Here is a 60,817-nt window from a genome sequence, read left to right on the forward strand (position 1 = left end):
ACGTTAGCTTAGCTTCCTCAGGCTGTCGTAGCATCTTTTGGTTGAGCTGATCTGTTGTTGCTCTTGTGAATACTTTGTCTGGAATGAAGTTTATTTTTAGTTACAAGTAACATTGCTTCCACTGATTGTTCATATTTTATCGATTGTCTGCAGCTTTAAAGATGCTCTAACATCGTCTGTCAGCACTGCTAACGTTAGCCTCGGCAAACTGATCTCACACCAGGACATTTAAGACGCCCCATCACTGCCTGACGCAGAGCATTTGTGTGTCCTGGTTCAAGCTGGTCTATGAGACAATGCTCAGCCTTCTGCCCTTCAGCAGACAACATTGCAGATTTGTCTGAAATAATACAGTATGTTTCTGTTTTGGATTAAAAATGATCACATTTCATTTTTACCAAATATATAGAGAGATCCTGGCGTGCACAAGCCTGACCTGGATCTTGTGTCTGAAAAGACTGAATCAGGACAGACGTTCAGGACACAGTCGAGCAGTTCACACTATTTTATTATCAGGCAAAGACTCACATGGACACGGGAAGTACATCATTCAAAGCATATATCAGACATATGAACACAGGAAATATTTGTTATTGGCTGTTGGTGGGGAGATGCTCTCTCTGATTTGTTGTCCTGATGGCCTTTGACCTCCAGTCAGTGAGAACACGCCTCCTACCTTACAGCTACCAGACATGGCTGGTAACAGCTTCCTAAAGAAAGCTCCAGCCGATCCAGGAGAGAAGGACAACCGCTGCCCAAGCGAAAACCTGTAGTGATCCCATATGTATCAGGAGTATCGGAGCAGCTGAGACGCATTTTTTCTAAACACCGGGTCTCTGTCGTTTTTAAACCCCAAAAAGCCAAAAATTGGTCCACCCCAAGGATCGGGTCCCCCGACACAAACAGAGTAACATAGTGTCGCTGTTAAGTGCAGGAGGATTGGCAGGATTTATACATCGGGGAAACCAAACAACCTCTGGCAAAGCGGATGGCACAACACAGCAGAGCCACCTCGTCAGGCCAGGACTCTGCAGTCTATTCACACCTACAGGCCAGTGGACACTCTTTCAATGATGAGGATGTAACATCCTGGACAGGGAGGAACGCTGGTTTGAGGGCGGAGTCAAGAAGGCCATTTACGTGGAAAGGGAAAGACCATCTCTGAATCGAGGAGGAGCCTAAGGGTCCATCTGTCACCATCTTACATGCTGTGATTGCAGCCATTCCCCAACTCTCTGTGAATGGTACTCATGGTTATTGATCAGTGGTTGTTGATCAATGGTTATGAGAATTTGCATAATTAAGATTAAGGGACTGACCTCACAGCCCATTGTTCCTTCAGTGGGCTGGTTTCAGTCATTATGCAAATGTAGTGTTTATAAGATTGGGGAAACCTGCAGCTGAGACTGAAGAAGTCACTTGGATGAGTGACGAAACGTTTCTCCCACAAAACGCTACGTCCAGATGAACAGAACCAACTTTTGGAGACATAATAAATGTTATTTATTCACTCTGTGTTTTTATCATTTTCTATCATGTTCAAAGAACGAAGCCACAGTGTGAATCCTGCACCAATGTGATTGGGTGTTTTATACTCATCAGCGATCCTTCGAGGCTGTGGCAACAATTTGGAGTCGGCCTGCTTTGAACCTGTGGATAAATGAATCCAACATTCCATAATTTAACTGATCCTAGTGCCTTTCCAAGTGTGAGGTAAAAGCAGAAGCAGCCATGCATTTCCACACAGGATCTGGATTTGCAGCTGAGTGACAGAGGGTCAGTTTTTTGTCAGTTTTACTGCAAGAGAGTAATGAGTTTGATATGACAGCATCAATAACAATAGCAGGTTCAAAGATATTTAGCATTCACTGTGCCCACATCACATTGCACATTGTCGGGTGCAAAGTGAGCCGAGCGGCGGCCAGGAGCGGATGCCCTGGTGAAGCGATCCCCGGCTACCAAGACAGGCGATTGGGACATGAATGTCACCTCTCTGGTGGGGAAGGAGCCTGAGCTAGTGCGTGAGGTTGAGAGATACCGGCTAGATATAGTTGGGCTCACCTCAACGCATGGCTTGGGCTCTGGAACCAGTCTCCTGGAGAGGGGCTGGACTCTGTCTCAGTCTGGAGTTGCCCCTGGTGAGAGGCGTCGAGCTGGGGTGGGTATCTTGGTATCCCCTTGGCTTGCTGCTGGTATGTTGGGGTTTCTCCCAGTGGACGAGAGGGTTTGTTCCCTTCGCCTTCGGGTCAGGGAACAGTACCTGACTGTCGTCTGTGCTTATGCGCCGAGTGGCAGTTCAGAGTACCCAGCCTTCTTGGAGTCCCTGGGTGGGACACTGGAGGGTGCTCCCCCTGGGGAATCTGTTGTCCTACTGGGAGACTTCAACGCTCACGTGGGCAACGACAGTGAGACCTGGAAGGGCGTGATTGGGAGGAACAGCCTCCCGGATCTGAATGCGAGCGGTGTTTTGTTATTGGACTTCTGTGCAAACCACAGTTTGGCATAACGAACACCATGTTCGAACATAAGAGTGTCCATAAGTGCATGTGGCACCAGGACGCTCTAGGCCGCAGGTCGATGATCGATTTTGGAATCGTATCACCAGACCTGCGACCATATGTTTTGGACACTTGGGTAAAGAGGGGCTGAGCTGTCAACTGATCACCACCTGGTGGTGAGTGGGATCAGGTGACAGGGAATGTCTAGCAGAGGCCCTGGTCCGCGAGATCTTCAACTCACACCTCCGGCAGAGCTTCAACAGCATTCCGAGGTAGACTGGGGACATTGAGTCCGAATGGACCATGTTCAGCATCTCCATTGCCGAAACCACTGCACTGAGCTGCAGCCGCAAGGTAGTTGGTGCCTGTCGTGGTGGTGGTGCCACCAAGCTGAAGAAGGAGTCCTAATGGGCTTGGTTAGCCTGTGGGACTCCAGAGGCAGCTGATAGGTACCGACAGGCCAAGCGGAATGCGAAAAACTCGGGTGTGGGAGGAGTTCGGAGAGGCCATGGAAAAAGACTTTCAGACTGCCTCGAGGAGATTCTGGCAAACTGTCAGGCAACTCTGGAGGGGGAAAGCAGTGTTCTACCTGCACTGTGTATAGAAAAATCGTCGGACGGTGGAAGGAATACTAAGAGGATCTCCTCAATCCCACTGGCACGTCTTCCGTGGCGGAAGCAGAGTCTGGGGACGAAGGGGATGACCCGCCAATCTCTGGAGGCGAGGTCACTGAGACAGTTAAACAACTCCCTTCGTGGAACACTGGACCAGCTCTTTATCCTCTCGAGGATACTCGAGGGTGCATGGGAGTTTGCCCAACCAGTCTACATGTGCTTTGTGGACTTGGAGAAGGCATTCGACCGTGTCCCTCGGGAGTGGTGGTGGGGGGTCTTGTGGGGGGTGCTCCGGGAGTATGGGTGTGGGTGATGGGCTCCGCCAGGGCTGCCCCTTTGTCACCGATTCTGTTCATAATTTTTATGGACAGAATTTCTAGGTGTAGCCAAGTGGCGAAAAGCTTTCACTTTGGTGGTCTCAGGATCTCATCTCTGCTTTTTGCAGATGATGTGGCTCCATTGGCTTCATCAGGTGATGGCCTCCAGCTCGCCTTGGAGCGGTTCACAGCCGAGTGTGAAGCAGTGGGAATGAGAATCAGCACCTCCAAATCTGAGGCCATGGTCCTCAGCTGGAAAAGGGTGGAGTGCCCACTCCGGGTCGGGGATGAGTTCCTGCCCCAAGTGGAGGAGTTTAAGTATCTCTGGGTCTTGTTCACAAGTGATGGGAGAAGGGAGCGGGAGATCGACAGACGGATTGGGGCTGCGGCTGCAGTGATCCGGACGCTGTACCGGTCCGTCAGGTGAAGAGGGAGCTGAGTGTAAAAGCGAAGCTCTCAATTTACCGGTCGATCTACGTCCCTACCCTCACCTATGGTCACGAGCTGTGGGTAGTGAGCGAAAGAACGAGATCGCGGATACAAGCGGCGGAAATGAGCTTCCTCCGAAGGGTGGCTGGCCTCTCCCTTAGAGATAGGGTGAGAAGTTCGGCCATTCGGGAGGGGCTCAGAGTAGAGCCGCTGCTGATCCACATCGAAAGGAGCCAGTTGAGGTGGTTCGGACATCTGGAGGAGGTGGCTGGCGAGCGGGAGGTCTGGGAATCTCTGCTTGGGCTGCTGCCCCCGCGACCCGGTCCCAGATAGCAGAAGAAGATGGATGGATGTGCCCACATCAGTTACATTTAGCTCTGAAAGGACAAGTTCATCCTCTGGTGGCTCAAAGCCTGTTTGAGGCCTGATGAAGTGAAATGACCACAAAAATTTATTTTTAGAGTTTTACATGACGTGTCAGAATTCAGTGGCTATTACAGAGGAACAGCTGTAGTTTTCATATTCATGAGGATTTGATGCTCTGAGGTGTTAGGCTAGCTGCTATACAGGATTTGCATACTGTGATTACTATAGTTACTTTTGAGAAGATCGGGACTGGAGAAGAGTCTGAGATTCAGCAGTTCATACACAGAGTCCAACTGTTTCAACTGAGATGTTTTTGATGTTTTTAGGGCATCCAAGTCCCAACTGAAACCCCAGCACCTCTCAATACAAACCTAGTTTTAGGGGAATGAATCCCCAGTGGCTAAAGGTGCTCCTTTGGGCTGAGATCTGATGACTGGATGCCATGTGAGTACAGTGAACAGTGCCAGGTTCAACAAACCAGTGTGAGAGGACCTGTGTGACACGTAGTGATGGTAAATTTGATTCTTTTTACTGAATCGAGTTTAAATGAGTCACTGAATCGGGTTTTTTGAGTCATGTGATTCACTGAGTCAGTTGACCAGAGAGTGCAAAAAAATGTACATTTTCACTCAAACTTAATTTGTTTCTCTTTTCATGTAAATCCCACTGCTAAGATGAATGATTCTAAAAGAAAACAACTATTTTATAGAGCAAAAACATTTCTAAAATTAAGCAATTTCCTATCAAAATTGCTTAATAAACATTTATTTTGTTTATTTGTATTTTATTAGTATTTTCCTTAAATGTGTCAAATATATATTTTCTCATCTAAATGTCCACTGAGCTGTGAGCCAGGGGGCGGTAATGCGCCTTAACATTGGTTGCCAACCAAGAAGAAGAAGAAGCTGTGAGCCAGGAGGGAGGGGGTGAGCGAGTGAGTGATTCGCTTATGCTTACGATTCAGCACAGGAGGGAGGGGGTGAGTAGCTCAAATGTGCTGTTAGCATGTTAGCAGAGCGATGCTACTGTGAACCGAGGAGCTATTTTCTTGATGTGAGCTTCTACTCAGGGTTTTTTCTTCTAGTTCAGAGCAGAAATGCTTTTGTTAAGAAACTGGCTGTTATCCCCCCCCCCCCCCCCACAATTTTAATTATAAGCTAGATATATTTCTACTAAGGGAATTAGTTTGCTAACAGAAACAGGGATGAGTCAGTTGGGCTTGTGAATCATGATTCACGAGTCAGTAAAGTGATTCTCGAGTATTGAACATCACTAGTGACACGGTGTGTTACCCTACCATCCAGCGATGTCACACTGCGGTCAGAAACATTAGCTGTGCTTTCTGGCCTCACAGACTGCTCAAAGCATATTCAAATGAACAGTGTGATATTACTAGCAAGAGATAAACAGTGCACAAGTACACATCAGCAATTAGGAGTTTAGGATTTATTAAACAGCACAAAAGTCTTGATATTTTCACATGTACACAAAATCATAAATAGCCCCAAAGTTCCTCCCACCTTGCATCAATGGGATCCCAGTCATTATTCCATCACAATAAGCCAGATTATATAAGCCATATATTTATAAACCATTTACATTTGAACTGAGCAATCTACAGTATTAAGACACAGATGTTAGACATTCGCTCTGTAGAGTCAAAACCAAAAGTAGCTTCTTCATTAATCCTGATTACCGCAGATAGAAAAGGAACCCTACTTATCCTAATGTGCTATTTACATCTTCTAAAAACAGCTCTTTGAAGTCTAGAGCGTGTCTGACAAACCAAAATTAAAAACTCAACCTTGGCTAACAAAATGCTTCTCACAGATCGCTTGGTAACTACGTTTCGACCAACGTGTAGCCTCCGATGATAAAACCATGAACTGGTGGGTGATCGGCCCGTTTTGGTTTCTTCATGTCATACTGGATAAGATACAGTCGACCAACCTGGTGGTGCAGACGCACGTTTTCAAAAGCCATTTGGTTTCAATGTTCAATCTGAAAATAAAAATGACCCTCACATGTTTGTAGGCCCGCCGCAGCACTTCCTGACCATATGGGACAGAATAAACTTGGACTAACGACTTCAAACACGACACCAACACCCTAAAGTATCAGAATAAGCCCCTTGGTCGACCGGTGCCCTGTCAGTCTGAGAAGATGTCGCATCTTTGAGTTGAAGCAGAGAAGAAAACCTCACTACTGTGCCACATTTGTACGCTATCTACTGATAGCAGGTACGTTTGATGCTACATAGCAGAGGTCTTCATGGGTACCAATAAGACTAAAATCACTAAGCCCTGTGAGGACACCAGTGAGTTGGCTTCATATCATGTTGGGAAGTCAAAGCTTGGCCCACGGGGCCTGTGACTGGATTCATAGTGTTGGGCCGTGTTGTTCCCTCACCTCACTAATCGTCTTTATCTGGGTGGCTGGAGCCTGTCAGGGCCAACACACACAGCCAACGCTGCAATCACAAAGATCTGAGTCCAAACATGAAATAATGAAACACCCAGTAACATAATGTAGATAAACTACTATAACTGAGACCAACATCTCTTTGGGATTTCATTTTAATGATCATGTGTCACCAGCTGGGCCACAGACCTCACTGATCAGTGTTGTGTTAGCCTGCGATGACCTTTACAGCCAAAGCTCCGCCCACTTTGTTTGCTCGTAATTTTATCGAGGCCAGCCGACCAAATCAATATCAAACATTGAGCCTCAGACTGAGTGAACACAGTCATGTAACAAATAGTGTCTAAAACGACCAGTGTGTTGGTCTGCTTTGACTAAAGTCAGCCCGCGTTTACAACCAGGGCCTACAGTGTCACTCTGGCCTTAGCTCGGCTCTAACGCTAGCGCCTAATAATGATTCAACACTGAGCTGTCAGCTCAAACGGGATTGATCTAGGTTCATATAGTTAAAGAGGAAAAGCACAAAGTCTTCCAAGAGAAAGGTTGAAGCGTTTCAAAAGTGGAAATCTCAAACCATGAGGACAAACATCTGCATTTTAAGGCCTCAGCACATCTGCAGCTTTGTCCTCCACTTGTTTCAAACAAAATCACACTAATGGAAAAGCCTAAAGTCTGTGGTTACACACGGGAAGAAGCCGACTGCACAAAGAAGACCTTAAAAGAGGCATAAATAAATACGTGTATTATCGAAGGACCCGAGGGGTTACAATATTAAGGCAATGCAGTGGCATGTTCTGTTGCTTACTCTCATGGGTTTCTGGAGCAGATAATTAAACAAAAGGGGAAAAACTCAAATATGTTACGGTTCTGATGCCACATGGCAATTTGTTTAGCTTCACAGTAGCGCCCAGCATTACTCATACTGCTTTATAACAACGATGTCAGGAACGAGGCAAACTGCAGCAGCTCAGCCTCGTTCCTGGCACTCTTACAGCATAAAATTCCCACAGTACAGTCAGTGCAATGCTTAATGTTGCCTCTAAAACACGGAATTACAGTCCCGGAATTGCGGGCAGGTAACGCGGCTGGCACTGGGGTGAAAAATAAAATAAAGGTTTCAAATTAAAAACAAAAAACCTTTAATGACAAAGGGAGAAAAGGAGGGATCGAAGACTGTGCGGTCCACAGGCCGGGCCACGCCTCGCTCTAGTGAATGTAGGCTCTGTAAACTGCTGAAATGTCATTGTCCGACTGGTCCAGTGCCTTGGCCCGCTTATAAACCTGCAAAACAGAAAACAACGGCTGGACAAAACGTTTCTGCTGCCCTGAGGTTCACATGTTAGAGGACAAACAACATGAGCAGGAAACAGAGAAACAGAGCTGTACCTCGTTGGCAGCTGCAGCCATCGGGGTTGGATGGTTGGCCATGTCGCCCATGGAGATGGCTAGCCTTAGGTCCTTCTGAATGTGTTTCAAATAGTAGTCTGGTTTAAAGTTGCCCTGTAAAATATCTGGAAGGGGCAGGAAGACAGTCATTACAGGCTTGGTCACAGTAGGACCTCATGATCTTCATGGAACTGGTTTTGTCCCAGTGAAGACTAAAAGAAGAAGAAAAAATAAGCTGCAGGCTCAATTTGGCATGTTCCCCAGTTCAACCATGGATCTTTGACTGTTAGGCGAAGCCACTACACTGTGACAACGAGGGCCACAAACGATTATTGTGATAGTCGACTAGTCAGATCATCATCCATTGGACGTAAAACGTACAGCTTATTGCACCAGCAGCATCTGCTCTTATACAACTATCAGTAGCTTACAGCTTTAAGTGTTTAAGGTCTGTGCTAACTAAAAATAAAGACAAGATGATAGTTTATTAAATTTTAATGAAATTTGCAGATTGTTTCGGTGAAGTTTAATAAACTCCTTGCTATCTAAAATATAACAGGACACCGGAGTAAATTCTCCAGCATCTCACACTTCTGATAATCAGCTGTCTGCTTGACGTTTATTCAGCTGTGTAAAAACTATAACTTTAATCTCAGCCAAACCGATTTACTCAGGAACAAATAAAATACTGAAAAAAGACAAACAATAACATTTTTAAGTTATCTAAGTGACTTATATATCATGTTTAACCTGAGTAGTGAAAGACGGCGGTGGGTTTGAAGCCGGGAGTCCGGTGTTCTCACGGCTCTAGTTAGCCTAGCCCCCGGCTAGCTATCGAGCTAGTGGGTAACAGACGTCTCCGAAAACGTCGGCGCGCTTTTGAAAATATGTGGTGTCTTGATAAACTGAGCAGATATTTGAGGTTTACACAGCTACATTCTCGCCTGAAAATATGTTAAACGTTTATTTTGTGACCCAGAAAGAATAATAAGAGTAATATTAAAACTAACTAGCTGCCGCCATTGTTGGAAACTGAGCTGGGCTGCGCTATGAATTCTGGGACACAGCTTCTTCTTCTTCGGGGTTTAACGGCAGCTGGCATCCTTGTACATGCAGTGCTGCCATCTTCTGTTTCAGTCCGTTATTACACTCTTAAATCCTACTACTTATTCCTGCGTCTTTTGGGATCTTACAAAGCTTCAAACGACGCGTCGACTATTAAATCAGTCGTCGACGATTTTGATAGTCGACGTAATCGTGGCAGCCCTAAGGACAACAAATCAAAGTGAGCAGTGACGTCACACTGTGTTGACTTACTCTGGCATTTCTGGTCCACAAAGGTGCTAGCCATCTGACCCTGGCACAGGATGTCCAGGAAGGTCTGCTGTGATTGGCCCGTGGCCTGTGCCAATGTTAGCCCCTCTGCAATAGTGGCCATGAAGCTGCCTTGAACCATGTTGAGGATTAGCATCATCCTTGCAGCATTCCCTGCCTCACCTTAAAAACACACACACACACACACAGTTGTAATCTGGCCCAAATCCTCTGATCCATCAGTCTGGCTACAATGATTCACTACAATTTTTATGTACATAGCACCAAATCACAACAAGGTGCTAAAGTCAGGAAGAAACCTCCCACAGAAGCAGGCTGAGGGAGGGGCGATGGGCTTTGGTGAGGGGAGAGAGACACTGTGGAAGACAGCCACAGATTAATAACAAAGGAGCAGTTTTCATGTTTTCATGTTGTCGATATGGGCTGGTGCAGACTGACAGACAAAGACACAAATAACTCAAGTTCCTTTTGCTGCATGTGTGTCCCCTCGGATGGCTAAAGCCCAACACTCTGCTGAATGGGCCTTGCTGAGTGTACTGTACCCAGAAAAAACGAGGTCTTGCCCATGGCCTGGAAGCAGCTGCTGCAGTCCTCATAAACCGTCCTGTCGCCCGCTGCCAGGATGACCAGCATCCCGTCGTTGGACAGCTGCTGGCTTCCTGCCACCGGAGCTTCCAGGAAGCGGCCGCCCCGTGACGTGATCACCTGACATTCAAAATAAGAATTTATTGATACACTCAGCTGCTCCTACTGTAGGTATTTCTAACCAAGAGGCAGCATGAGAGAGTTTGATGCTGTGTTTACCTGTGAGAGCTCTGTGATGGTCTCTGGATCCACTGTGGACATCTCTACGTAGCACTTGCCCGGTCTGATTCCTTGTAGCACGCCACTGGGTCCCAACACCAACTTCATAAAGACAGAAATGTGAATATAGAACTATGTGATTGATTAGCGTCGTTACTTCATTAGATCACTGCTGCTCTGAGTTAAATATCAACGAGCTGTTAAATGAACAACTTTGTCACATCCATCAAAGAGCCATGTTCACACCCATCCTCACAGTGAAACACCAGCTCGTCACCAGTGACTCAACTTGCAACGGTCAGAGCACCTTTCTGCTCATTTATAGCCCCGCCCACTCACTCTCTGACTGGAAATCTGTGCACTTGATTAATGCATGAACTCATGGATCCATTTGATCTGTTAGCTTGTTATTTGCAGACTGGCGTTGAACATGCCACGCCCTGCAGTGCAGCGTACTCACGTCTCTGGCAGCCTTAGGGTCAGACACGCAGGAGAAGGTGATGTCACACATGGACGCCACTTCTGCAGGAGTGCGGCCTAACCGCGCCCCCTCCTGGATGAACAGGTCACACTGAAACACAGCAGGGAGGAGTCAGCAGCAAGCCACACCCCTTTCAACCAACCATATCCACGTTGGGCGCTTTAACGCTGCTGAATGTGGTCGTGTTAGAGACAGCAGCCACGGGCTGGAGTGCGTTTACCTTCTCTGCAGTGCGGTTCCACACGGTCACGATATGACCCATTTTCAACAGGTTGGAAACGATGCCGCTGCCCATCAGCCCCAGACCCAGGAAGCCTATTCTGGAGAGCAGAAGCCGAGAACATGCAGACCAAAGCATGAGAACGAGTCACAGTGTTGTGTCAGCCTGTGGTGAGGATGTGCCGTACCGCTTATCTGTGGGCGTGATGCTGCCGTTGATCGCTGTGCTGTCTGCTGCTTGGATAGATGTCGACCCTGTGACCTGCACAATCAGAGCACATCACAGAAATCACTCACAGGAACTAAATGAAAATAAATCACATCTGCTTTGCCTGGTGTGCACCGTGCACACATACAAGTCTGTGCCTGCCAATCAAAGCAGCCTACATCATTGCGTTTACCTCTTCAATGATCTTCAGGCGTTTGCTGATGGGCTCCATTGACGAAGCTGGCTGTGGGCGCAGAGGTGACAAAGTGAAAACGAGTTTTTAACGAGCTGTAATTCATACAACAGGTTTTCATTTCAAACCAGTCGATAATCAGTCAGTGACAAAGCAGCAAAGTGGACAGACTGAGGAGATAATCTGCATCACACTTACAGGACTGGGAATCATCATAACTCTGCTACTACAGCATGCTGTATAAACACACGTCATCATTTTTAATTCATCTAATTAACTGAATTATTAGAGGACCAACACATGAAAACGTGAGTGTAGAAGTGACGTTTGTGTTGCAGACTAACTGGTGGAAACGATGTTGTGTCAGTGAAACAAATCTTACACCAAATATTGAATTTCATCAGATTTGAAGTGTTGGAGATGTTAACGACTCTTCTCCAGTGGAGATTATGTCCTACCAACATCTTAATGCCTACAGCTGTGGTGTCACCATGGACACCTGATCCAAAACTGACCTTCAAGCTAAACTCATGTTTGCTGCAAACTTTAATGTCCAGATGAGACAAAGATCTGAGGCCTTCAAACACGGTGGAGGCAGCATCGATGCTGGCACGCTGCACAGAACGAATTCTCCGACACGATCGGGTTTTCCAACAGGACCATGATCCCAAACACACCAAACTGGTTTGGAAAAGCAGCCTAAAGTCCTTCCCAAAGGCCCGACCTCAGACGTTTAAACACTGGTCCATGCCAAGAAACCAAACCAACCAATTTAACCGAATCCTGAGTGCTGCTGGCTCCCAGAGCACGTAACCACGTGTTGGTGCAGGTATGTGTGTGCAGAGAACAGTCTAGATCAATGGAAACCAATCTCTTGTTTGTCATTCATGCCTATGCGGAGTAGATGAAACCTCTGACCACATGTTCCTGCTTACCTTTTCAGACTGGCTGAGCAGAAAGTGGTGAAAATGTGGATCATCCTTCACAGGCTACAACACAGAGTGCAGTGGATGAGTGTTCATACAGACGTGCAGGGATCTGACAGGTTACAGTGTTAGAGCCACTCAATCATGATCTAAACTGCAGCTCATTAAAAGCTCTGCTGGCAGCCTGTCTGCACCCCACAGTGTTTTAAAGAAAACATTTCAGGTCAACACACAGCACATTAAGGCACGGTGGTGTTTGCATCATCTTCCCACAGCCACGCCTGTAACGATCTCACCTGCAGCCTCTCACAGACATTTTAGAGATACACTCTTGCAGAGCACCAGTTTTATGATTTTATGAATTTCGGGCTAAATTGGGGAAGCAGCAACGAGTCTTAAGCCACGCCTTATTTCCTTCATTTTATCTGAGGAAAATGAGAAGTAGGTGTAACAGCTGTAAACAGACATGAAGTGCAGTTTGTAAGTTTGTTCTCTAAAGAGCCTGAAAGAGAAGATTTGGTTCATTCAATTTTATTTATACAGCATTAAATGACAACAACAATCGGCTCATGGTGCGTTATCCTGTAAGGGTGACCCTACGATAACGCAGAACGCCAACGATGATGACCCCCTATGAGCAGCACTGTGGTGACAGTGGGAAGGAAAAACTCCCTTTTAACAGGAAGAAACCTCCAACAGAACCAGGCTCAGGGAGGGGCGGGGCCATCTGCTGTGATTGGTTGGGGTGAGAGAAGGAAGACAGGATAAAGACATGCTGTGGAAGAGAGACAGAGATTAATAACAGATATGATTCAATACAGAGAGGTCTGTTAATACATAGTGAGTGAGAAAGGTGACTGGAAAGGAAAAACTCAATGCATCATGGGAATCCCCCGGCAGCCTACATCTATTGCAGCATAACTAAGGGAGGATTCAGGGTCACCTGGTCCAGCCCTAACTATATGCTTTAGCAAAAAGGAAAGTTTGAAGCCTAATCTTGAAAGTAGAGATAGTGTCTGTCTCCTGAATCCAAACTGGAAGCTGGTTCCACAGAAGAGGGGCCTGAAAACTGAAGGCTCTCCCTCCCATTCTACTTTTAAATACTCTAGGAACAACAAGTAGGCCTGCAGAGCGAGAGCGAAGTGCTCTAATAGGGTGATATGGTACTACAAGGTCATTAAGATAAGATGGGGCCTGATTATTTAAGACCTTGTATGTGAGGAGCAGGATTTTGAATTCTGGATTTAACAGGAAGCCAAAACAGGAGAAATCTGCTCTCTCTTTCTAGTCCCTGTCAGGACTCTTGCTGCAGCATTTTGGATTAACTGAAGGCTTTTCAGTGAGTTTTTTGGACATCCTGATAATAATGAATTGCAGTAGTCTAGCCTGGAAGTAATAAATGCATGAACTAGTTTTTCAGCGTCACTCTGAGACAGGATATTTCTAATTTTAGAGATGTTGCGCAAATGGAAGAACGCAGTCTTACATATTTGTTTAATATGTGCGTTGAAGGACATATCCTGGTCAAAAATGACTCCAAGGTTCCTCACAGTGTTACTGGAGGCCAAGGTAATGCCATCCAGAGTAAGAATCTGGTTAGATACCATATTTCTAAGCTTTTCAGCGCCGAGTACAATGACCTCAGTTTTATCTGAGTTAAGAAGCAGAAAGTTAGCGGCCATCCAAGTCTTTATGTCTTTAAGACATTCCTGCAGTTTAACTAATTGGTGTGTGTTATCTGGCTTCATGGACAGATAGAGCTGGGTGTCATCTGCATAGCAGTGAAAAAGTATTGCTTGCATGTTAATCTAAACAGCTGTATATAACTTAATTGTTTGTTAAATTTGTACACAAGTTAGGAGAAGGTGGAGAGCTTGCCAGTGGGGTTTGCTGTGCCACCACCTGACTTAGATTAGCGATTTCCCCTTGCAGGTGCACAAACATTCGCTCGTGATGAGCCAGCAGCACCTCCTGGGCTGCGAGAGCTCGGCAAGTTGGATCTGAATCTGAGTCCATAATGGCTAGAACATTCTGTCACTGAACGGACTCAGATGCAGACTCAGGGAGAAAGTGCTATGAAGATTTACTGGCAAACACCAAGTGAGCTATATACAAATATGGAGAAGTCCGGGGTTCCAAGGATCCACGGGAAGGAGGGAGAGGGACACCACACTTAACTGTTGATCCACACACCACGCTCCTCTTGAGATACGCCACGTGACTCTGCCAAACACTCATGCTCTGAAATCCATGGGAGGGAAACAAGAATGGGTCCAGGGAATCTATATACAATAAATAGTCAAATAGACATCCTGATAATAATGAATTGCAGTAGTCCAGCCTGGAGGTAATAAATGCATGAACTAGTTTTTCAGCGTCACTCTGAGACAGGATATTTCTAATTTTAGAGATGTTGCACAAATGGAAGAAAGCAGTCTTACATATTTGTTTAATATGTGCGTTGAAGGACATATCCTGGTCAAAAATGACTCCAAGGTTCCTCACAGTGTTACTGGAGGCCAAGGTAATGCCATCCAGAGTAAGCCATATTCAGATGTCTCCAGAAGTTGATTCTGTTCATGTGGACGTAGCGTTTTGTGGGAGAAACGTTTCGTCACTCATTCAAGTGACTTCTTCAGTCTCAGCTTTATAACATTTGGGGAAACCTGCAGTCAGATGATTATTGGTAATTTTTTCTCTAATGATTAAAATTGTATTAGTGAAGAAGTTCATGAAGTCATCACTAGTTAACGTTAAAGGGATGGTTGGCTCAATAGAGCTCTGACTGTTTGTCAGCCTGGCTACAGTGCTGAAGAGAAACCTGGGGTTGTTCTTATTTTCTTCAATCAGTGATGAATAGTAAGATGCTAAAGACTAAACACACCAAGTTTTCCGTCAACAGCTCCAACATTATTTAGTTGGAGCACAAATTCTACTTTTTTCACAGATTCGATTAAATTGAATAAAGAACAAATGCTGAGTCTTTGTTACCAACAACCTGTCACAAAGTTTCAGAAGATACAAATTCATTATTTATACTTATGCTAAGTGGCCTGCTGAGTCAAGAAGCAGCCAATGTCCCAAGAACAAGCTGGAAAGAATTCCAGAAAGCTGGAAAACTATTACTGTGGACTGCTTCCAAAAAGAAAAAGAAAGAAAATGAAAATGCTGGCAGCAGCCGATGGTAGCCCTCAGCATCTCAGTAGATGTAACTGTTTTATGAAAATCCTACGTTGCTTCATTTCCATGTTATCACACTCACAAACCTGGGAGTCGCCATCGCACAACCGACAGGGTGACGACAAAACCTGATCAGCCAGCCGAGGAATGGCTCTGAAAAAGGCTCCTCAGAGGTAAAATCTAAAGAAATAAAGGGTGGCTCCAGACTTTTGCACAGTGCTGTCATTGTTATTATAGAGGATCTGTGATGCAAACATACACGTGGCCCTGGTTTTTAAGGTGGCCCTGTTTTTAAGGCGGCTTTTATTGTTAAAGGGTAAAAAGAAAACACGATCTGAAAAGAACAGAAATATAAGATTCAGATCTGTAACGTGCTGCATGCTGCATAAAGCCAGCTGCCACTCATAACTTTAATTACAAGAGGACGATGCAACTCTTCTGCCTGTGAACGTTAGCATGCTGGAGTTACAAAGCAGGACACAACGCTAACATGTTAGTTTGTACCACAAAGTGCAGATTGAACTCTGATACTTCTATTAAAATGAGGTGACCCCACAAGTTCACTGTCCCCTCTATGCAAGTAGAAACCAGTGACAAGGCCCAGTTACAGACTGGTTCCATTTTAGCCCAAAACTGATTGAACTAGCTTCACATGACTACAGGAACGTGCAGCTATTTCTGCCCAACACGACAAAGACGAAACAGGAAATGGATGTTTTGCATAGACCGGAAACTAAAACAAGGAAACGTGATGAACCAGCCTGAGGAGCCGGAGCTCTCGCTGCACTAACATGAGGGCTTGAACTGCTTCCTGGGACAATAATTAGCTATAACGTGCAGCAGCAGGCTAACGTGTGGACACCTTCACCCACCCAAATAAAAACTGTTACTGTCTGCATTGTTGTGGTGGGTGAGCCGTTTCCATACGTACACATACAAACCTGTCAAAGGCCATTTCATCCAGCGCGGTCACATCCCCGTAACCAAGGACCAGCTCGGCCCTCGTTACACCTCCGAGGCTGCCTGCTAACCTGTCAGCGAGGGTCAGGGAGCAGCCAACTAAACTAAAACTACGGAGGGTTTAAAAACAAAACATCGATGTTCCGTTTCAAATCGAGTTTAGCTTGACTAAAGCGACATCGATTCATTTTTAAATATAAATGTATTTTGCCAGAAACTCGGGTTAAAGCTCACGAAACGGTTTCACCACCACCAAACAGCTAAAGCAGTAAACGAGAGCAGGAAGACGGATTCTGCACAAAGACGTGAACACAGAGCGTGGATCGACAGCACGTGTGCAGACACGTCGCTGCTGAACGCCGACACAGATGCTGCAGGTTTCATCACTCTGACCGAAACTCACTGAAGCAGCAGCAAAAGAAGATCAAACGTAGAGCTGGGCGATATGAGATTTTTTCATATCACGATATGTTTTCTTCATTTCAGGCGATAACGATATATATCACGATATCAGCCAAATAACTATATTTGTAAGATTTAAATGTGCCGTTGCTCACAAGTAAAATGTGAAATAATCAGCAGCTTGTTTTGATTTAAATATTTATTTCCCATAATAACAGAGTAGATGTACTTAAGGAACATGAGACTTTTTCAGATAAATAAAGGCAAATATTGCAAACTACACAAAAGGCAGCCGCTAAAGTGTTTAAGTTTCAAAACAGAACAAACAAAACAGACTAAATTGTCAATTTAGAAACTTAGAAACAAAATATTAATTCTAAAAATAAATCTTAGTTTGTTTTACAGAAGAACAAAACTGACTAACTTTTGTCAATATCAAATAAACTGAGAACTAAAAGGAAATTCTCGATCTCTCCTTGTTGTATAGCTGAGCTTTTCAAACAGTTTAACAGTTACTTTAGTCGACAAAAGCCGAATGACGAATTAGCGCTTCCAGTCAGAGACTGAGCATGCACCGCTTTATTGTATTTCCAGACTTGCTTTCGGCACATTTACAGTGGCTACTCTGTTTCTGTCAGACTTGAAACAGCAGAAATACCTTCACACTACAGAACTTCTGTGGCTCTTCCGTTCAACAATCTCTCCGGCGTTGGACCATCATCTGTTTTCTCTTCGGTAACCTTCGCTCACGCTCTCGGTTGATCTTTCTCTAGTCGGCACTCATTTCCTCCATTACCCGGGCGGCTCGGCGGCTGGCTGCTTCCCAAACAAATACACATGTGCGGCTTGGCACTTGTGCTGTACGTAACAAGTCACGTGACGTGACGCTGCGGCTGTGATTGGTTCGGCTCTGCGCTACTTAATTTGGATTGGCTGTTCTTCTTCTTCTTCTTTTTTAAGAGGACGAGCGGTGAGGTCTATCGCAATAGTTAAATTTTTCTATCGAGAATAAGTTATTTCGCAACACATATGGTTATCGTTCTATCACCCAGCTCTAATCCAACCACATGTTTGATCAACGTCGTCATGAATTCACTCTGACTGTTTAGCTTCCAGCACAATAAGCTCTGACTTCCTGCACAGCTCTGTCTCTCTGTGTCCTTCAAGAACAGTTTCCCGTCTCAAATCTGTTTTTATTTGTACAGCAGCAACTTCAAAAACCACTTTGGACAAGAAAGCCTCGTTTCTGCTGTTCAACACTGAAGAAATGTCAACTTTTACAAATGATGCCGAGTTGCAAAACTCTCAGCTGTGTCTGTAATCAAACCTCTGTAACGTCAGCAGCATCAGGTCGTGTTCAGATGCTGATTCAGGGTTTTCTTCAGTTTTTGTTCTACTGCAGAAGATTTTTAAGGCTGTCTGCTGGAAAAAGTCAGGCCAGGAAAACCTGCTTCATGTTTCTGTTTTATGCTCACTTACTTTGACACAAAGGCCTCTGCTGTGGTGTCAGTGCTGATAAATGATCTGAATTATAATATTTCTCAGTTACAATCCCAGCCCTGATCAAACCTCCACGTGGCACTGAGCCCTGCACGCAGGGTTGCTGAGCATTTCAAGATCACAGCAAACAATCTGAGCAGTCACAGAGCACCAAACAAGTCAGAAGGGAAAGTCTGCAGTTGCTGGTGAATTAAAGCCAAAGATTAAGGTCAGGTAGAAGTCAAGACAAGGCTTGGTGGGAGGGGGCGTTCACCTACGCTGCTTTCCCATTTGAATCCTGAGCCCGGTCCAGCCCCCAGCCTCTCAATAGTGGATGGCTCGGGGTCAGAGTCAGCTAAGTCCTTAAGGAGGAAAAAAGACACATATTCACCTTAAATCAGTGAGAAATCTGCAGAGGTCAGTGTCTGCTGCAGGGGGCGCTGTCTCTACCACGTGCAGGAGACTCGACTGGATTAGTTTTACTTGGTTTAAACCATCACACATTGTTAACAGGAAACAGATGACTTGTGAACAGCAATGAAGCTGGATGTGGTTCACTTTGACTCACTAGTCCTCCACACTCTGTAAAATGTAACTCAGGTGTTTTTTATAATAATGTTCAAACAGTCCAAGCAGGTTTGATTCTGATATTTTAGACAAGCAGACAGGAAGGGAACGTTTTTAACGTTTACAATAAAACACAGTTATCTTCAGTGGCGTCTGAACTGACCTTCTCAGAGGGGTCCTTTAGGGCACTGAGGTCCTCGTCATCCTCATCCAGAATTTTGAGTGGCTTGTTGGGCGTCTTCTTTCCTTTTGCGTCTCCTTTGCCATCTGAGTTCTTTCAGAAACACACACAGTGTCACCGAGCTGCCAAACTGGACGTGATTATTCACATGTGATGTGATGAGACGTGTTTACGTTTATGGAGAGAAATCTGCCTCAAAATAGTTGCAACCGTTCATCCAGTAATCCTGTAAATGAGAAATTCGACTCGATGCTTCGTTTAACACGCGGTTCTCAGCACTGTCACCATGGAAACGTGAGTGCACATTTGCCACGACAAACAGACGTGCAGTGGAAACATAGTAAACCAACAGAGTCTGACAACAACGAGCCCATGTTGTTGCAGTATATTAATGACTAACCTCGTATTGTGGATGGATTATCTCAGTTGTTCTCCTGACTGAAGTTTGGTCCGTTTACAGCATCCTGCCATGCGACTGTATTTGTCTCTAACCATCAGGAACCTTCACGTTAACTTTTATCGAGTGGAAAAGTGTTAGCGTTCATCCTCCAGCTTCACTGTTTATGTTATGCTAACATAGCTTTGTAGCTAGCGGTCACATAGCACATCATTATATACCAGCTAGCCCAACTTCAGTAACCCTACAAACGTCACTGCTGTTTAGTTTTCTGTCTTCATTTATGTTGGAAGTGACAGCAGAGCTGTACGTTTGAATTTTGTCAGAAATCTCAGTCAGAACATGCTATATCATGTTTAGCTAACTAGCAAAACTAGCGAGCTAACTTCCGCTAACTTCTAACTCTGTTAAATGTAATAAATTCTGTTTTCATGGATGCCTGGATGTTAAACTTCATAGTTACACCTGGTAAAGCAGCAACACTGATCATTTTATTACAGATGAAAGAATTTAGCCAGTTTTTAACTCTCAGTGATGTTTGTTTGACTTTGGGACCTGAAGTGGACGGAGTTTAGGACCCAGATTACTCCCAGATTTACGAGCACCTTAGTGCGACAAATACGGCAATAACAACGGCCGCTTGCATGTTCTACAAAAAAACTGCTTTGTTGTGTATCTGACGGACAAACACTAAACCAGTTCCACATCACTGAAGTGGCACCATCTTTACAAACTAATTCTGGTTCATCCGTTTCACTCAATGATCTGCCATGCTTTTTCGGCCATGTGCGTATGAAAACAAAGGCACTGCGCATGCGCGTTTGACCCAAATTCTATCGCGATATTTCATTTTCTTATCGTTGCCTAACATTGTACCGGTATAATATGGCCCAGCCCTGGTGACAATTAAAGGATTCTTCTACTTGATTTATCGATGGAACCGAGGACAGATTACTCGATTACTAAAACCTTCGATAGCTGCAGCCCCAACCTAATCCACCATGAACCCCCCTCTGCACCACACCACGAGGATCCATGTGTTGTGTGGAAGCTCAGCTCCAAACTGTATCTACCAGTAAAACTATTACTATACAAAGGCGTACACACTGATCACTTCTTCAGTTCAGCTTCGGACAGTTCCCTCATTCAAAACTCTCTCTGTGCGTACAAATGTGCACCAACTGCCTGCTATGCACAGATCACATGGCAGCGTGGGGAGACAGATTTCATGCTGCCAGCTTCACACACATCCACAAATGTAAGCTGCATTCAAGACCCAGTGTAAAACTGGGACATCTGGGCTTCTTCTAAACGAACAGAACGACCAAAGGACAGATTCATGGCTACAGACACCACACAGTACCCTGTGAAGGTTAGCTTATGGTTTAAATAAGCTGCTGCTACATGCTAACGTGTTCAGGGTTAGTCATTAGGCTAATATTAGTGTTAGCCTGCTGTTATTAGATAACAGTAAGATTCAAATCAAACATCTTTTATAGTGTCTGTAACTGGTAACAAGCACAACAACAACAACGACGTCCACCTTTTTTGTGGAATCCATGTCACATATCAATTTCACCACGGGACGCTCGGCCACGTTGCTATGACAACAACCACGCATGTTAGTAGAACCAGATTGTAACGGAAAACCAGTCGATCCGAGTCGAGTCGCGGCGATCTGTGGTGAATCGATCCAAATAGGAACTTAAGCCCAGAACTGGGACAAGAACACAGCTGTGTGACGCTGGCAGCATGAAATCGGTCTCAGAATCTGACGCAGGCATGTGATCTGTGCGGATCAGCCGACTGGTGCGCTCATGTTTTAGGGTTTGTAAGTGATGGAGAGGAGCGTTGCACGCAGTAGACAGCTGGATGCAGAGAAAGACAAACTGCTGAACTTCCTAAACTGTGCGGAAATGATCAGCATATAGTTCTACGTGTGGTCAGATTGCTTCATATTTGTGTGGATTGAAGCGTGTGCTCAAAAGTTACACACAGCTCACTGCACGTGGCTCGTGCTGTAACCACTGAGGCTCATTTTCTCCACACGTGCTCCATGTTGGTGTTTGTTACACTGAAAAAGGAAATGATGAGAACAGTGTGCAGTACGTTCTGCAGCACTTCAGTTTTGAGTTTCAAACACTGTTTAGATTTGAATCTACGAGGCACCAACCTCTGCTCCATTCACACATCCAGATGAGATACATCTGCACTCAGCAGCTATGCAGAGGGAGCGTGTGACATCACACACTGCTAACATGGCAGCCTAATGCTTTATTGTTACTACCAGCAACATTAATCGCATGTCAGCGAATAAAACATTAGCAACCTGACAACAACATCTCAGCAGCAGACCTGCTGTACAGCGCATCGGGCATTTACAAGCCACGCCAGTCCACGTCATCCACCTACCCTCACATCTCATGTGATGAAGGTGATGTAGACTCGTCTTTGTTCACAAAGACACAAAAACAAATGTCAGAGGAAATGATGTAATCATACATAACACAGAGTGCACTCCCATCTCCATGGTGATGATCACCTTTGATTTCTCAGCGGAGAAGCTACAGTCCTCCATCCTGTGGATTACTGTTCATCGTGCACACCTCAGATTCTCAGCACAGCTCTGGGTGACGCCACCTACAGACACAAAGCTGCAGTGGTTGGATGAACTAGTGCTGGACTACGGGAGGAATCTCCTTCTGGACGTGAATAAGACAAAAGAGATGCTGACTGACTTCAAAAGGAAGAGGAAGGATACACCACCTGTGGGATGTTGATGTGGTGGAGAAGTCCAAGAACCTGGGCATCCACATCATCAACAGACCAACACAGAGGCTGCATGCTCCCACACTCTGATTAGAAAAGTTCAACATTAAGCCCACGCAGGCAGCAGTTTTAAACAAGAAGTCTGTTACGCACCGCGACGAGCAAACAGTCAGAGCTGTTGAGAAAATATGTCTGTAGCATCTTTCCTGCATCACCGGTAAAGCCTTCTCTTGGAAAAAGCTAGCAGGAATCCCAAAGAACTGCTCGAGCCAGTCGACGTGATGTGCAACACGGTTCGCGAGGGTGAGAACGGCAGGTACGCTGGATATCCGGAGGAGCATCGTTTCTAACAGACTGATTCATCTCCATAAACCTGGGTAAGGAGGAGGCGGGACCAGCGATGCTTTCACTGTCCTGTGTGACCTCTGCATCCTGTAGCTACAGGTTTCTGCTTTGTAAACAGCAAGCTGCAGGGCAGCAGGCTGCTCTGCACTGAACTCCTGCAGCTCCTGTTGTTGTAGTGTGATTACTAGGCCCCATCGTCATCATCAGCATGTGAAGATTTCCACATACAAACTCAGTTTTACAAAAAGCAGGCAGCACCACAGCTGTGGGTCCTGTGGGGACGTGGCCACAGACTGTGTCACTTCTCTGACCATTAACAGCACACGAGTCCCTTTTAATGTTCTTGCTTAAGAAAAAGAAATAAAACAAACACCTGTTTGTGGACAGTATGTGAATAAAGACACTGAGCAAAAGGCTCAGCATTAATTACTGTGGAGCTGTCCAGTCATCACGTACGGGGTCACAGCTAACAGACTGTGATTCTCTGCATCTTCTCGTGTTAGGTGTCGTGGTTCACCTGTTCTTTCCCCTTTGCTTTCTTTAAGAAGTCCTCCACTGCATCAACAGCTTGCTGGAAGCGCTTTCCTTTGTTTATCTTGATCATCTCTTCTTTGTGGGCATGGTACGGCTTCAGCTGTTCCACTTTGATCCAGGCACTGGAGACACACAGACACACAACTCTCCCGTATCAGCTGGAGAAGGCACAGCATGCTGGGCCTGAACAGGAAGCTGATGGTCATACTTACTGGTCCTCTGTTCCAAAGAACTTCACAAAGTGGCACTTCTTGCCCCGGGGCTTTTTCAGGTCCTTGGGGGGGCTCACTATCTGAAACCAGAGTGTTTTGGTGTAACGTTACCGTCATTTTCTTAAGTTAACAGACACAAGCTGTGGCTCCTTACCTTTCCTGGCCATGGTGGGTAACGACCGAGCTTCCCCCTGAAAGAAGAGCACAGAGTTAGCACCGAGCCCGCGGTCTCCACAGTTCACTGTCCTCTCTCTGCTCAGATCCACCATGAGCTGGTGGCTTTGACAACGCGAGACATCAGCCAACATTATCAGTGAAAGTCAGATAAAAAAAAACTGGGCTAAGCGCGGATCACTCCCAGGTCGGTGTGGCATCAGCTGCCCGCCTCAAACCCCCGCGGTGTTGCTTCGGTACTAAAGTATTGAGCCAGCAGCCTGAGCGCTAACAGCAGGATCCGCAGATCAGTACCCGAGCTCAGCGGCGCTCGGTGGGGTTCGTCCCCGTGCCTCCGCACACTGCCCTCGCCTTCTCAGCACTCGTTCGGCCCGGTTTCACTCAGATTGCTAACTGCGTCCCGTGGTGCCTTTGTAACGGTCTCAACAAACAAACGCGCAAACGTGTGGAAATCAAGCCTTTACGAAAAACTTGCAAACGTGCCCGCCCGCAGTAACACGGAAGCCGAGCGCAGACATCCGCTCAGGCTGCGCTGCTAGCAAAGATCGTCGCAGACCACAACATTTCCACGAGCCGAGGCTCCGAGTCCGTGTAACGTAGGTCTGCACGCACACACGACGGCGAATAAAACGATCTTCAAAGACAAGTTTGCACGGGGAAAAACAGCTGCCTAGTTTGGGTTTAAACCGTTACTGTAGCTTGTTTGCTAGCCAGCAGCTAGCGTCGGCTGAGTCAGCTCGGTTAGCGATTTGTTTGGGTCGGCTATCACTAACCCAGCACGGGAAACACTTGCAAGGATTACACCTGGTTTACGGCACGGAGAAACATCACTGCCACACGTCCTGATGCTCCGCTGCTCTGTGGTCCGCAGACAGGAAGCGGAGCACTCAACCTTGTCTAAAGGTTACTCACCACACTAGGTCCCCGATCCTCAGATGCACCGTCGCCATCTTACAACTTTAATAAAACGTCGCACTGAATGAGAGGAAAAGACAACACACACCCACTAATCACATGTGAGGCCAGCCCCACCCCTTTCTCGTACGTCACATCCGTCGCTCTGTTGTTTACTACACATTTCAAGCAGCAGCAGCAGCAGCGTGCACAATATCTACAGCATATCTTTCATACATAACGATATAAACCCACAGTAAGAAAGGACTCAGCCACGGGGAGCCACACGCTGGTCCCAGGCCTGCAGAAACGGGGAAGGTTACATCGGGAAGGGGATCCGCCAAAAAGCCTTGGCCGAATCAAACTGCCATTATTACAAAAATGCGCTTTCCACATAGGGTCGACCAACTCTGCTGCCTGAAGACAAACAAGAAGGAGGGAGGGTGTGAGTGTGTGGAGGGAGAGCAGGGGGGAAGGAAGCGAGGTCAGGAGCACTGGAGGGGGGTTCAAGTAGTTCTGCACAGGTGTGCTGTGACAGTAAATGGGAGCAGTGTTGCCAACTCCTCAGTAAGGAAAATCGCTATTGGTTGTCCTAAAAGTCGCTAGAAGTCGCTAAATGACGTCATCGCCAAATTTGCATAATAGGTCATGCTAATGTAATTGTAACCTACGTTGTTGGAGAGAGAAATAACATCGTGGAAGAGACATAAAGTGAGTAAAAAACGTCCTAAATGCATTTAGAGTTTATTTAGAACTACGAATTAAATTTATTTTAGCAATTATTGTTTTTTGTAATGTCACAATTCCAACCCTGCTCCTTTATCCGGGCTTGGAAAAGTGACCCGAAATAGGCGCTCTGGTGGAGTTACTTTGTGTGTGAGAGTGTGTGTTTATAAGTAGTTTTAAACCTGATCCACAAAACAGCATAACAGTAAAAGAAGAACTGACTGCGTTACAGTCAGTGCGGGAGCAGCGGCTTCGCTCATGCGCGATTCATTTGCAGTTTGGACCCACAGGTGTGAACATCTCCTGCCCTGACAGCAGCTGGGGGAGGACTATCCTCCGCCTGTGAGCGCTTTGGCATGGGCGAGGTGCCCACGGCAGCACCGCTGCTTGTTGAGAGTAAAAGCGATACGCGCTTCACGTCAAAAAGACGTCATAAATAAGTCTCCAATAACACCAGAAAAAGTCGCCAGATTTGTCGCTAGTCGCTTTTTAGAAAAAAAAGTCGCTAAGGGGGTCTGAAAACTCGCTAAATATAGCGACAAAGTCGCTAAGTTGGCAACACTGAATGGGAGTGCTTCTTATATAATGCTTTCCTACGTTACGTGAGCACTCAAAACACTTTACACCAGGGGCGAGTTTAGCCCATTTTTGGGGAACTTCAGCAAAATGAATCAAAGCACCCCCAAAGATTTCTTACTTTTTTGACAATATTTGCTGTTTGTGTGATACACTACTAAAAATATAAAAAAACATACAGTACTTGGTTGAGACGTAACATTTTAACAACAAAAGTATACATACCCCCCCCCCTCCCAAAATGGTTTGGTCCAGCTCTCCCCTGCTCTGGCTCGAGCGCCCTTTCTGCCAGAGCGATGGTGGCTGAGACTCAGCGGAGCGGAGGTGTGAGTGTCTGACTTAAAACAGGACATGTTGGCTGCATTTAACCTTCAGTTACTCTTTATACAGTTGGTAGGAGTCAGACCATGTTTCTTTTTAGCTGGAAAACATTACACCAGGTAACCTGCAGTGTTGAAAACATGTTTCCCAACGATGTTTGCTACTCTACAATCCCTCCTGCTCTGTAGTAAAATCAGCGACGTTCGACCGTCCTGTTGCTCCCATTGAAATGTATACAGCCTATTTAAAATCTAAAACTTAAAATTGTCCATAGCCTGCTGTTGTTACCACTGACCTGTTTGAAATGGAACGAGAGAAGCTGCTTATTTTGTCATATGTGCCAAGATTGAACCCAGGAGCCACATTCAGGTAAAAGTGAAAGAACAAATGATCCGTTAATAAAGGATAATGTTGATCAGTGTTTCAATATTTATATCTTTTATTAGATTTACATTTGGTTTGGTTATTTGCCTTTCGGTTGAAAGTACACTGAGAGAGGACTTTTTGTTAGTGATCTTAATAATATTTTTTTCATATTAATGTAATTTTTTTAATCTAATTGAATACAATCTGTGTATGATTGTCAGTCCAAAGAGGAAGAGGGGAAAGAGGGGAACGTGAGGAGAAAGTGCAAGGTCAGGAAGAACCAGATAAGGAAACAGACAGGGAGCAGTGACAGCAAAACAGAAACTGTTAAACTGCTTGAGAGAGTTGATCACCAAAAGTATTTACCAACTTCAAGGTGAGGCGACACAGGTTAAAATGAAAGGAATAAGTCTGCAGAGCCATAGTAGTATCTGCAGTAAAGATATTTTCATACATTGTACCATAGACAAAGTTGCCTCCAGTTTTATAATTTTTTTTATCAATAATTTGTACATTTGTACATTTCAAGGACTCTATTTTTGAAGTGTATTTATGTATCTGTATTATATTATACACACATATTAAAAGCAAATCTCTGTCCAAAAAATGCACTCAGTTTACTTCTTACTCACTATGAGCATCATTCATTATTCTCCTCAGTAATTAAGGTTAGGATGTGTGTTTTTGTGTTTTTTATTCCAATCCATTCTTTTTTTCTTCTTTTGTAGCATTTTAATAACCTTTATCAGATTTGATGGTTTTGTTACAGACTTTAAAAAAAGTGTTTTGCTTTTCTTTCACAAATGTGGGATTAAATTGTGTTAAAATGTACAAAACAGTGATGTCATGTTTTGTGACGAGGACCCAGGCACAGAGAGACTTGATGAATTTAACAATCTTATCATTTAATAAAGAAATTTGCAGACTTGCACAGAGATGGTAAAATTATGATGACTGACAGAAAGTCAGAGCTCTGTTGAGCCAACCATCGCTTTAACCTTAACTAGTAACAATTTCCTCCCATATTTACAGTGTAATCGGTGTAGGCTGCTGGGAGCTTCCTGTAACGCCATTAACTCGTATGTTTATACACCTCTGCATTTAATTATTAGTTATTAATCTCTGGGTCGCTTCCACAGCATGTCTTTGTTCTGTCTTCCTCCTCTCTAATTGCATGCAGCAGATGGCCCCGCCCCTCCCTGAGTCTGGTTCTGCCGGAGGTTTCTTCCTGTTAAAAGGGAGTTTTTCCTTCCCACTGTCACCAAAGTGCTGCTCATAGGGGGTGGGGGAGCATCCGATTGTTGTTCGTTTTTCCTGTATTATTGTCGGGTCTTTACTTTTTACAATATAAACTGCCTTGAGGCAATTGTTGTAATTCAGTGCTACATAAATAAAATTGAATATTGATTCCATAAATTCCATACGTTTCCACAATAAAATACCCCACAAGACATTACATTTTGTCTGAATTTTTTATTGAAAGCACACAGCTGACAACCCTGTTTAAAGCCCATAAATATGAAACACTTAGTACAGTTTTAGTGACAATATTTCAAAGATACATTCTTAACCCTGCCACCAAGTTAAAGAAATTAAAGATCGAACTTTTCAGCATCAAACATTTATGTGGCTGGCTGTGATGATGGTAATATGAGTCCATGTATTCATGCCAGATATGCATAAGAACATTAATGCATGGTGTATTTGGGACTCGTAGGTAAAACACATAGTAACTGAGGGTCACCACAACATTAAAGTGAGAATATAAGTATATATTAAAAGCTAAGAAGACCAGTCAAAACAGATCTTTTTAGAATGAAAATCAAAAACGTATCTTTTAAAGCCCGCTGTTCTTGCCCGATACCAATGCACCAAACTCCTGGATGGAGATTTCTTTATTTAAGTACTGCTGAAGCTGGCGGTTTGTGATGTGTCCAAGGCTCAGTGCATCATCGATGGAGAACTTCTTTCCTGACTTTCTGTCATGAAGCACGGAGGATTCTCCCTGCGGCCCTTTGACTGAGATCTCTTCCCAGTCACACTCCTGGCTCTGCAGGTTGACAAACATCTTCCAGTCGATCAGCCCTAGTTTGTAGGCTTCCTCTGGTCGCATCTCCTTGCCTGTATCTGGGTCGATGACGACAATAGACCTGCGGAGATGGCTTTCCCTCTGTTCCCTCTTCATCCTCACAGCTGCCAGGTTCTTTTTAAGCTTCTCTATCTCCTCATCCTTCTGGTTTGTTACAGCCCTCAGCTCTGCCAATTCCTTCTGTAGTGAATCAAGCCTCAACTCCAAGTTCTTTGAATCCTCTCTTGGCGCAGACTCTGTAATAAGCCGAGTCTCTTTGCTTGTGATCTCAATCTCTGACCGAAGCTTGCGAATCTCATTTTGCAGCCTTTGGTTTTCCTGCTGCAATCGGCTACTTTCATCACGGATGTAGTCCAATTCTTTGGTAGACTTGGTGTTAGAAAACTCCATATCAGAGAGCCTGGAAGTGAGGGTGGATAGTTCTTGGTCAAGTTCTCGCCTTCTCCTTTTCTCTTCTTCCAGAGTTATCTTTAGGTTCTCAATCTCAATCTCTGCCTCTGGATCCCGTTCAACCTGGACTTTCTCAGTGCGGACAACCCTTTCCTTCACATCTACCTTTTCCAGGGTGATCTGCTGCTGAATAAGGACATTCAACTCTTTCTCAAGGAGGGTGTGTTTGTGACGCTCTTCATCAAGTTGTAGTTTGAGGATGGAGTGTTCCTTCTCCTGTTGAGGATCCTGCTGCAGAACCACCTTTTGTTTGACTGTCACCTTTTCACGATTTTCTTTGTCACGGATCTCTAGCTCATTAAGTCTCACCCGAAGCCGCTGGATCTCTAGTTCTGCATCACGCCTTGCCCTGCGCTCTCGCTCCAGTTCTTCCAGCTGCATGTCCAGGTCAGTCTTCTGTCTCTCCAATTGGTAGAGCTCTGTTTTTAGGCTTTCCTTCTGTTTTTGCTCATTGTTGATGTTCTGTAAGAAGCTGTCACACTCTGACTTAAGGAGAGGATCCTCTTCCATCTTGACCACTTCTTCCTGAATAATCTTCTCACGAACCTGAGACAAATCCATCTTTCTTAGTCTAATTCTTTCTTCTTGTTCTGTCCGCTCTCGCTCAAGGTCCAGGCGTTTCTGCTGTTCATCAGCCAGCTTCCTCTTTAGCATTTCAATTTCTTCCTTAGTCTTTGGATCTTCTCTGTACTGCTTCACTTCATTGATAATCTCTCTGGTCTGCACTTGGGGTTTGGTATTCTTCCATCTTTCGATTTCATCTCGAAGCTGGCGGATTTCTAGCTCAGATTTCTCAGTCTGGTGGCTTTTATCTACAATTTCATTGCGAAGTCTCTCCAGCTCTCTTTCAGTTTGTGGATCTATCTTATATTTGATTACTTCTTTGATGATCTCTTTAACTTCCACTTGAGGCCCTCTGTTCTTGAGCATGGCCAGCTCATCCTCCAGAGATCTCAACTGGAACTCTGCATCTTTATACCGCCTCTGATGCTCTACAAGTTCAAGACGGAGATTGGCCACTTCGTTCTCAGCCTTGGGATCGGGCCGGACAATCTCTCGTACTTTCTCTTGAATCACAACCTTAGACTTGTCCTCCTCCAGGCTTGCAATTTTCCTCTGGAGGTCAGTCTTTTCCCGCTGTGATGATCTTCTTTTGGCCTTCTCATCTTCGTACTGCCTCCTAAGGTTTTCTACCTCTCTCTCAAAGGCAGTATCCTTCTCAACTTTCAGCACTTCCTTGATGGAAATCTTTTCCTCAGCCATTGATTTCTCCTTCTCCAGTCTTCGAAGCTTTTCTTGAAGAAATTGCAACTCATCCTCCAGCTGCCTCCTGCTTTCTATTTCCTTCTCTTTCCTGTCAAGCAGCACCCTGTACTCACTTTCCAGTTGGGGGTCATTCTGGACTTTGATCACCTCCTCTTCAGTGATTACCTCCTGTTCCTTGCTCTTCTCCTCAGCCAGGAGTGTCACATGTTTTTGGATCTCAATGAGCTCGTTGTCTTTAATCAGCCTCTGCCTTTTTAGCTCTTCCAGCTCCTCCCGAAGCTTTCGGACCGCCTCCTCCTGACCACGGTCTCTTTCTATACGCAAGACCTCCTTCACTGTGTACTGCTGTGCCCCTTCTTTGACCTCTGTCTCAAGGCCACGCAGCTTCAACTTTAGTACCTCAAGGTCATTCTCCAGGACGTGGGTAGTGCGGCGCTCCTCTGACAACTTCTGCTGGACTTTGTAGAGTTCCTCATCCAGCTGGGGGTCTGGAACCTTTTTAATTAGCTCCTTCTTAACAATCGTATCCTGGGGCTTTTGTCCTTCAAGCATATAAATGTCAGTCTGAATCGTCTCTATTTCTTTTTCTAGTTGCTCCCGCCTATGGATCTCATCTTCTAGCTGTTTTCTTATTCTCCACGGCTCCTCACCAGGGGCACTGGCTTGGACCGACTTGACATTTGTAACTTGGATAGTCTCAGATTGCTATAGAAAGAAAATGATCATTATTATTACTGTAGTTTTAATGTTTATGTAGCAATGCTATGTAAAATAGTTTACCTGGCTCAGAAGACTGCTGGCAAACTCCAGATTCTGCAGTCTTTGCTTATTTACAGCATTCACCTCAGTAAACTTTGCCTCGATAGCTGCTTCCTGCAAACGATAAAATAACATGTAATGAAAATCACATACAGTAACTTCTGTAGGGGTTTTTGGCTTATGCCCTTAAGCTGATGATTGTGGTCGTTAATTTGCACGAGTCTGTGTCAAGAAGCATCTCTTTTCCTGTAGATACCTTTTGTCCATAGACAGTATAAAATATTGATGTTGCTTCTGGCCAGTGTCAAAGTGCCTCAACAATGCCCTCTATTTGTACGTAAATATTGGCCACACCATGAATGGATGATTATCTGTGCAGCTTGTGATTGACATGTCAATGAGGAAATGGATTCTCAGTCAGACGTGACCCTCCTTATCACATCTGTCTTTCTTTTTTTTAAACCAAGATGGCAATAGTGAAAAAATCATCTTGAGGAAACCAATGGATGCCACAGCAGCAATGGCAATCTTATATACTGTCTACATGGAGAGAAATGTTCCCCAAAGGGGTTGCAAATACGATATGATCCACAAGTGTAAACGTGATTTACAAATGTGTACGATAATTTTGTGAACCTCTTGAGGACTCGCACGAGTCTGCTACGTTTGACCATCGAACAATTTTACAAATGCGTACATACAAACATAAATACATTCTGATCATTTACACACAGCGTCTTGAATCCGATGATTTTACTTTTCGACAACCTTGCTATGCGTACAAATGTCTAAAAACTACACTTAACATCTCTCTCACTCACTTACAAACCCTTAAATGCACGTGGATGAATGGCCTGAGACACACAGATGCCAACTTGGGGTTTTGAGACAAGTTGAACGCTGCCAGATCCACAAATGGAAAATGCATTCAAGTCCCAGTGTAAAACATCTTGGCTCCCACTGTAAATACACCCCCCCCCCCACCCGCCCTAAATAACCTTTACCAGAAAACATTACTAATTACAGACACTACAGAGTAGCCTATAAAGATATGGGTCACAGTCCAAAGACATGCAGTTAGTGGGGTTTGGTTAATTGGTAATTCTAAATTGCCCACAGGTGTGAATGTGAGTGCGAATGGTTGTCCGTCTCTGTGTTGGCCCTGTGATAGACTGGTGACCTGTCCAGGGTCTACCTGCCTCTCGCCCTATGGTAGCTGGGATAGGCTCCACCCTCCCACGACCCTAACAAAGAGGAGACTAGATGGATGGATATAATCCAGGTAAGTGGAACACTTTGACGTTAATCATAACCATCTCACCGTTCTCTAATCCTGAACATTTCGGATTGTGCAGGCTACTGTGTAGTGTTTGTTATTGGTAAATCTGTGTTTTCTAGTATTTAATAACACAATGCCAGCAGATCAGCTGATCTTAATGCAGGCCTACAGCTCAGCTCACGCTGTAGGCTGGGATTCAATTATCACATTTATTACAGGGCACATTATTTAAGCTACTTTAGCATCGTCTATCACCAGCTCCTTGTTTTGTGATGCCATCCATCCATTCGCTTCCACTTATCCTTTTCAGGGTCGTGGGGGTTGCTGGAGCCTAGAGGCGGGGTACATCCTGGACAGGTCGCCAGTCTGTCGCAGGGCCAACACACAGGGACAGACAACCATTCACACTCACATTCACTCCTATGTGCAATTTGGATTAACCAACTAACCTATCCCCACTAACTGCATGTCTTTGGACGGTGGGAGGAAGCCGGAGTACCCGGAGGGAACCCACACAAACACGGGGAGAACATGCAAACTCCACACAGAAAACGTGATGTTGGAATTGAACTCAGGACCTTCTTGCTGTGCAGCAACAGTGCTAACCACTGTGCTGCCCTGTTTTGTGCTGCATCTAACATAATGAGTTTCATGTCTCCTCACTGATAGCTGCTCTGTTCTGTGCTGGGGTCTTGCTGCTCACCAATGCTTGCAAATATATATATATGACTGCAACGCAAATATCAAATGTTGTTTTGATGTTTGTGGCTGAACTCAGGTTGTCTAAACAACCCGATAACTGCGTCATCAGGGTAATCTCAGCGTTTGTTTGAGAGTACCAGAGAAAACTGTGTAGTTTGAAATGCATCCAATGAAAGACTGGAACATCTGAGGTCATGATTCTTTCATGATGTATCAGGTTCTCTTGCTTTTGTTTATTCATTGTTTAAATTTGTATCCCAGCTGAAAATGAGCTCTGAGCTAGAAGACTTGTGTTGGTCATAGCAGTTAGCAACATGTTTAAACTGTGCTTCACCGTGCATGCTGTGCCTCACCTCTGCCTTGACTGTTGCTGCAGGTGATTCCAATCTGCTCCTCTTGTATGTCTGAGGTACAAGTCCATCCTCAAGATCAAGGATAGATTTGAACTTCTCAGCTTCAGTCTCATAGTCCTGAAGAGTGAATCAGTAAACCACCATCAAACCGTTAACTTTTCTAAAAGATCACATGATAAAGAAAATCAATGGAGAAAAACTGACTTTGACAGCTTGCTGGTACAGCTGGGCGTTTTTGGAGACATTGTTTAAATCAGACTCCTTCCTCGCTAGATCAGAAAGCAGGTTCTGTAGAAAAGAGCAGAGGTAAGTGCCACGAACATTCACGTGTAACGAGAAATATGCAGAATTATCGCTCAGCATTCGTACCCTCTGATTTCTCAGCTTCGTTTCCACTTGATTTGGGTCATCAGTGTCACGGGGCTCGTAATTTGGAACACGAGAGAGCCAGCTGTTCAAATTGTCATAATCATTGCGGTAGTTTTTGTACGCCATCTTGGCTCTCTGCAAGCTTTGAGCCCTGCACAAACAAACAAACCAAAACATATCATCAGAGATCGTCTTTACATATGAAAAGACCTTCTGTGCTTCAGGGACCCTGATGGTCACGAGCCAAAAAGCGTTGGTCAGGTAAGAAAGTCTCCATGCACCTTGGGTAGGTGATGTTGTGGTAGAAATGTCTGGCTGTCGATGACGTCCTGTGCTGTATAGGGCTGCCACGATTAGTCGACTATTAAAATCGTCGACGACTGATTTAATAGTCGACGCGTCGTTTGAAGCTTTGTAAGATCACAAAAGACGCAGGAATAAGTAGTAGGATTTAAGAGTGTAATAACGGACTGAAACAGAAGATGGCAGCACTGCATGTACAAGGATGCCAGCTGCCGTTAAACCCCGAAGAAGAAGAAGCTGTGTCCCAGAATTCATAGCGCCGCCCAGCTCAGTTTCCAACAATGGCGGCAGCTAGTTAGTTTTAATATTACTCTTATTATTCTTTCTGGGTCACAAAATAAACGTTTAACATATTTTCAGGCGAGAATGTAGCTGTGTAAACCTCAAATATCTGCTCAGTTTATCAAGACACCACATATTTTCAAAAGCGCTCCGACGTTTTCAGAGACGTCTGTTAGCCACTAGCTCGATAGCTAGCCGGGGGCTAGGCTAACTAGAGCCGTGAGAACACGGCTAAGAACTCCCGGCTAATCGTTTTCAAACCCACCGCTGTCTTTCGCTACTCAGGTTAAACATGATATATAAGTCACTTAGATAACTTAAAATGTTATTGTTTGGCTTTTTTCAGTATTTTATTTGTTCCTGAGTAAATTGGTTTGGCTGAGATTAAAGTTATAGTTTTTACACAGCTGAATAAACGTCAAGCAGACAGCTGATTATCAGAAGTGTGAGATGCTGGAGAATTTACTCCGGTGTCCTGTTATATTTTAGATAGCAAGGAGTTTATTAAACTTCACCGAAACAATCTGCAAATTTCATTAAAATTTAATAAACTATCATCTTGTCTTTATTTTTAGTTAGCACATACCTTAAACACTTAAAGCTGTAAGCTAATGATAGTTATATAAGAGCAGATGCTGCTGGTGCAATAAGCTGTATGTTTTACGTCCAATGGATGATGATCTGATTAGTCGACTATCAAAATAATCGTTTGTGGCAGCCCTAGTGTTGTATATACTTTACATATTACTGACGTGCTTTCCTGCCCAGTCTAACAACTCACCTCGAGTCCGTCTGCTGGTTGAGGTTATTGTATCTCTTGTTGAGTCTCAGGACATCAGCTTCCTGCCTCTCGATGTCAGGGCAGTGCTCTTGGAACTTGTTGGCCATGTTCTCACAGCTGCTCTTGGCCAGACGCAGGTTCTGCTCCGTGTCAGAGATCAGTGTCCTCTGTGACCGCAGGTCCGCTCCGATATCCTGCCAGGGCAGCAAAAGACAAACGGCTTGAGACAACCTACAGCAAACAGACACGTCGCCTGTCTGTGAACGTGTGGCAATTTGGACACAAAGGAACATAAACTGAAACAGTAACAACAATTTTCAGTTCAGTTTATATAAAATAAATTCTGTTCTGATGTAAAATCATCTTACTGCAAGTTCCCGCTGGGTTTTCTCCACTGAAGAGACGTCAGCAGGAGCAACCTCCTCCCTGGCCAGCTTGTTCTCGTAGGTGGAGAGGAAGGTTTTTCCATTTTGCAGAGATGACTCGAGCTGGTTGGAATTCTTCAGCCTAAAGCAAAGTTCAGAAATGCCTGTCACTGAGCACACTGAAAACATGCTGCTGCACTGATGATCAGGTCACATACTTCTCCTGAGAGCCCTGAAGAAGCTGCTCCACCTTGGTGTACTTCTTGTTGGCCTCATCCACCTTGCCGTGAAGTTGAGATGTGCTGGCACAACTTGGGTTTGAGACCAAGAAGCTCTGTGCTTCCTGCACTTTAGAAGACTTCTCTGGTTCAATCCTTCTGACAGCAGCAGCGATGTCCTGCAGAGAAACGTGTGCTGGTGAGGTGCACAGTGCAAACACACTCTTTGCTTGGTGGCTAAACTGAGCAGAGAGAAGCAGCTTTAATATCAAACCAAAGAACAGAGCGGACGTTCTTACTTTCATGTCCTGCAGGCGGTCAGTACTGTCCTGCAGTGACCTGTTCTGTTCCAGCGGAGGGCGCACTCGAGCGTAGATGGATTTCTCCTGTTTGTCCAGGTCACTGACGACCTTATCCAGACCGGCCATCAGCTGGCGGCACTGCTGTTCCTGTTTGTCTGAGGCTACATGCAGCAGCGTGAGAGGGCAGGAAAACATGTTCATCACACGCACACTTGATCTGAAATCTTCCAGCCAGCAGCACGTTTAGATTTATAGTTTTCATGCTTCATGGTTATGAAACTCAAAATTTCAACTTAATGAGCATCTTGAAGTTTTGAGTTACTTCTGAGTAACTCAAGAACCCAAAGTTTTGACTAACAGATGGAAAAGAGGCAGAAACAACAGTTTATATCAGCATGTCTATTCTGTGTGTGTCCTTTTTGTATGTAGCCTGCTCAGATTTACTGTGTGTGAGAAAAACAAACATGTCATAGAAGAAACAAGGCGAACACAAAGCATCTGGATCGCTCCACTCTGTCCTGTTTTTCTGAGAAAGAAATCATCCAAACGACACGAGAACTGAAACATCAGTCAGGTCTGATGCAGCGATGAATCTTTTGGTTCAAATTATTATTGTATGTAGAGAGGAGAGAGAACAGCTTCAAGAAGCCTGCAGAACTGTTCCTGAAGATGCTTAGAAAGCTGAGAGCTCAGGCTGTGCTCAGCGGTGGTCACACCAAATATTTCTACAAACTGTCTGTTTGCACGTTTCTCATGATCCTCTGTCCTAATCATGAAGAAACAAAGGCTCAACGTCATCTTATTATTTGGGAAAAACTGAACATATTTTTGCTAAAGAAGTTTCACTAACACAGTTGCTTGAATAGAAAAAACAGAGCATGTTGCGGTTATCCGAGTTTCCTGGTGTTCTTTCCTCTAAGAACAGAGCAGCCTTTTACCTGAAGGGAAGCGGAGCAGTTGCTGTAACTAACAGAGAAGTTTTTCTTGTGTTTATATTTGTAAGTTTCCTTTAATTGTGGAACTTTGTTTTGTAATTGGTGGTAGCGGAAGTAACGTGCAGCACGGACTGAGTTTGTGGTGACACAAGAGCAGAGAAGCATGTATACGGATTATCCATTGTTTAAATGTCCCGGTAGTCGAAAAGGAGGCAGAGCTGTTGAGAAATGCTAGGAGCTAACTGGGCGCTAACCGTATCATTCAAATATATTGAATGTCGCAATGTTGGCAAAGAGAGGAAGTGACGTAAGATTTGCGCATGCGATGTACCGATCGGGTTTCCGGTACGGATCGGGTAGTGACACACTTGGGGCCTTTCTCAATATGCGTACTTGTGCGTACTTGCGTTCTCGTGTACTCGTGATACGTCATCAGTCGGAAACCAAGTACTGTTCCAATTCGAAGTACGCATCAAGCCGAGAACGCGAAAAAGTCCCGGATGTGTTCTCGCTCCGCCCGTTTTATCGAGCATGCATCGGTGGTGACTTGTGTGGACTTGGTACAGCTAAATATCCCAGAATGCATTTCGTCCAAAACTCAAACGCGGCAATGGCGGACGAACGGGGCTAAAAACTTTTAAATATTACTCTTTCTGGGTCACAAAATAAACTTTTAAGTTCTTTTCAAGCGAGAATGTAGCTGCGTAAACTTCAAATATCTGCTTGATTTATCAAGATATCATATATTTCCAAACACGCTCCGACGTTTTCGGAGACGTCTGTGACCCGCCAGCTCCATAGCAGACAGCGAGGTCGAGGATTATTACAGCCGGCGAGAACAGCGGACTCCCGGCACATCGTTTTCAACCCCCCCGCGGTCTTTTTGCTACGTAGGTTAAACAAACCCCAGCAGCTGTCTATTGTATTGAGTGTCCACTAAAATAAAAATAAAAGCGTTCTAACATCTCACCTGCTTGTTTTTATTAAGGTATGTACACGTATGTACATGTACACTATTTTTATTAATAGAGATTTCACTACTGAGGTTAAACATGATATATAAGTCACTTAGATCACTTCTAAATGTTAATGTTTGGTTTATTTCAGTGTTTTATTTGTTCCTGAGTAAACCGGTTTGGCTGTGATTAAAGTTAAGCTTCATAACATATTACTCACAGTTAAATTAAGGACGGCAGTAAAAGCTCCGGACCTGTGACATCATCAAGTACGCTGGCGTTCCAATTGTACAAATCGCGAGTCCGTACTCGCGTTCTCGGCGAGTCCGTACTCCCGTGTGTTCTCGGCGAGTACGTACTCACTGAGAACGCGAGTACGTACTCACGTACTTGAGAATTGAGAAAGGGCCTGTGGCTGTATTCCAATTCAGGGTCTGCAGCCTTAAAGGCCGCATTTTAAGGCCGATTACGTCACAGCGACGCGACGAAGGCTGTCCCAATTCAAAGGCTGCTCGAAATGCGGCCCTCAAATGCGTCCTTCATTTCCCTGAATTTTAAGGACGTGGCGGTGTAGACTTCGTGGCCCAACATATCCCAGAATGCATAGCGCGGCGGTGGGTGTGGATAATTTTGCAGAAAAAAACGGCGGATGAGGGGCGGCCGAAGAGTAAACTTTAAGTAAGTACTGAATATTATGTCACTTATTTATGTGCAAATGTTTAATAACGAAGATCATTAAAACATTCCTGTTGGCCACATGTCGGCAAAGTCATGTGACATTAGTGACGTTTGTACTAACTTGGTTTTAAAGCCTTTACTTTAAAATATACGCCGTTCAATAGCTGAGCTTAATCAGAGAATGATCAAAGTCCATGTAGAAACAAACAAATGAACAAACGATTTTCTCCTTCATTTCTGTCAAACAAAGCTGTATGAAACGTTTCCAGCTGTTAGTATCATGGTTGCTAGGCAACCTGGGCAGCGCGACGGAGGCTAGACCGTCCCATTTCACAAGCCTCGCACTTCCGGCCTTAGCGGTCTTTGAGTACGCGGCCCTTGAGGATCGTTGAGGCTGCAGATCCTGTGAGTTCTGCTGCATCGTCCTACTGCTTTAAACTGGACTTAAGTTTTAAAGAACACATAAGTTAAGTTAAATTAAACCCAGTTGTGGACTTACCGTTGAGAGGAGTAGCGGCTCGCGCGAAGAACGGACTTTCTCCCGTTTGGCTACAGCAGGCAATGAGGTGTGTTCAGGGTGCCTCTGTTAATTTCAGTTTCAATGAAAGTGCCATAAAAGGGCATTTATGTGTCTATACCTTTGTTGTTTGGATTTACTGTGATAAGAGTTATTGTAAACATGTTGCTTATTGTAATTGTTTTGTTTGGGTAGTTCTCACGATGATGATGATGACGACGCTGAGTGATCTTGTCGCCTAACATTGAATAAATCATCTGTAAACAAGAACTTGTCCGCGTGGTGGCTGACGGGAGCTACAGTTGCATATGTTTGATTGTACTGGCAGCAAACAGTGTGAGTCAGAGGCACCAGCACACTGGTTATACTGGAAATCAGCTGGTCTGTCATAACCAACTAACTTGGCTACTTATGGTGCTGATATATTATTGTGCGTGTACCTGTAGCGGTTGCAGCTCCGCTCGTCTTCTTCAGCTCGTCCAGGCGTTTCTGCAGAGTTCCCTTGGTGGCTGCCATCTTCTGTTTGATAGCTTTCTGCTGTCCGCTCAGGCTGCAGCACACACACACACACTGTTACAGCTGTACATGCCCTCATTGGAGTTTACAAAGTCCTTTGTACACACTCACTTGTCGGCGACGGCCACAGCCTCCGGGTCGGTGGGGGGGAACAGGAAGCAGATGCCCGGGGCGGCGATCTTGTGTCCGGCCGCGTCCTTCACGTCCCATTTGGAACCATTTTGCCGCAGGAGAGTGTACCTCTCCCCCCGCACGATCTGACCCTGCACGTGGAAACAGTTAGAGCGCGTCACCGGATCACGCCGCTATCGTCTCAGCATTAAGTGTGAAGGACAAGTACGTACGTCATCGGTGTCAAATTCACACAGAGCCTCGACGGGGATCAGCTTCTGGGGCGTTTCCCTGCGGTACTTCAGAGGCAGCACCTGAAGGCCGCGCTTCTGGAGGGCCTTAACCCGCTCGTCAAAGTTCTCGATGGCCTTGGCTTCATCCTGCACGCAAGAAACGCACAAGCGTGTCGTCACCGTACGCGTCAGTGATGCTATCAGCTATGGTCTATGTCAGGGGTGGGCAATCTCAGTCCATGAGGGCCGGGGTCCTGCAGGTTTTAGATCTTTAGAAGACACCTGAATCACATGATTAGTTCGTTACCAGGCCTCTGGAGAACTTCAGGACATGTTGAGGAGCTAATTTAGCCGTTTAAATTAGCTGTGTTGGCTCAAGGACACGTCTAAAACCTGCAGGGCACTGGCCCTCGAGGCCTGGAGTTGCCCACCCCTGGTCTACGTGCAGATAAAAGCACTCACGTCCAGCTCCCTGATCAGGCCCTCCATCTGATACATGTCTTTGAACTCGGGGTTGTACTTCTGGTTGATCTCCGTGTCCAGACGCTTCAGCAGGTCCTGAGTGTCGCGCGCCTCCTTGTGGAACTGCAGACACACACAGATGAGCTTCACTCTTTAAATGCGTCTGTGTGCACGTCACCTGTCACACTGACCTTGTGGTACTCGTCCATGTGTTTGAGGTGGTTCTCCTCACAGATGAGCAGGTTCAGGTGCTCCTTCCAGTCAGCGTGGACTGCTTCCATATGAGCCTGACAACAACGTGGTCATTATAGAGATGTGCGGCAGAGTTAATCATGAAACAATCAGAAGCACCAGTGTGGCTTCTTCCCCCTTTTTACATCTATCTGAAGGATCAGCGTCTTACGTTACATAACAGACTGAGATAACAAGTGGAAGCAGCTCGTATGCCAACTGGGTCCAACCCACAAACAGCACATCATCCGTCTGCTGTGTGAGGACTGAAAAGCGCCTTAAGCCCCGCTGTCTTTAAAACATAACCCTGCTCTACCGCAGATCCCCGTGGACCCGGAGCCCAGGCGGGACCGCGCCATGAAAGTTAAACGTGATGGTCGGTACCTCCAGAACATTCTTCCCTGGATGGTCGGAGGCAATCAGCTTTTCTCCATCGTCGTTCAGCTTGGTGATGGTGCCCTCCTTGGACTCCAGACACTTACTGATGAAATTCTGTTGGTTGAGACAGATTTGCTGAGCGAGCTGAGCTTGTTTCGCTCGCCGTGTACGTGTGCGAGCTCCACAGTTACCTCGTACTGCCTCTGCCGGGCAGGGTAGTCCAGGTTGTTGTCGCTCCAGTCGTATTTGATCCTCTCCTCTGCCTGCTGGTCCATCCAGTACAGCTCGTTGGTGCAGCGCTGCATGTAGTCGCGCAGGCTCGTCAGGTGGCGCTGTCGAGCGCCGGAGTTAGCCTAGCCGAGGGAACAGGAAGCTTAGTCACCAGCTTTATTTGAGCTTTTTACGAGCGCCTGAACGAGTCAAGGACAGTTTTGTTCGGGTTTGAATTCAAACGATGTGATTCTGTGTTTCAACATAATTAGCATGAACCTGATGAGTGGCCTTTCCAGCCTGTGTGGATGATAACAACATGTGCTACAGTTCACTTGTTATTAATCTTTTCAAAAACTAGGTGCTGAAAAGATTTCATGTAGTAAAATCAAGTTCTTGAGTTTTTAACAAATTCATGTTTTTGCTAAAGAGAAAAGCCTTCAACAGAGACCCGGCTGCAGCACGACTGTCAGCTAGGGCTGGTTTAGATTATCGATTTATCGATTAAAATCGATTCTAGCTTGGATAACGTGATATCGATTCATTAAAATCCTGAATCGATTTTTTAATATAAATTTATTTTGCCCGAAACGCCAGAATCTCAGGTTCAACCTCACAAACAACCATCAAACAGCTGAAACAGTAACTGAGAGCAGGAACACGGCTTCTGCACAGAGACGTGAACACAAAGCTCGACCCGCCGACGCATCAGAATCAGTGAGATGTGACTTTCTCACCGACGGCACGCACAGGGACACGCCGTCGGGGCTGAAAGCCGACAGCTCGCTGACTCTGATGCGTCGGCGGGTCCGCGGTTTGTGTTTACGTCTTTTTTGCGCCAATTCTGAAGCTGCAGGTTTGATCTCTCCAAACAATATTGACCGAACCAGCAGCAAAAGAAGATCCAAACTACGCTTCACATAAACATCGTCATGAATTCACTCTGACTTTTGCTGTTTTGCTTCCACCAGGATGAAATCACACTTCATGCACAGCTCTCTCTCTCTCTCTCTCTCTCTCTAAATCGATAATAAAAACACATCTCTACTCATTACCCAGCAGTCCACGGTGTCCACAGCTGCTTTTTGTTGTTGTTTTTTTCTTACTTCCGACAACAAAGCCTCATTTCTGCTGTTCAATACTGAACAAATTAAAACTTTTAAAATTATGCAAAACTGCAAAATGCTTCGTGGCGTCTCTAATCAAACCTCTGTAACTTTGCTCTGCTTCACTTCAGCAGCATCAGGTCATGTTTATATGTTGATTCATGCTGCTGCACAATATTTTTAAGGTCATCTGCTATAAAAATACAGAACAGGAAATCTCCTTCATGTTTTTCTGTTTTATCCTCAGTGACTTTGACACAAAGGAATCTGCTGTGATGCTCACACCTCTGATAAAGTCTCACAAGTGTCAGCTTTCTTTTTATAGATATACAAATATAGATATGTATTGATAAGTGATCAGAATTATAATATTTCTGACTGTCTGAGGCAAAATTTTTGGATTGAATCGATTCAGGAATCAGTGACGACACCCAGCCCTACTGTCAGCCGGCTGGATGCTGTGTGCCGCACTCACCATGGATCACAGTGAAACTACACAAAAGCGCACATATATCACACACACAGAAACAAACACTTACCAGCAGTTTGTTGTACTTTTCCTGAAGGCTGCTGACGTATTCCTGCAGAGCAGAGCAGACACACACACAGGCTCAGCGAGGGACCGACACAGGACAGCAAACTGTGCAAACCTGTGATTGTGACATCACGTCACCTTGTCTCCGCTGGCAGAGATGTGAGGAGCCAGAGCCTCCACCTCACTGTGGAAGATGTTGTGCTCCTCCACCTCGTTCTCCACAGAGGGCAGGTCCTGGCCAAAGCCCTTGTTTTGCAGGTTGTCCTGGGCAGAGAGACACGTGTGGATGAATGAAACTTTTCTGAAATGAAACATCTAAAAAGCGTCTAACACCCTCTGCAGACATGTGATGTGAAATGTCTGTCATGCAGGAATACTTTTATTGTGTTCACCTGTGCAGTGTGCAAACAAACACCTGATTGTTTAAGCAGGACTAACCCACAGTGACCTGCAGCCCTTCATGCTGGGCCACCACCTGCTGCTGTAAGCACCGTGCACACAGCTAAGCTCGTGTTGCCTCAGTAACTGAACGTTTCTCAGTTGTTGCAGTGACACAAAGGTAGACCTAACGAGGTCCTCTGTGCTGGACCTACAGCGAGCGCTGCACATGTTTGCTGTGCTTTTGTTTACCAGCTTTTCATCCATCATGTTGCCCCAGTTGATGGTGGGCTTGCCCTCGGTGCGGACCAGGTGGTAGATGTGGCCGTGCTCCTCTTTCAGCTTCATCACTCTGTCACGCAGTTGCTTCATGCTGAATACACAGAAACAAGAACAGGTAACAGAGGCAGCAGGTAACGGTAACCAGGTCTTCCTCAGGTCTTCATGGATATTGATGACTTCACATGAAGCTTTTGCTGTGTGCATCCTGCACTCGCAGGCACGACTACGGTGGTTTGCGTAGCATGAAACAGCGTTCACTCACTCCTGTGCTATCATCTCAGCCTGCGGGTGCTGAAGGCGTCGGGCGTTGACGACGTCTTCATCCAGGCCGCTCAGCAGCTCCAGAGAATTGAGGAGTCTCTTGTTGGTGTCTTCCTGATACAGGGGCTGCTTCCCCTCGTTGATCTTGCTCACATCCTGTGAGGAAAGAGTCGTGTGGAGTTAGACAAACACTGCCAGCCTGAATAGACAGAAGCTGAATGTATCACGACAGCGCCGTGGCTCTGAGCTCTAACGTGTGACTGCGGTGGTTTTATATGACGGCTAACGTGCTCCATGCTGAGATAAACTGTGGGCTATTTCTCAAAGAGGCTGATACATATTATAGCCGACAGCACACATGAGCGTTCCTGCAGCACCGTACCTTGTTGAGGTTCTGCTCCACATCGTAGATATTCTTTTCCACTTTGTCAGCCGTCTTCTGCAGCTTCTCGATCAGTGTGGCGAGTTCTGTGGTGGGAGCACTGACACACACAGACAGAATGACGTGAGGCTTTTCTGGATCCCTGTGAAGCAACTCTGACACTAGATGGAGCAGATATCATAATCACACAAGCTGAAAACAGTGGCTTCCTAACAAGCTCAACGCCTTCGATTATGAGCTGCAGAACAGCAGCTCGACGGCTTCAGAAACACAAAACACCAAGAACTGATCAGTCAGTGTTCAGCACTGCACCCCATCACTGAAGTACTACTGCAGGGTTAGTGCTGTAACCAGGCATCAGAGAAGTGCAAAACTAAACCAGCAGGTCTGACAAACTGGGAACCGTCACGAGTAGCAAAGAGTGCCGAGGCATGTAAAGTTCAAAGGTAGTCAGTCGAGCTCTGAATGGGGCTACAAAGGCAGGATACATGTATTGGACTTCTTTGCTGTGTTAGTTTCAACAGTGACACGTTTGTACAGAAACTGACATTGTGTTACTCGTGCAGGCACCAGGTGATCCAGGACCCAGCCGACCTTCTCAAGAGATTTAATTGTGGATTTCAGTGGAAAGCCTGAGCTGGAAGCAGCGAGGACTCTACAGTACCTGTGCTGTTCATCACACATAGTGATAATGAGTCATCATCATGTTTCCATCACACCTGGTGTCAGACAGGAATCAATGACCACTGACAATTTGGGTGAAAATGAGCGCAACTCACTACAGTACGACACAAACGTTCGCCACCACTGAACCACACAGGAAATCAATCCTGTGGTCATCTCCCTGCACAACTCCTCCATCACTGTAGCACACACACACAACAGTGCGACAGTTACACCTGTTTGTGCCTCGTCTACGGTGAAAATACCAAAATAGTTAATCTCTTCAATACTCTGGATGTTTATCATTGAGCCAATTCTTGTAACTTTGTAATAAATTGTATCATTTAGTTTAGTCCAGTCTGTTACTGTTGTTGTCTATAGTCACATCCTTTCCTGAAGGATCAATAAAGTGTGTTGCTGACTGTGAAGCTCCAACCTCACTGGATACGTTGCCAGTAGGAAACTCCCAGCTGACATCCTCCCTAAAATGGGGAAACTAGCCCAGCGAGTTTTTGTCACTCACACACACACACACACACACACACACACACACACACACACACACACACACACACACACACACACACACACACACCATTTGTTACATAAGCACGATGCAGTACTTTCACACCTGAGCTGATTTTCTCTTTAACACAAACAAGTCTGAACTGGTGCACAGTCGAGCTGTTCTGGCTCCTCCAATAAAAACAAACACCCAGCAGACTGAGGGGGGGGGGGGGGGGGGGGGGATTCTGACTGTAGTGTCAAACATGAAGAAAACGTCTCATCTACAACTTTACACACTCGTCTTCTAAACATCACAACAGCAAACACATGAGAACAAAGGAACATGAACTGTACTGTCTGCACCACTTGTTGCATAAAGCTTGTGTAGAAGTGGAAACTTGTTCTCATCGTGAATCCAGAACAGATGTGCGCTCGCCCTGCTGTGGTCAGATTACCCAACAGCAGCTCTGTGCTGCTCCAACAGTTTAACCTGCTCTGCTTTGTTTAGTGTTTCTGGATGGTGGGGGGGTCGCTGGCTTTAACGCCGTGCTCTCACTGCGGCTGTGTTCGTTCTGAAAAGGATCTGGCGCTCAACAAACTCACGTGTTTCCACAGGGAGCTGGTTACATCAGAACCAGAGCGCTCCAGCATTAGGTCACACAGGGTGTGGAAGCCTGCTGCTGCCACTACAGCATCGAGCCCTTTGCTCTGTGTGCACACTGAGATGTGCCGAGCATGTTGTTGACCAACTGGACGGCTGGTGGTCTGAGCCTCAGCTCCTCCACCTGTTCCAGCTCCGCCTTTACAGTCTCTGTTTGCTGGGCTTTGGCTTAAAACCTGCACACACCTACACCTGAACAGGAAGAGCAGCATGAAGAAGGGTGGAGCTGCATTACTCAGATTCCATTGCAATGTGTTGGTGGTTATCACAGGGCACGAGCGACTGTAATGAACGACGTGCACTAAGACGGCAGTGGAAAGCCAACAAATCCCTGTGCTGGTGTAAACACATGAACATGACCCACAACACCAAAACAAAACGTCCTTTGCTGCTGGCGCAGGTGTGGCAGCGGCACAAACATCTGTCACTGATACCTGCTGAAGGAGGATTTAACACCGTCACTTTATCACCTTCAGGTAACCCGGACAGCGGCAGTAAAACAGCTGAAGGGACTGGCCCTGGTGCGCTGACATGATGGGCGAGGCTGCGAGGAATTCCTCTCACATTGTGTTTCTAAGGAGGGCAGCAGAAAACTTATCGAACCAGTTACCGCAAACTATCCACGGCTTATCGGCCACACCCACTCTCCAGTTAATGCGCAAACTATGTAGCCTAACTCCGAGTTTCGGCCCTGCCCGTCTGACTGAGCTCACACAGACACCACCTCAGAACATCCATCAGGACACAACGATCCGAGCTGTGTTAAAGCTCCGCGGTCTTTCCATCTGCTGCTTGTTTAGCGCATGGCGCTGCGCTGCGCCAAGACCGCTCTGTGTGCACAAACAAGTAACACAACACGCGCATATAAACTCCGAGCCGGGCTCCCCCCGGTGTGATCATTTAACCATCCTTTTGTCTGAGCTGTGGCGTGAGTCCGCTGATCGTGTAGAAGTGAAATCACTACAAGGACAGATGAGGCTCGCGCGCCGCTCTGAAGGGCTCGAGCGCAGAGGAACGAGCTCCTACTTACGCCTGTTTCGGCTGCGTGATCGTGGTGGACTTGCTCTTCTTCTTCAGCATGATGAAGGTCACCTGTCAGCGGCTTTCCACAGAAACAGACCCAGCAGTACAGGTGAGTCTCGGCTGCGCGCGCTCGCTGCGTCGCTGTGTGTCAAAGTCAGATATGTCCACGCGCGCTTCTCACTGTCAGAGCGTGCCGTCCCAGCTCAGAGTAGCAGAGCCAATGAAGTCAGCGCGCGCAGCCTGACCTTCTACCTGTCAGCAGCCAGGGGTGGGAGGGTCCAAAGAGCGAGGCCCCGCCTCCATAGCCTCCCCCTCTCACACCCACGCAAACACGCTGTGTGTTCCGCTGAAAAAGTGAATGAATTCTCCAGTAAAACGAGGCGCGTCCGTTTCAAAGTTTCAGTTTGTGTCATCAGCAGTTTGTGTGCTGCACCTGTAACAGCAGCTGCCGCAGGTGTGCAGCAGACCAGCTGCTGTAGTGCCAGCTGCCCCACGGCCCGTGTAAAAGCGGGCTGTCCTGTCAGAGTCATGTTTCTCATTTCTTTCCTCATATAAACAGCAGCTCACCTGCAGGCCTGCAGGCACACCCACAAGTTATTTAAGTGCTGGGAAATCTTAGCAGCCACGCTTGGGTGTCAGGAGTGAGCTCTGTCAGCAGCACAATGTTCCCTTTAATAAACACTATTTGGAAATACTCTGAGGAACATAAAAGTTGGAGGTGTTTACTTCATATGCTGCAGATCTCTGCAGGTGTGATCATTACAGCTGCTACAGGTTGTTTCAGTGACCTTAGTTTGGGGGTCAGAGCCAGTTTCAGACAGCTGGATCTGTCTGTTCACTGTTCCTGCAGAGTGTGTGTCTGAACACACAACCTGTCCTGTGTGCATGACTGGCTCTGGGTGTGGCAGCTCTGGCTGAACCAGTCAGACTTGACACTGTGCTGCTCTGTGTTGTGTTTGTGCGACAGTGACAGTGTGACAGCAGGAATGCAGATACAGAGTAAAGGCATTTCAACATCCACACTTTAGTTTTTGATTCAGCTCATTTTATTTGTTCGTTTGTTTTCTGTTTGACATCCAGTTTTGTAGAAAAAAGTGCACCTTTGCCTTTCCCTGAATACAACCTCCAGTGAGTGTTGGAGCTTTGTAGGTGTTTATTTATGGACAGCTGTCTGCAGTCGGGATCGTCGTCCTGTTGGTGACCTAGGTTGGTCCAAGCTTTGGCTGTGGGACAGAATACTGTTACACAGAGGAGTTCATGGTCCACTCAGTTACTGCTTCCCTGTGGCTGCACCTCCTCCATCATGGTGACAGGTGGTGTTAGGTAATAATAACAATACATTTTATTTGAGGGCACCTTTCAAAAACCCAAGGTCACCTTTCAAAGAGAAAAAGACGTCAATAAATCAGTAGATTAAAATAGATTCTAATAAATTAAAAAGAAAAGGAAAGCGAGGAAGCCCGTTTAAACAAGTAGGTTCTGAGCTGTGACTTAAATAAGGGAATCTATATTTCCTAAGACTGAAGGAAGTGAGGAGCAGAGCGAGTGAGAGCTCGGTGCCCCACAGTGACGAGACGAAGGAACAAGATGATGATGATCTGAGAGAGCAGGAAACAGCGCAGATATGAAGCAGATCACAGAGATAACGAGGGCCGAGGTTATGGATGCAAACGTGAGAACTACGATTTTAAAGTGGATCCTGGTTTCTATGGGCAACCAGTGAAGCAGTCTGAGTTTCTCTCTGAGCGTTAGAGACGAACAATTCCACTTTGGTGTCCAGAGCTCGTTGTTGCCAAAGCTTTGTGGTTTGTGCAGCAAAGGTAATCCTGCTGCCTTTTTTCAGAGGGGAGAGCCTTTTTCCTGGAAGCTCTTCAAACAGCCGTACTTGTCATGCTGTCATGAACTTTGACCTTTAGGCATTAAGACTGTGAAATGCAGCGTTTGGATTTTGGCCTTTTCTCAGAGCATTGTACAGCCTTCATGTTTCACACACTCGTTTTGCCTTAAAGTGGTTAAATAAGTAAAAATAAGGTGCTGTTGTTCATTTGATGTTGCGTCATTGTAAAGCCCACTGACTTTCTGTACTTTCTTTTTACGTGACTACGTTTGGCTCATTCTTTGGAAAACTGAACGAACCCAACGGGACAGATGCTCGATGTTCCCAGGATGTTGCCCCTGTGTGACCATACTTTTGTACGCTAACTGAGCGCTCACAGGACCAATCACACACATACACACAAGTGCTTTTTCTACTTAAGCAGCTTATCTGTCAGTAGACAACCCACAGAGGCACAACCACCCAGATGCACTCTGTGGCTGAAGCTAATATTAAATTGCACTACAGTAAAGTTGTGGGAGTTCAGTGAAAGATTAAAATAACTGAAAACCTGAAAAAAGCTGAAGCAGCAGTTTTGACCCTTAATAATAATAATAATGCTCCTTAATAATGGAGTACAACGTGGGAGGTGTGCTCAGGTGTACGAGCAGGTCACCTACTAATTGGAAAGTTGGTGGGTGGATCCCTGTCTGCTCCAGTCTGCATGCAAATATCCGTGGGCGAGCTGCTAACCCCACGCTTCTCCCTGATGCTTCCATCGTGTGTGAGTGTGAGACAGGAAGCACTATAGATGACAGCTCTTGTGTGATTGAGGCGTGTTGTGTGAAGTGCTTTGAGTGCTCAGAGTAGAAAAGTGATCAGTAAGAACAATGTTGTCTCAGTCTTTAGCATAGTTCTGCTTTGCATCACACGTTCAAAAGAACCAGTAAAGTAGCTGTACTGGTTTGTGCAGGATTATTGAAACAAAGTATCCCTTCACAGTTTGAGGTTTGTGTTCTCATCTGTTGTAGTGTAAGTTTGTAACTGTTGTGTGGTAACAGCAACATTAGCACGGCCTTAGCCTTTACAGTGATTCAGGTTTCACTGGTCAGGAACCAAAGGTGTCCTCAGATGGAAAGCTTTATTTCAGTTTGCACCCAGAGAGCAAAAGACGTTTGCTTTCACTTACACACTTGATCTAGAACCTGCAGCACCTGAAATAGCAAGTATGATTTTACCTGTGATCATGGACAGTCTGCCTCGTGAAGATCAGCTGAATGTAGTCCTGTGTTAACACTGCCACTGTAGTCTGTTCCTGTTTAAAGCTTTGTAAGGATTGCAGTCGGTGTCTCCATCCTTCTGGAACCAAGACGTGTCATTCCTCTAAATAAAAGCTGTTATCATTAAAAATGAGTATATGGTCCTAAACAAGTGTGTGTGTGTGTGTGTGCGCGTGCGTGTGTGTGTGTGTGCGCGCGTGTGTGTGTGTCATTTTCCACTTCTTCCCTTTCATGAAAACAGCCAAATTTTTCTTGATGTGTCAAATGACCCACAGGTGTCACGACAGTAAACGTGACCTGACACACCTCCTCTCTCTCCAGCATCATTCCCACAATCCTTAAAACAAAAGAATCATAATGGACCCCACCCTCATAATCAGGCCCCACCCACCCACTCACAAGCAGGGCCGTTTAGATTCTTAACAAACACGATGGCCCCACACCCACCGCTGCCCACTGCTGCCCACCCATGAGTCTGAGCCGTGGCCTCTTATCATTCAGGCCACTCACACTCACCTCAGACCAAGTCCTGTCAGCCTGTTCTTCTATTGTGGGTCTTTCTCTTGTTGTGTACATATTCCCGTGTTGTGTATATATTCCTCCTGCCTGTTATTTATTCCTGCTGTCTTACTATTTATAGCTTATTGCTGTACAGCTGGTGTGGAGCGCCCACAATGTCCTTGTACAGGTATAGTGACAATAAAGGGTTATTCTATTTATTCTATTCTATTCTATTCTATTCTATTCTATTTATTCTATTCTATTCTATTCTATTCTATTTATTCTATTCTATTCTATTCTATTTATTCTATTCTATTCTATTCTATTCTATTTATTCTATTCTATTCTATTCTATTTATTCTATTCTATTCTATTCTATTCTATTTATTCTATTCTATTCTATTCTATTTATTCTATTCTATTCTATTCTATTCTATTTATTCTATTCTATTTATTCTATTCTATTCTATTCTATTTATTCTATTCTATTCTATTTATTCTATTCTATTTATTCTATTCTATCTATTCTATTCTATTCTATTTATTCTATTCTATTTATTCTATTCTATTTATTCTATTTATTCTATTCTATTCTATTCTATTCTATTCTATTCTATTCTATTTATTCTATTCTATTCTATTCTATTCTATTCTATTCTATTTATTCTATTCTATTCTATTCTATTTATTCTATTCTATTCTATTTATTCTATTCTATTCTATTCTATTCTATTTTACATAAACTCAGAGTTCCAGAATACTTCAAGATGAAATCATTTGTTTACAATCATATTTTCTTGACTCTTGAGGTTTTACAGCCTTTTTCCCTCTTTCCACCTGAACTCATGTTACAGATGAAATGAATCATGAATCACTTTTCAGTTTCCATCCAGTATTTTCACAGACTAACACAGAGACCCGTCACCCTCACTCCATAACTGACAAGCATGAGCATCAGGTGCAAAGGCAGAGCCTTCATGCTACGGGGCAGGACTGCTACATGTTTTGTAATATCATTTATTAGATTATCATTTGAACTTCCCTAGATTATTTATTTATTGTCCCATTGTCCTTCTTGCACTGTAGTTTCTTTTCTCAGTGCCAGGTGGATTGTAACAATAATGTACCTCATTCATGGCTGTAATTTCCTAATGATGTCACTGAGGTGTGAGCATTTTTAGTCCAGCAGGTATTGCCCCACCCCTGGGTGGAGCCTGGACCTCCCACATCTCAGTCAGACCACCTGCGCCTCACCATCCTCACCATCCTCAGCAGCAGCTCCAGGACTGTGTGCTCTACGTTACTCCTGTGAGCCCATTTCCTGTCTGGGACCTCACTGACTCACTGGCTCCCCTCCCTCTGACAACTTCCTCCACACCCGACTAACTAACTACTAACTAACCCGTCTGACACAAAGATGATCCACCACGTCACCACAGCATTCCTCTGCTGACAGAGTTGGTGACAGAGACGCTTAAACATGAACAACATGTCTGTCTTCCTGCAACTACACCTGTAGTGCAGAATGCAGCCTGGACGCACTCTGACAGCTGGTGCATCTCATTCATTTGTCCATTTCAAGCAGCCTGCTGAGCATGTTTTATTGTAAACCAAGAAAAAGGGTGAACGACCACACTTGGCATTATTTCAGATGCTCCAGTAAGAGTTTAATGAATAAAGCTGATCTTTGAACACTTTCAGCAGCACACCACACTTGCAGAGCTTCTCTCTGAGTCTTCAGATGAAGACCAGCAGTCTTCAGGTTTCAGTCGTAGAGGGCTCCCAGTGTGTTAAAGGAATATTGTTTTTATATAATGTGATCAGCTTCATGAAATGTATTCTTTTATTGATCACTAAGCAAATGTCTACGTGACTTTTGACATGTACTTTTGTGTGATAAACAACTAATAGAAGATGGCGAGTCAGGTCAGCAATTTGACGAGAAGCAAACTTATTTTGACCTTTTTCCTTTGTGTGAATTTAACCCCCAGAGACTGAAAATGACTTATACTGTAACTTTGTTATACTTGCAGTGTTGGGGAGTAACAGAGTACATGTACCGCCGTTACGTATTTAAAATACAAAATATGAGTAACTGTATTCCGTTACAGTTACCGTTTAAAAAGGTGGTATTTAGAATACAGTTACTTTGTTGAAATAAATGGATTACACGGCGGTACTTCCCTGTTTCATATTGTGGCGGGTCAGGACTGTTTGGGTTTTGTTTGACAGCTACGTTCTGTTGTTCCAGGCAGCGTTACGGTTGCCATGGTTACAGGGTGACGCTCTCTCTCTGCGTGTTTCCTGGGTGAGAGAGGCCTTTATGTTGTTGTTGTGCTAAGCTAATAGGCAGAATGCTACAGGTATAGCTCTAAAGAATGTAGCATCATGGGCAGTGTAGTCCGTGCTGCAGGGAGAATGGACTGCCATACACGTTATGTGTCTGTGAGCGAGGGAGGGAGAAAAAGGAAAAGTACGAGCTGTCATCGAGCAGAAACGGGAGCTGGAAGCATGTAAATATAATAATAACCACTGCAGCCAAGAAGAGAGCCTGACGAGCCCAGTTGTAAGTAAGCTATTAAGACTCGACTGTACACCGTGTTCGTGTTTTCCTCTGAAACAATAAGTTCTGTTGGAGCAGCCTTTCAACGCCTCTCTCTGTCTCTGCTAGCAAAGTTGACCCAGACAACAAAGTAAAGCTAGTTTTCAGCTACGAGCCGACACAGAACCCACCGTATTAGCCAGAGGTCCCTTTACTACGGTTCGGAGCCGCGGACCTTCAGTAACAGTAATAAATCACAGCAATAGTACATTCATGTAGTTGTAAACAGCATGATAATATATTAAGTAATCCAAAGTATTCAGAATACGTTACTCTCATTGAGTAACGTAACGGGATACGTTACAGAATACATTTTGGGGCATGTAATCTGTAATCTGTAATGGAATACATTTTAAAAGTAACCTTCCCAACACTGTCTACTTGTTATATGTTTTATTTCTGTAGAGCTAAATCACACCAATATCCACCTCAAGGTGCCTCATTGTAATGTAAACCCTACAATATAGAGAAAGCACCAACAAGAGCAGCACTTTGGCGACAGTGGGAAGGAAAAACTCCCTTTTAACAGGAAGAAACCTCCAGCAGAACCAGGCTCAGGGAGGGGCGGGGCCATCTGCTGCAGTTGGACATGAAGGGAGGACAACGGGACAAGGACATGCTGTGGATAAGAGTGTTTAGGACATCTGGAGAGTAACAAATGACAGCAGTGCAGCCTCGAAGTAAATGAACTCGTTTTCTGAGCTCGCTGTGAGATTCCTTATTAGAGACATCGCACAAACATATTTGCCGAGTACGCACATCGAAGGACATGTTGACTCCGAGACACAGATTAAGAGTTAATGTGATTATTTAACACTGATTAATGTAAAATAAGAGCCATATTCATAACTTTGGGAGTATGAGTTGACTTCACAGTATCTTCAGTCTTCCCTTCAGGTTATTTGGTTTCTTTTTGTTTCTTTGTTTACTTTCATTTCAGTTTGATTTTATTGTTCCTGAAATGTTCAGTGTGTTCTGTTAAAGTGTCTTTGTAAATAAAAAACCTTACAGTGTCAGATTTCCTAGATGGAAAGTTTCCATTTTCACCACCATCCTCCAGTTCAGGGCTGAGTGTGAAGCAGCAGGAAGGAGAACCAGTAAGACCACAGTCCTGCTCCTGTCATCTCAAAGACCTCACAGCACCATATGATCTGAAACAGAGCCCTCCTCTCTCAGACTGCTGGTTTATTTGTGGTTCAGCCTCCAGCTGTTAGGCCAGTCTGTCCAGTTCATTTGATCTTTTCTCTGTATCAGAACGTGACCTTCAGCATGGCTTTTGCATATCTGTCAAACTGACATGTTTTGGATCATCGCTGCACAAAGACAACACAAATTAATGAAGAAGCTTGTTCCACACAAACCTCCTGTCCTGTGTGGAACAAAGAATTCCCCGTTTGTTAGATCATGAATTGTGTGAGATTAACCACATTTTTTTGGAGAGCTAAATTCAGTCACACCCAGGCCTGATTGCTGCCACATGAATCATGGAATCACTTAAATAGACCTAAAAGATTTCTAAAAGCAGCACATCATCATGCCACAATCTGAAGAAAAGGCTGAATTACAAAGCCCTTTGTAAAGCTTTAAGACTCCAGGAAACCACAGGAGAGCCGTCATCCACACATGAAGAGAAGTTGGAACAGTGGTGGACGTCTTCAGGGAAGAGATGACTCCAAGAGTCCATCAACGATTCATCCGAGAGCTCATTGAAGAGCCCAGGAGTTCTGTAATAGTAACAGAGGCGAAGCTTTCAGCTGACCACTCACGCTACCCTCACCTGTGTTCATGAGCTCTTATCAAATGAAACGAGACACGCGACTCATGATTTTGCTCGATGGCGTGTCTGGACTCTGCTGGTGTGTTTCTACGTTTCTTAGTATTGTTTAGTTTGCTTGTTCTTCCTGGTTTCATCATTCCTGGTTGTTTCTGTCTCCCTGATCTTTCTCCATGTTTCTCAGTTAGTTATTCTGGTCTCGTGCTGATGGCACACAGCAGCAGGTCTCCATCTTTGGGAAGTGAAGTAAAAATGTAAATGTTCTCTTCAGAGATGTTTGAAAGATAAATGACAGAGTAACAGTTCTGAAGTTGCAACTTTCATAGTTTGCTTGTAAAAGCATTGACACATTGTGTTGTTATCAGGTGTGTTTTGTTAACGAGCATCTGTGTTACACATCTTATCTCAGAGCTCTTGTCCTTTATTTCTGTCGTGGTTTGATTATGTTCACCGTCCTTGAAAATGACTCGTAGCTGTTCTGGTTTTGCTAAAGTATCCAAAGAGCTGCAGGACTCCAGCAGGCGTAATGCTGCAGTATTCCTCGACTGGTATGTCTGAGCTGCTGGACTGGGTCAGCAGCATTCTGATCATATGCATGAGTCAGACGTGTGACTGAGCGCCGGGGAAACGCTAAACCTCAGGGTCAGCTTAGCCCGCACGGTTAGCTGCTAAAGGCTAGGTGAGGAGAGAGACCACACCCCCATGCCAGCAGGTTTTCAGCTACTTCAGGTTCCTCACTACTGAATCACCTGATTATCTGACCTTTGACCTTTGTGAGGAAGGAGAGAATAAAACAGCCGCTTCTCTCATATTCTACCGAGCAGTCCACACCAGGTGACAGATGTTTGTGTGGTTCCTGTGAGAGAGCAGCTCTCGTCTGTCTGCTGAGGACGAGAAGCTAGTTTGGGAGTCTTTACTTTACTGAGAGAGCAGAAGTAAAAACTGAAGCTTTTTAATATATGCAGTCTCATTAAAAGTCTCATTAAAGTAATGCAAATGGCATATAAACACTGAAAGCACAAAGTAAATGTACCAGCTGCCTGAAGGTCTCTGTCTTCATTCAAGCTTCGATCTCTAGCAGTGTGACTCTGACGCTGTACCGTATGTTTGTGAGTGAGTGAGTGAGTGTGTGAGTGATATGTTTTTTTATTGATTAGCATTCAAATATCTCAGTGAAGACAGAACAAAGATTTACCACAAAGCAAGAAAGCATGAGACAAGGCTAATCAAAAGGTATTGGCTGAAGCATTTGCTTATTACGCTTTAACAAAAGATCTTTTAGCATGCAGCTCCTGTACACAGGGCTCGAAGCAAATAATAAAACAAAGCAAAAACAAAACAAACAAACAAACAAACAAGAAAAAACACCACCACCTTAGTAAGTAACTACATCAAAGCAAAAGAATCAAGAGGTTTTTTTGTTTTTTGTTTTTGGTTTTTTTTTGTTCTTTTCATTCTTGATATATATATTTTTCTAATACTCTATTTTTAAACATATTTTTAAACAAGGAAAATGAACTATACCTTTTTAAATCACTGTCATAACTATTCCACAGGTTAACTCCTCTAACAGAAACACATCTCTGCTTTATATTTGTCCTTATCTTGTTTTTTTAAAGAAATCTGTTCCCCTTAAGTCATATTGACTCTCTCTGACTTTGAACAGCTTCTGAGTACTGGGGCAAAGCAAGTTATTTTGTGCTTTATACATTATCTGTGCCATTTTATATTCAACTAAATCATAAAATTTCAGGGTATTCAGATTAATAAACAAAATGTTAGTTGGTTCTATATAGTTTGATTGGTTTATAATTCTTATAGCTCTTTTTTGCAACTTGAAAATAGGAAGAGTGTTCGTTTTATATGCATGAGCCCATATCTCCAGACAGTAAGTCATATATGGAAGCAACAGAGTACAATATAGTGTGTATAATGATTTTTTATTCAGGACATGCTTTGTTTTATAGAGAATAGCAATGGTTTTTGACATTTTTGTTTTCACATGGTTTATATGAGACTTCCAACTCAGCTTATCATCAATTATCACTCCAAGAAATTTATTTTCGTACACTCTTTCAATTTCAATTCCATTAACCCTGATTTTAGATACATTTTTCATTTGTCTAGTGCCAAAAATAATCAATTTTGTTTTCTTTATATTTAATGATAACTTATTTACATCAAACCAGTTTTTTAATATATTTAACTCCTTTTCCGCTGTAGTCAGAAGCTGTTCTAGGTTTTTACCTGAGCAATACAGAGTGGTATCATCAGCAAACAATACACATTTTAACAGTTTGGAAATGCTACATATGTCATTTATGTATAATATAAATAATTTAGGGCCCAGCACAGAGCCCTGAGGAACACCACAAGTTACCTTCAACTGCTTAGATTTTACATTATTGAATTCGACATATTGATATCTGTCATCCAGGTAACTTTTCATCCACTTGTATGCTAACCCTCTTATGCCATATCTCTCTAGTTTATTCATTAATATAGAATGATCAATCGTATCAAACGCCTTTTTTAAGTCTATAAAAACACCAACAGTATATTCCTTATTATCTATAGCATTAGATATCCCTTCTACAAGTTCCATCACTGCCATCGAAGTGGACCTTTTCACTCTAAAGCCATATTGGTTATCACTTAGGAGATTATGCTTCTCAATATATTTATCAAGTCTATTAACAAATAACTTTTCTAAAATTTTTGAGAACTGTGGGAGCAGTGATATTGGCCTATAATTGGTAAACTGACTTCTCTCTCCGTTTTTATGGATTGGAATAATCACACAGTACTGAATATGATGTCACTTATTTATTTAATAACGAAGAACATTAAAACATTCCTGTTGGCCACATGTCGGCAAAGTCATGTGACATTAGTGACGTTTGTACTAACTTGGTTTTAAAGCCTTTACTTTAAAATATACGCCGTTCAATAGCTGAGCTTAATCAGAGAATGATCAAAGCTCATGTAGAAACAAACAAATGAACAAAAGATTTTCTCCTTCATTTCTGTCAAACAAAGCTGAATGAAACGTTTCCAGCTGTTAGTATCATGGTTGCTAGGCAACCTGGGCAGCGCAATGGAGGCTAGACCGTCCCATTTCACAAGCCTCGCACTTCCTGCCTTAGCGGTCTTTGAGTACGCGGCCCTTGAGGACCGTTGAGGCTGCAGACCCTGAATTGGGACACAGCCTCAGTGTGTGTTTCCTGTACTTCCTGTTTTATTCTGATAGCCATTCGTCCTTTGTGCATCGCGCTGTTTCACTTCTGCTGTCTCATCAGTTAGATTATGTCCAGCCGTGTTCCCCTGACGTTTCCTCTCTGCCCTCATTTCCTGTGTGTAGATGTTGTCTGCATTTCCTCCTCCTCTGTGTGGTCTGTCTATTCAGTGCTTCTTGTTCTTGTCTGCAGCTTTAGTTCTAGATTATTCTGGAAGTTTAGCAGCAAAGCAGCAGTGAGTTCAGCCCTGAGTTTGTGTTTTGGTCCTGTCCTGCTGCCTCACACAGCACAAACGTCCTGCATATATAAAGACATTTGGTTCAGTTCTGCTGACTATAGCGAGGAAAAAGAGGAAGTGTCCATGTACAGGAACAAATACAACTGCATTTCTGTGACTAGTTTAAGTCCTGAGCCCAACTATGCTGCTCTTCAACACTGTGACAGACAGAGGAGGGTCAGGCCTTATTAAAGAGCATGACGAAGCATGCATGATTGAGTCAGGTTTGAGAAGAAAGCAGAAACCTGATAAAACAGTTTATACTGCAGGTATGAGGAGGAACAACATCCATGCCTTTGTCAGGCCCACAGTCCACATTCCCCAGAGAGGTGTGACACTTTCAGGTGTGTCACCGTCAGGGTGGTGCTCTGCTGGAATGACAGGTATGACACCAACAGAGTTTCAAATGCGTGGGTGAAGCCAGGTGTGGTGCCGTGGTGAGGTGTAGACTGTGGTTTTATCATTCTGATCGTTTTTAAAGGCTGCTTTATAAATGATTTGTTGTATATTTTATTGTTTATTTGCTGTTTTCATTATGACATCACTGCTCTGCTGCTCAGAGGTCGATGGCGATCGTCACTCTGACAGGTGACGTTGTCCTTTGGGCCCAACCTGCATCTCATGAGTCCTGCTTCTTCCCGTGGACACGACGTGGGTCTAGATAGTTTCCTAATAAAGTTGGACTCAGCACTCGTAGTCGTGCAAATGAATGAATTCATTCCTAAAACAACTGAATAAACCAGCGGATGGCGGTGAGTCTGTGTCTTCTGGGAGCACCCTGAGGTCCAGGCACCGGGCTACTTCCTCCCTGCAGGGATAACCAGGAGGTGTTTGAGTCAGGAACCTGTAAATTGAGGGTGTTATTTCAAAAGTACGTCACAGCTCAGGTGTGGAAAATCCAGATGGACTTTATTATGTGATAGAGAGAACACAGCACAGCAGAAAAACTGTGATAAATTCTGGTAATGTTGGTAAATTTTAGCAGTCAGCACATCAAAGTAAAAGGCAAATGTTTCCTCTGCACTCGTGTCAATATTTCCACCACTGTCAAGCTTTGGTTTCACATAATAATGATAAAGCAGAACATTTGGCTTCATGTAACACTTTGGAGCTTTTAATCTGAGCCCTGTCGTCACAAATCCAGGAGAAGGACCTGTTATGGTCGTTGTATTTTCTATATGGTGCACTTGTCGTGGTTCTGGGTCATTTTTTGTGTTATGTTCTAATTGATATACTGATATATGTTAGGATTCAGTGAGCTCTGTGTTTACGTTTGTTTCCCTGTTTAGTTCTTGTCAGTTTAGCTTGTTGTTGTCTGTGTCGTGTCTTCAGTGTGTGAGTCTGTCGTGCTTAAGTCTCCCTCGTTCTTTGTGCGTCTCAGTCATGTCTTTGTCTCCCGTGTCCCCTCGACCCCTCTGTCAGCCTCGTGTTGTCACAGTCTACGTCTCGCTGCGTTTCCTGTTTTATTTTGACAGTCCCGTGTTCCATGTTCAGTGTGTTTAGTTTTGCTTCCCTGTGGTGTTGTGTTGATTTGTGTCAGCTGTGTTCCCCACGTGTTTCCTTCTGTCTCTTTAAGTCCTCTGTCTACAATGTCAGCTTGTGTGTTTCCCATGTTCCAGGAGTCCATGTGTCTCAGGTCCAGGATTCACATTCACAGTGTTTTTTTTTAGTTTATCTTTGCACTTTGTTTTGTATTTTTTCTACCAGCCTTATTAGAGTCCATCTCACCTCCACACAGTCTGCATCCACAGACCGTGACAGCACTGCCGAACTACCATGTACCCATCAACTGTTATAAGAAACCAGATTATATATATATATATATATATATATATATATATATATATATATATATATAGTCTTAATTCAATAAGCACAAATCAGAGCTGGATATAAAAAGCAAACAAAAAAACACTTAAAGGAGAAATGCTGCATGGGCTCAGTGAGATTTACAGAAGAAGAAACTAGATATGTTGCAATGGGAACACAAATGAGTTTTTGGACCAGCTGAGCATAGTTAAGTAAACTTTTTATTAAATCATACGAGGAGTTACAAATGCATCAAAAATGAAATAAAAGTGCAAAAAGTGGGACCTCACCCTGCCCGATACTCAGAGATGAAACCACACCCACCTGAATTCCACAGACAGAGAAACTGTGACACTGTCTGCTGCAGTACATGTCTCTGACACACACACACACACACACACACACACACACAGACACACACACACGCACACACACACACACACACACACACACACACACGCACACACACACACAGACACACACACACGCACACACACACACACACACACACACACACACACACGCACACACGCACGCACACACACACACACACGCACGCACACACACACACACACACGGGCGTGTGCAGCTACAGCTCCTCGGGGACAGGGCTGTGCCACTGTTCAGGTTTAAGCAAACATGCTCACACATCCATTCTTCTTGTCACAGACACACTGAAGCACTTCTCTGCTCCACCCT

General features: G+C 44.7%; 2 protein-coding genes and 1 long non-coding RNA gene across 6 annotated transcripts; 1 reads left to right on the plus strand and 2 right to left on the minus strand.

Moving 5' to 3' along the window:
- Positions 1–5,655: 5,655 nt before the first annotated feature.
- Positions 5,656–24,432, minus strand: glyr1 (glyoxylate reductase 1 homolog (Arabidopsis)). 4 transcript variants are annotated; one of them, XM_085155636.1, is made up of 16 exons: positions 24,310–24,432; positions 23,378–23,414; positions 23,224–23,303; positions 22,995–23,133; positions 18,949–19,059; positions 18,497–18,580; positions 12,207–12,260; positions 11,272–11,322; positions 11,059–11,132; positions 10,872–10,971; positions 10,631–10,741; positions 10,171–10,272; positions 9,909–10,071; positions 9,349–9,528; positions 8,032–8,156; positions 5,656–7,926 (listed from the first exon to the last, which is right to left on the minus strand). In XM_085155636.1, exons 1-16 carry the CDS (start codon positions 24,345–24,347, stop codon positions 7,852–7,854), a joined length of 1,524 nt encoding a protein of 507 aa, XP_085011762.1. In that variant the 5' UTR covers positions 24,348–24,432; the 3' UTR covers positions 5,656–7,851. The 4 variants fall into 4 exon arrangements, with proteins under 4 accessions (XP_085011762.1, XP_085011764.1, XP_085011765.1 ...); XM_085155638.1 differs by lacking the exon at positions 12,207–12,260; XM_085155639.1 differs by lacking the exon at positions 18,497–18,580 and having other exon boundaries at positions 24,310–24,431.
- Positions 24,433–27,738: 3,306 nt separating this feature from the next.
- Positions 27,739–47,047, minus strand: ppl (periplakin). Its single transcript, XM_085155595.1, has 22 exons — positions 46,831–47,047; positions 43,970–44,069; positions 43,589–43,743; positions 43,297–43,417; positions 42,805–42,930; positions 42,671–42,712; positions 41,007–41,168; positions 40,822–40,929; positions 40,398–40,493; positions 40,207–40,329; positions 39,745–39,891; positions 39,512–39,663; positions 39,325–39,434; positions 35,796–35,959; positions 35,497–35,675; positions 35,282–35,420; positions 34,914–35,107; positions 33,548–33,698; positions 33,383–33,466; positions 33,179–33,295; positions 30,866–30,958; positions 27,739–30,790 (listed from the first exon to the last, which is right to left on the minus strand). Exons 1-22 carry the CDS (start codon positions 46,878–46,880, stop codon positions 28,118–28,120), a joined length of 5,286 nt encoding a protein of 1,761 aa, XP_085011721.1. The 5' UTR covers positions 46,881–47,047; the 3' UTR covers positions 27,739–28,117.
- Positions 36,904–42,003, plus strand: LOC146520846 (uncharacterized). Its single transcript, XR_014873568.1, has 2 exons — positions 36,904–38,933; positions 39,080–42,003. It is a non-coding gene; the product is annotated as an uncharacterized LOC146520846 (long non-coding RNA).
- Positions 47,048–60,817: the final 13,770 nt, after the last annotated feature.

This window comes from Neolamprologus multifasciatus, chromosome 4 (assembly GCF_963576455.1).
Source record: "Neolamprologus multifasciatus chromosome 4, fNeoMul1.2, whole genome shotgun sequence".
Taxonomy (NCBI): Eukaryota; Metazoa; Chordata; class Actinopteri; order Cichliformes; family Cichlidae; genus Neolamprologus; species Neolamprologus multifasciatus.

Bases quoted from the DNA above. Each gene is read 5' to 3' on its own strand.
- glyr1 (XM_085155636.1), bottom strand. From the start codon at position 24,347: ATGGCGACGGTGCATCTGAGGATCGGGGACCTAGTGTG. The intron at 10,742-10,871 runs GTAAACGCACTC...GCTGTGTTTCAG, and splicing joins GGAACCGCACTGCAGAGAAG to TGTGACCTGTTCATCCAGGA. The intron at 7,927-8,031 runs GTACAGCTCTGT...TCTGTTTTGCAG, and splicing joins TGGCTGCAGCTGCCAACGAG to GTTTATAAGCGGGCCAAGGC.
- ppl (XM_085155595.1), bottom strand. From the start codon at position 46,880: ATGCTGAAGAAGAAGAGCAAGTCCACCACGATCACGCAGCCGAAACAG. The intron at 40,930-41,006 runs GTAACTGTGGAG...CTCAACCAACAG, and splicing joins CCCGGCAGAGGCAGTACGAG to AATTTCATCAGTAAGTGTCT. The intron at 35,108-35,281 runs GTAAGATGATTT...CTGCCCTGGCAG, and splicing joins AAACCCAGCGGGAACTTGCA to GATATCGGAGCGGACCTGCG.